The sequence below is a fragment of the Taudactylus pleione genome, unplaced genomic scaffold, assembly GCF_031769625.1.
Source record: "Taudactylus pleione unplaced genomic scaffold, aTauple2 ptg001845l, whole genome shotgun sequence".
Classification (NCBI taxonomy): Eukaryota; Metazoa; Chordata; class Amphibia; order Anura; family Myobatrachidae; genus Taudactylus; species Taudactylus pleione.
In genome coordinates, this window is record NW_028286242.1 from 910,715 (window position 1) to 982,803 (window position 72,089).

A 72,089-nucleotide genomic window follows, 5' to 3' on the forward strand; every position below is an offset into this window, starting at 1 on the left:
ATGTGTGAGGTAAAGTGGGCGTCCTTATGTAGTGCTGAGTTTGCAATGCGAACGCAATGGATTAGCATACTGTCGCATACTATTACGATCCGTAGTGAAGGATGATATGGTTTTCTGTAATCTAAATGAAAGCGCCTGACCGATCTTTCTTTGGTTAAAATTACATATTTGTCATAACATACTGCAAAGTATATTATGTTTACCATCGTGTGTGTTATGGAGGAACAGAACAGTAATAGCCAAGAAATATATATTATTATTACATATAATTATAACCAGTTCGGCTGAAGCGTAATCCTTAAAATGATAGAAAATGTCACTGTGTATATGGAGTACGAGGCTAGTGGCAGGGAAATAAAATATTACATTTGTTATATTAAAATATAATGTGCCAAGCATCAGAGTCCGTCTTTGAAGTATAAATGTGATTGCATGGAAATAAGTATATTATATGATATTATTACTATAATATAAAATGACCAGTCCGGCAGTCACGAATGTGATTGTGTATATCAAACCAAAAGACAGTGAGGGGGAAGGACTATACATTATTATTTCATATTATACATATATCTTTAGCAGTCTGGCAGCAGCAGAGTCATCTGGGAAATTTAGAATCAGGACACCAAACTCTGCTCCACCTGTATCATGACAACTTCACACCACTGTCTACACCACCTGTAGTGTAATAATAGGACATCAATGTATGCTCTAATCTGTATTATACTAACATGGCACAAGCCTGCTCCCCCTGATACTATACTACAGAGGGAGCAGACTTTAGTTTACTGATACTATACTAAAGGGAGAGCAGACTTTAGTGTCCCTAAAGTATGCTCCTACTGTAGTATCAGGACACTGAAGCCTGCTCCATCTGTATTATAACATTACACCATTTTTCTCCCTCTGTAGGATATTAGTAGGGAACTAAGGTCTGCTCCCCCTGTAGTATAGTATCGGCACACTAATGTCCGCTCCCTTGTTCTAGTGTCAGCTCGATCTGTATTATAATAATAAAGAACTTTAATAACTTCAGCCATACAACCTCAGCGTGTTCTCCCTGCTATACAAAGGTCACAAGATATATCAGATTAACACGCTAAAGCGTCCAACAATTAAGGCGCCCGTATTCCGCGGCTACGCTCTTCTCCTGTCATCCGGAAAATTAAAGTTCCGCTCCGTGCGGCATAATAAAGCGGAAGGGCTACAACAAAATGGCCACCGTGGTGCTTGTACAGTAGACAATCAGTGTGTCAGGAGAGACTAAGCTGTCTGCCACATAGCAGGAAATCAGCCTGCAAGCGGGGGCGTGGCTTCAATAGAAGGGAATGGCTAGATTTCTATATTTTATTTTTTTTTATTTTTTTTCAACACAACTAAAATTATTTAGTAGTCTGACAGATGTATAATAATGCAGGGAGGACTGACACAGCATGTTATACCCATGCATCCACAGCCTTAGGGTGCGTACACACTGGGCGATCAGGAAAGACGGTACGATTACGACATCGTAATCGTACCATCGTTCCTGATCACCTGTAGTTCCTGAACATGCCAATCTGTCATTAAGGCAGGCAGATTGGCCTGCATGTCCAGGCGATGGACAATGTCGGAAACGACCAGCGGGAGCGCGTATCGCTGGTCGTTTCTGACATAAAAGTGCACGATTTGTGCACGATTACGATGTCGTAATCCTGCAATCGCTTAGTAATTTCGCCCAGTGTGTACATTATATCACTTTAATAGGGCCCAAATAACTCATACTTATTATATATAGTACACACCTCCCAACTGTCCCGCTTCCAGCGGGACAGTCCCGCTTTTCTGGGACTGTCCCGCCCGCGGGCCGCAGTGTCCCGTGGTGGGGGGAAGTTGGGGAAAGCACAAACAGGTGCCCTGCATAGCAGAGCAGCGGGTGTGCAGGAGGAGAACAGATGCAGTGCGCATGCGCACAGCATCTGTTCTCTTGTGTACGTGCTGCCTGGGGGCTGCCCAGCAGCTCGGAGAGTGCTGGGCACGCCCCCAAAGTGACAAAAATGGGGGAAGCAGTGAGGCTCCGCCCTGTTTTCAATTGACTCCGCCCCTTTTCCCAGAAGCCACACCCCCTTTCCGGGTGCACACGCCGAAGGCGCGCGCACTGTCCCTCCTCCCTTCATTCAAATGTTGGGAGGTATGATAGTATATTATTATTATTACTACCTGTACTGATATATCCCAGATTATCGTCATGCTGATACAGGCCAAATATCATATAGTAATATCATATATTCATAAAGTAGTCTCAATATACTATACCTTCTGCTCTCCTATGTTAGCAAGAGCAGCCCAGATACCAGGATACATTTGCATTTGAGTCAGGGCTGGTTCTAGACTTCATGGAGTTCAGGGTGAGAGTTTCCTTTACTACACTGCGCTCAGGGGGCTTTGCCTGAAGGGGTCATGGCTATGTCCACCAAAATAATAAATAAATTAGTAATTGCGGGGACATAAACCTGAACGTGGGGGGTTCTGTTTGCCGGGGGGGTTCCCTTTACCTAATTCTTACCTTGTGAAAGCAGACGGGTCCCTCCTCCTTGCTGCTGCTCCTGTCTTTTCCCACAACCGCCCCCAGAGTGCCATGCTCAACGACGTCATGCCCAGCACCGGCATTCTGGAAGAATGGGACTCCCAGTGGGGGGGAACAGCAGTGCTGTCCTTGAAAGCTGCTTGTAATATGGCAGCAGGCAAGAGTACGGCATGGTCAGATTAGACGGTGGCGCACTTAGGCCACAGCAACCCGAGTGGTAGCCCTGCTTGCCCGCCCCTAGAAACGCCACTGATTTGAGTCACTCAACTTGAGTTATGAAGTTATGTAACATATTATTACAGTGTTGGGTGGGGGGATTATGCCAGTAAATATAGGACTTTATATCACTAGAGGTCAATTATTATAATCTTTTATTGCACTAATGTGTAATAAATAATAACATCACTAAAATAACAGTAACAATGATCACATAGAGAAAACATAAAGATTAATAAGCACATAGGACAATATAGAAATTAGCACACACGTGGAGTTCTCACCTCTTAGAAGATTCTGCTATAGAGGTGATAATGGATAGTCCTCACTGATAGAGCCCAAAAATGATAGCCTCATGGAATAAAATGAACAGGAGGTATTTCCTCTATATAGAGCAGGCATGTCAAACATGCGGCCCGAATAAACATTTTATGCGGCCCGAGAGTGTGGGGGCCCACATAAATATAATCTGCGGCCCACACCCCTGCCACGATTGTAGCTCAGCTCCGATCGAGCTGTTTTCTTCTTTTAAAGCTGGCAACGCTGGTCTCTGAAGCGATCAGAAGCCAGGCCAGCCAGGCCAGCGTTCACCCGCGTCTCCAGCGATGAGAGAAGCCTGCGCCTGCCACTCTGGATCTAATTAGATCCAGTCAGCGGCAGCGTCTACGCTGGACGGTGGGAGTGATGACAGCGTTGACTGGAGCGGTGCCCAGCGGCCATCGTGAAGAAAGGTAAGTAGTGCACAGGTGGGAGGGGCCACAGCATAAGGGGCTCTGCATAAGGGGCATTACTGGGGGCAATGCATAAGGTGCACTTCTAGGGGCATTATTGGGGGCACTATTAGGGACATTACTGTGGGCTCTGCTAAGGGGCATTACTGGGGGCTCTGCATAAGGGGAATTAATGGGGGCACTGCATAAGGGGCATTGCTGGGGGAACTGCATAAGGGGCACTACTAGGGACATTACTGGGGGAACAACATAAGGGACATTACTGGGGCACTGCATAATGGGCACTACTAGGGCACTGCATAAGGGGCATTGCATAATGGGCACAAATTCAAGGGGCATTGCATAAGGGGCTCTAATACAGGGGGGAATTGCATAAGGGGCACTACTACAGGGGGCACTGCATTGGTTTTTATTCATAATAATCCTTTCAATATTGCATATAAGACTTTTTTTTTTGTTGCGGCCCACACACTTGTAGACCTTGAATATTCGGCCCGGTTGGTATTATGAGTGTGACTAATGCCTGATATAGAGTAAGCTCCGTATGGTAACAGTACAGGAAGCCGGTAATAAACTACTAAGGTGCTAATATGAAGCAATGTGCAACTTTCACTAGAAGAACACTGAGTATTGTCCATTGAGCCAATCGAACTCTGTAGTACTACCGGTCCTATATCTCTGTCCGAACATGGACTCTCTAGCTACAGCTCTGCGTCTGAGAACGCAGTCGCTTGCAGACATCTACTCTTATTGGCTGTCACAATATTGCATGTACCTATTGCACGATATGCAGGGCTAAAGAAAGGGCGAGTGTACCGATTACTGGTGCTTGTCCCCATATCTTTTTTTTTTTATCAGACCAGTTAGTTGGAGTAAAACAGCATCTAAAATTTACTTTATTTCAAAACTTTTCTAAAAAGTTTGGCAGACTTAACATGGAAACATGGAATCCAGCAGCCAGACTGTCTAGTCATAGTCACTCCACTCTATCTCATTACGCTGTGAAGTCTTTTTTTTTTTTTTTTAGAAGTGGAGATGTTGCCTATAGCAACCAATCAGATTCTAGCTATTATCTTCTAGAACAGTGGTTCTCAAAGTCGGTCCTTAGGACCCCACACAGGTCACGTTTTCCAGGTCACCCAGAAGGAGCACAGGTGTCGTAATTACTCACTGACACATTATAAAAGACCCACAGGTGGAGCTAATTATTTCACTTGTGATTCTGTGGAGACCTGGAAAACATGTACTGTTTGGGGTCCTGAGGACTGACTTTGAGAACCTGTGTTCTAGAAGGTGCTAGTTATGTTAAGTAGAATTTCACTGGTTGCTATGAGCAACATCCCCACTTCTAAAAACTCTTTCAGTAAATACACCACCCAGAGTCAACTGATAAAAATGTCTGTAAATCGCGCCCGAATGCATGTGCACGTCAGCATAAAGCCGTAATTTTGAACAGGGAGGGAGGGTTAGGAGAAGAGTTAGGATACCTACTGACAGGTGTCGGTATTCTAACCCTGTCGGAATGCCGGCATCAGGATTTTGACCACCAGCATCCCATACCCAACCCGTCTCAGGTGAGTGCTAGAGGGAGGCCCCACCCTCTTCCTTTTCTCGCCGGTTGCCCACCAATGATCAACCCTGCTCTATGACATACTGGGATCCCGGACAATTAGAACCAAGGGAGGGGGCTTCATGTGTAAGTCGGGGGCCGGAGCTAGGTTCCGTGTCCTGGCATGAAGTTAAAGAAAAAAACAAACCATCGGGGACATGCTCTCTGCAATCGATGGTGGAGAACCATTGCTTTACTGCCTTCAATGGCAAAACTATGTCATCTGCTGTTAACCATCGATGTTTTGTAAACATTGATGGTCGATAGCCATCCCTACTCCTACCTGACATCCTACCATCCACTCCCTGCTGCTCTGTAGCCCATTGCTGAGTCTCACCTGTCCCTGGTCCCACTTGGTTCAGAGGGAGCAGAGGGCCTGATTCGGACCCGCTCGCGAGCGCAGGACGCTCGCAAGCGGGTCGATGGTGCCCGAATGCGCATGACGGAGGGAGCTCCGTCGTGCACATGCGCGAGACCCAGCGAGCGACGAGGAAGCCGTCGCTCAGGGTCTCGCACCAAAGGGGGCGTGCTGTCGATGGTGACTGACAGCACGCCCCCTTTGGTGGGCATGCCGGGGGCGTGGCTGCCAGACGGAGGCGTTCCCATGGGAATGCCTACCGTCTGAGTCCGGCCCCACTGACATCAGCAGTGATGTCAGTGGGAGTGATTTTGGGTCTGATAGAGCCAAAATCACTCCTGGGCTTGCGGCAACGAGACCCTACCGCAGTATAGGCAGTAAAGTCAGGGAGCAGTAAACTCAGGGAACTGCGGGATTCTGGGGGTGCACACTGTATCCTCTCTGAGGTGTGTGTGTCTACTATCATTACACTGGCACGGACGGTGAGGAGAAGGCCGTGGGCCTGATTCAGAGCCGGACGCTCTGAGCAGAGCGCTCGCTCTGAATCAGGGCCCTCCTCCATGAAAATGGAGCGTCCTCCTGGACGCTCGTATAGCTGTGGGTGACCACCCACAGCTATAGCGAGCGTCCATGATGATGGTCGCGATGGTCAAGACCATCGCGACCATCGGGCTTGCGACGGAGACCCTGCAGTAGGGTCTCGCTGCCGCAAGCCCTGGAGTGATTTTGGCTCTATCAGAGCCAAAATCACTCCCACTGACATCACTAATGATGTCAGTGGGGCCGGCTTCAGACGGTAGGCGTTCCCATGGCCATACCTCCGTCTGGCCGCCACGCCCACCAAAGGGGGCGTGATGTCAATCACCATCGACAGCACGCCCCCTTTGGTGCGCGACCCGGAGCGACAGCTTGGCTGTCGCAGTCCGGGTCTCGCGCATGCGCACGACGGAGCTCCCTCCGTCATGCGCAGTGGGGCAACATCGACCGTTTGCTCGCGAACGGGTCTGAATGACCCCCCGTGTACGGTGACGCTGGCACGGACGGTAAGAAGGCCGTGTACGGTGACACTGGCACGGACGATGAGAAGGCCGTGTACGGTGACACTGGCACGGACGGTGAGAAGGCCGTGTACGGTTACACTGGCACGGACGGTGAGAAGGCAGTGTACGGCGACACTGTCACGGACGGTGAGAAGGCCGTGTATGGTGACACTGGCACGGACGATGAGAAGGCCGTGTACGGTGACACTGGCACGGACGATGAGGCCGTGTATGGTGACGCTAGCACGGACGGTGAGAAGGCAGTGTACGGCGACACTGGCACGGACGGTGAGAAGGCCGTGCACGGTGACGCTAGCACGGACAGTGAGAAGGCAGTGTACGGCGACGCTAGCACGGACGGTGAGAAGGCCGTGTACGGTGAATAGAGAGCAGGAGGCAGAGGATGGAATACAGTTGGAGAGGGCAGGCAAGAGGGAAGGGTAAAATGGATGATGATGAAAGGAATGGGGAGGGGGTGAAGGAAATGGGGCAAGAACATGGGGGGGAAGCTAAAACCACTGATGGGGTTAAAGAGAGAGGAGAAATTGGAATGAGGCAGGTTAGTAAGACAGGGAAGAGGGGTGAGTGGAATGAGGAGGAAAGTAATAGAGTCAGGTAATGAGGGCCTGGATAGAGAATGAGGTAGGTATAGATGGAGGGGGTAATAATGTAGAGGCTGGTGTAGAGTGAGGAGAAAGCAATATAGGAGATAATGAGAGTGGTGAAGGAAAGGAGGCGGTAGGTATGGGCATCGGAAGCCTGGCACTGTATGGTTACCGGGCTGCCGACAAAATCCAGCAATGCGATGGCAACTAGCCATCGCATTGCAACCATTCAGTGGTATAACCATTGCGATGGCTATACTGTGCGCATGATGCAGTCATAGCTTTGCGCAATTAAGGCCAAAAAGGTAGCAGAGCCTTACGGCACCTCCGTTTACCTCACTGTGGGGCCGTGCCCAGCAGCTGCCCCCCAGGCTCCCCTCTAACACTGTGAATATAGCACATGTGCACTGCATCTATTCTCCCGCTGGTGTGTGCTCCCCCCACAGCCAGCCATCGGATGGGCATCGGAATGCTGCATCCGATGGCTGGCAACCATCGAAATCCCGCTATGGTACTTCCATCGGCTTCCAATGTCCATCCCTAGGAGGCGGTTACAGAGGGAGTGGAGAAGAGAATGAGATGGGTTACAAGTATGACTTGTGGGGATAGGGAGTTAATATATTGAGGTTAGTAGGGAGGAGTAAGGGAAATGAGGCAGGTAAAGAACGTAAAACAAAGAGGCCCCCCCATAACAGCTTCCTCTACCAACGACTGAGTTGGGACTGTCATCCAAAAGGAGGGGACAGGAGTACTGGTTAGAATAGTAAGGTGGGGTGAGACGGAGCAGGCTGAAGTGACCCGGCATATGCATGATCTACACTTAGGGGCATATTTAAGTGAGGGTTTTTAGAAGTGGAGATGTTGCCCTTAGCAACCAATCAGATGCTACTTATCAGTTATCTAGCACCTTCTAGAAGATAAAAGCTAGAATCTGATTGGTTGCTATGGGCAACATCTCCACTTCTAAAACTTGCACTTTAGTAAATACACTTCTTAATCTCCAATTGCAGATATTGGATGACAGATTTACCAGAAGTCGATATTAGACCAATACCAGTTATTTAGAGTTACTACAGCCAAGAAAACTATAGTAAGAAAGTGAACATTAGAAACATTTTATTTTGATTGCACAGCTACCCATCCAAATATAAAGGCCCTAAACCATTTTACACAATACGCGTAACATACATTGAAATCCAATATCACGAAGGTCTTCAAAACAAAGGAACCAGACACCTGTAAAGTAAGATAATAGGGTTCCAAAATCTAACGTTTGCCTTAAATTGGCGTAGTGCGTCGGACACTGTCAGTAAGTAGCGCATGGTTAAAGTTAATTCTAAATAAACTTTTCAACAAGTTGATTAAATTATTATAAGTGTTTAACTACTTGCCAGGCGTGGTCGCATAGTTTGTGAAACCATGCAACCAGTCACAAACGCCTCTCTGCATCCCTGCCCCCGTCCCCCCAGTGTCTGCTATGCAGCCGATCGATGCTGACTGAGTAGCACGGCCGGAACAGTCTCACCTCCCCACCCACATCTGCGGCTGCAGGGTGGAGCAGCCGCCAGGGAACTGTAGAGATGCAATGTTGCAATTGACCAATCATCGATGGGCTGATATATATCGCTGATCGATATTGATATTAATGCTGTGTTTCAAAAAGCAAAAAAAAAATAATATTTATTTCAATAAATTGTTGTTGATAAGATTGAATTAGATCAAGGACATCTATTTCTATCATACTAAAAACTGCAATTTCGGAGTAGTTTTTGGAAAAAAATATTAGCCAGTTAAGTGGTTAAAAATAAATAAATAAATAAAATAAATATATATATATATATATTATATATATATATATACATACACACATATATACACACACATACATACGCATGCATACACACAAAAATATATATTTTTTTGTACAATCAAATCTGCATCTTTCATATAAGCAACTGGGAAAGAAATGAAATACTTAAGAAATTTATTGTATAATTATTGTACATTTAAAAAAATGTATAAAAAAAAAAACATACAAAGTGTAAGTTCAGAGACTGTTATGTTACACAGATGTACCACAGTTTGGTGTAGGTCATTTTTTTCTATTTTTATACAATTTACCATGCTACTACTAGTAATTATTTCTGAACCACATGGGGAGATGCATCAAACGCATAGCGACCAATCAGATTCTAGCTGTCATTTTATAGAATGTACTTGGTAACTGACAGCTACAAACTGATTGGTTGCTACAGGTAACTTCTTTAGACGATTTAATTCATCCCCCCCATAGTACATTTTACAACAGAGACACAATTTTACTTTTTGAAGTTTTTAATAAAAAGTCTGAATTGTCCGCAGTTTTTTAAAATTGAATTGTTGTGTTGTTTAGTGCTACATCTTTCCTCATCCGAACGTTGCCAGAGTCTCTGGGCCTAATTCAGGGGTTGGCGCTGCTTTGTGCGCTGCCGGAATCGCGGCTACGATAATATGCAATTGCTAGTGTCAGCTTTTCCCTGGTGTAGATAGCTGCGTCTGAATGTGCAAGGACCGAGATGTCCGCTTTCTGCATGCTGTAATACTGCCGGTGATTCTTTAGGTACCACCTTCGGTGCACCAACAACACTTGCACCAGCTTTGAGGTAGGTGCAGTGTCTCCGTATGAACATGGCCTCTGTGGCTGTGCGTCTGAGAATGCAGCCACTTTCACCGACACACCGGCGACACTACTATAACACGCCCATGAGACTGACTTCTTTTTTTGCATTCACTTCTTGCCACCTCCCATGTCCCCAAATACTATTTAATGTTTATTAAATAAGTGAGCCATCTAATAATAAGCCATCGCTTGCACTGTTATATTGGTGACGTAAATTCCAGCTATGTGTGGTGATGGGCAACAAATTGGGATGCATTAATATCTCGTGGGACTCCGGCGGTTCATCTGCACTCCGTTAAGCAGGGAGGACGCTATAACGTTCTATATGAGACTAGTAAAGAAAAAAAGTATTTTGCTTGCTTTTATCATTTTCAATAACACAATTACATTACATCATATGCTACTGCAAAGTCATCTCCTATAACTGATCAGCCCATGGAAATAGTTATTTCTTCTGTGTGGACTCTAAGATGCCTAATAAGTTTCGATTTGAGGGCAAAACATTTCCCACACTGAGAACACGGGTATGGCTTCTGCCCTGTGTGCAATATCTGATGTCTGCCAAGTTCTGATTTCTGCCTAAACCATTTGCCACAGTCAGGACATGGAAACGGCTTCTCGCCCGTGTGAGTTCTCTGATGCTGGATGAGATTGGTTTTGCATGTAAAATATTTGCCGCACTCAGAGCATGGAAACGGCCTCACGCCTGTGTGAATGCGTTGATGTACAGCGAGCTCTACTTTCTGCCTAAAACATTTGCCACATTCGGGGCACGGAAAAGGTTTCTCCCCGGTGTGAACTTTGTGATGCTGAATGAGGTTCGATTTGCAGGTAAAACTTTTCCCACATTCGGAGCAGGTAAAAGCCTTCTCGCTTGCGTGAATTCTCTGATGATTAACAAGGTTTGATCTACGCGGGAAACATTTCCCGCAATCGGAGCATTTAAATGGCCGCTCGCCGGTGTGAACACTCTGATGTCGAATAAGATGCGATTTGGAGACGAAACGCTTCCCGCATTCGGAGCACGGAAAAAGCTTCTCAGCCGTGTGAACCTTCTGATGCCTGCTCAGATTTCCCTTCAGTGCAAAACATTTCCCACATTCAGAGCAAGAAAATGGCCGCTCTCCAGTGTGGACTTTCTGGTGGCTAACAATTTTTGATTTCTGGGAAAAACACTTCCCACACTCAGAGCATGAATATGGCTTCTCCCCGGTGTGAACTCTCTCATGCTGAATGAGATTTGATTTGTATGAAAAACATTTCCCACACTCGGAACATGGAAAGGGCCTCTCACCCGTGTGCACCTTTTGATGCGCGGCAAGTTCTGATTTTTGTCTAAAATATTTCCCGCATTCCGTGCATGGAAACGGCTTCTCGCCCGTGTGAATTCTCTGGTGCTGAATGAGATTTGACTTGCATGTAAAACATCTCCCGCACTCGGAACACGGAAACGGCTTCTCACCCGTGTGAACTTTCCGATGTCTGACAAGTTTTGACTTCTGTGAAAAACATTTCCCACACTCGGAGCACGGAAACGGCCTCTCGCCGGTGTGGACTTTCCCATGTCTAACAAGTTTGCATTTCCGTGCAAAACATTTCCCGCATTCGGAGCATGAAAATGGCTTCTCGCCGGTGTGAACTCTCTCATGTTCAACAAGCAATGATTTATAGATAAAACATTTACCACATGCAAAGCATGAGAATATTCTACCAGCAGAATATCCTGCATACTGAGTAACAATATTCGATTTATCAAGATAACCTTCCTCATAAATAAAGGGACCAGCTGATATATCTGCACTGTAAAGTAGTGGATGAATATCTGTGGTAATAGGGCTTTCTAATGGACAATCTTGTGTTATGTCGTTATCTTCCACTTTACAGTCTGTAGAAAACATTAGACTTCGTTCCACGTAGTTCCTGCTGTTACACCTATCTGCTGGGAAAAAAATAAATATGATTTAAAATAAGCAGGGAAATAAAACGGAAGCTATGGTAAAAATACAAACAGGAATTGCATTCACTATTCAGTGTATATTGCATAACCTCCAAATAAGTTGGAATAAAATATACAGACTAAAGAATCTAAATAATGATTTGCTAAGGTCTGTCCTGCCTCCAGCATGCATGCACACTGGGACCCAAGGACACATATAGCGGAGAGAACCCGCGGGGGCCACGAAATGTGGTAAATATAACGGCGGGACGGAGCAGGGAAGGGGGTGCAGTTTGAGGGGACGATGTCGGGACAGAGGGTGGTGGCGAAGTAGCCAGAGAGAGGGGATGGGGCAGGACAGAGCAGGGGGTGGTCAGATCTCTGGGCTGGTAACACACAGTGACATGATGTGAGGGGGAGAGCAGGAGTATAATAGGGGCTGATGGCTCCTGATGTATGAGATACACCAGAGAGTGTGGGGAGGAGACTGGTCAGATCTCTGGGCTGGTAACACACAGTGACATGATGTGAGGGAGGAGAGCAGGAGTATAATAGGGGCTGATGGCTCCTGATGTATGAGATACACCAGAGAGTGTGGGGAGGAGACTGGTCAGATCTCTGGGCTGGTAACACACAGTGACATGATGTGAGGGGGAGAGCAGGAGTATAATAGGGGCTGATGGCTCCTGATGTATGAGATACACCAGAGAGTGTGGGGAGGAGACTGGTCAGATCTGTGGGCTGGTAACACACAGTGAAATGATGTGAGGGGGAGAGCAGGAGTATAATAGGGGCTGATGGCTCCCTATCTTCCCTATTGGGCACATACTTTCCCTCATTAGACTGTAGTGACAGATGAGGGTATATAGGAGATTGCTGTAGTGACAGAGGAGGGTGTAGGATAGGAGATTGCTGTAGTGACAGAGGAGGGTGTAGGATAAGAGATGGCTGTAGTGACAGAGGAGGGTATATAGGAGATTGCTGTAGTGACAGAGGAGGGTGTAGGATAGGAGATTGCTGTAGTGACAGAGGAGGGTGTAGGATAGGAGATGGCTGTAGTGACAGAGGCGGGTGTAGGATAAGAGATGGCTGTAGTGACAGAGGAGGGTGTAGGATAAGAGATTGCTGTAGTGACAGAGGAGGGTGTAGGATAAGAGATTGCTGTAGTGACAGAGGAGGGTGTAGGATAAGAGATGGCTGTAGTGACAGAGGAGGGTGTAGGATAAGAGATGGCTGTAGTGACAGAGGAGGGTATAGTATAAGAGTGCTGTAGTGACAGAGGAGGGTATAGTATAAGAGTGCTGTAGTGACAGAGGAGGGTGTAGGATAAGAGATTGCTGTAGTGACAGAGGATAAGAGATTGCTGTAGTGACAGAGGAAGGTGTAGGATAAGAGATGGCTGTAGTGACAGAGGAGGGTGTAGGATAAGAGATTGCTGTAGTGACAGAGGAGGGTGTAGGATAAGAGATGGCTGTAGTGACAGAGGAGGGTGTAGGATAAGAGATGGCTGTAGTGACAGAGGAGGGTATAGGATAAGAGATGGCTGTAGTGACAGAGGAGGGTATAGTATAAGAGTGCTGTAGTGACAGAGGAGGGTGTAGGATAAGAGATTGCTGTAGTGACAGAACAAGGAGAATATGTGACTGTTCTGTACTTAGTGATTATTACTCACCTGTGCTGATAGCTGTAGGGATTTCCTCCTCCTTACACTGCTGACCACCCCTCACATACGTCTCTTCTTCTCCCTCTATATCTTCTACCGTAATATCATTCAAGTCTCCACCCTAAATAACCCGCAAAATAATAAAAAATATTAAATAACATAACTCTATAATCTATTAACAACTTTAAAACCAGATAATTTGTGCCCAGACAATAATTCAAATTTGCTATGTGCGAGAATGACTTTTGATTATCAATTCACATTGTACAATTCACATCTGGGTTTTGCTTTGAATTATCAGAGCATTAAAACAGGAAAAATAAAAATATAATAAAAAAAAAAAATCCAAGGTTCTTCCTACATAACACAATGAATCGACTAAATATCCTGTGTTCAAACGTGTAAGTCATGGGAGTTTTGGGGCATTAAAAAGAGAAATTTTTTTTAACTCAACGTAATATTCCAGTCCATCTGGGGGACACTGCAGACTGTGATTTAGAGGGGAGGCTGATGAGAAGACATTAAAAAGTTAATCTATTGGAGCTGAAACATTCTGTATAAGCCCCTCCACCTCCTGCAGCTTTTCAGCTAGTTAACTAACAAAGTTGTTGAGGAAAACAACATGCAACAGGAATATTCAACACCACAAACGCAACATGCTGCAGGCACAACTAAAGAAGCAAAACAACCTGCACGAAAAAAAAATACTCTTTTCTCCTTAGTCTCATTTGGGGGACACTGCAGACTATGGGATTTCCCAAAGCAAGCCTCAAGTAGGTGGGAAGGGAGGGGGGGGAAATCACGCACAGGCTGAGCTGTGCATTAAACTTTATGACCAAAACTCGCATATTTGACCACAAACCTGTGGAAGCAAAATAATTGTGGTGAAGGTGTGCACCGTGGACCAAGAGGCCGCACTGACCAGGCATCCTACTGCGCCACCCAAGAAGCACTCATGGCCATAATAGAATGCACCTGGGTAGAGTTAGCCACAGACTGCTTGGATGCAGGCCACTAATTCCATCAGAGGCTCCATGGACCACGCACAATAAGAGGCAGCTTTTTGTTCAATTAGGCTGAGCTTGTCCTGATATAACGCCACTCGTCCTGGTGAAACGTGTGCCGGCTGAGGAAGTTGTCCATCCCTGAAATAAAGATGGCAGAAATGGCCGGAACAAACTCCCCAGCCCACTGCATGTTCTGAGCGTTCTCCGCCATGGCCTGTTGATTCCTTGTCTCGCACTGCCGGTTGATATTTGCCACAGCCATAGCATTGTCTGACTGGATGTAGAGAGGCTTACCCTTCAGGAATCATTGAGCCTGCAACAGGACAATCCAGACCACACAAAGTTCTAGCACATTGATGGAAAGGGCGGCTTTCTTCTTGGACCAGACTCCCTGGAACTGGAACCCCAGGGTCAACGCATCCCAGCCCAATACCACAGTAAGAATTCACAACCCCTTGACAGGTTGAGGGATTGAAGCCAGCACACCAAAGACTGGTGGGCGGGAAGTGACAGAGAAAACAACTGCTTGTCTAGACAAAGGTCCAATTTCTCCAAAACTGCAGAATACAATCCTGGAGAGCCCCGGAATGGAAGCTAGCAAAGGCGACCGCGTAGAAGGTGGCAACCACCTTCCCCAGCAACTGCACACACCGTAAGATGGACATTCAACGCGGAAGCAAAAGAAACCACACTAAAGATTGCAGTGCCAGAATTTTGTCTTCTGAAATAAAGACTCGTCGACAGGTTGTGTTGCACAGAAGTCCCAGGAATACCATCATCTGGACCAGAACCAGTTTGAATTTGAAAATGTTGAAGTCATCCGTGTACCTCCAATATTAATAACCACCATCCGCAGAGGACTGCTAAGAAGTGCCCGTGAGTACGCTCTGATCAACAAGTCATCCAAGTAAGGAACGACAGTGATCCTATTGTGACTCAACAAGGTGATCATGGGGGTCCTGATCCATGTATGGTGCAGTAGATCCATGTATGGTGCAGTGAAATTACGAAGCTCATGATCCCGTTCCCAGATGGAACATGCAAATAGGCATCCTTGATGTCAATTGATGCAAGGAATTCATGTCCTTCTATGGAAGGATGACTCACTGCAAAAAGATTCCATCTTGAAATTTTGAACCCTTAGATAAGGGTTAGCCATTTTTAGTTTAGAGTGGGGCCGAACCTACAGGTCTGCGACTAACCAGAGACAAAAGCAGACGACACCTACATTCAGAGTTTCGGTACAGACCTAGAAAAGATCATGCCGACTGCTTGTCGTCCTACTGAGGGCCTGGTTGTGTGGATGCCATTGTCATATGACCGCAGAACTGACAGGCCCTATAACCTCCCCGAGGATCCCCTGGTGGATAAAGGACTCAACCAGGAAAACAAAAGGAGTGAAAAAGGGGGACATAGCACAGGCAGGAATGACCTGGAGAATTGGTCAAGCTCCGGACCAGACAAGCAATCTAAAACAAAAAGGAATTTCCTCAAATGTCTTCTTGGACTCGGTCTTCACATGCCAGGAACACAAGCATAGCTGGATGAAATGGACAGCACGTATATACCTGAAAGAAGGGAAATCATATACAAAAAAGCATGAGCGACATAAAAGGAGGTCTGTTTCAAGTTGTCTACAAGGGCAAGAAGGTCTAATGGACCTGCCCCAGCCTGGATGGCTGCGGTCAATTGGCCGGACCAGGCTTCTTTGGCCTTGGTAGCCCAGGCCCCCTCCAAGACTGGCCGTAGAGTCGTCCCTGCAAAAAAAAAAAAAAAAATTAAGAGTTATGGTAGAATTACCTAGTAACTCCTTTGCTTCAAGGTCCATAGGGTGAAAAAGAAGGAAGAGCAATCGTAAACCAGAAACACTCTTACACAAGATGAGGGAATCTGTGATCGAAAGAAAACAATGTACCCATGCAGCCAGGTGCGTCAGGGTGGGTAGCCAGTGGACCCTATGATCCTCGAAGAAAAAGAGTTATTTAGGTAAATCTACCATAACTCTAATTTTCTTCTTCAGGGTCCATAGGGATCCACAGGGTTACCATGGGGATATCCTAAAGCAGTTCCCTTAGGGTGGGGGACGCTCCTGAGCAGAAAGTACTCGTCGCCCAAAGGAAGCATCCTGAGAGGCAAAAGTATCAACGGCATAGAACCTAAGAAAAGTGTGGACAGAAGACCACGTGGCTACCTTACACGACTGTTCAGCAGAGGCATCATGACTAAATGCCCACGATGGCCCTACAGACCCCGAGAAGGATGTGCTTTCACCATGTTTGGGACAGGGAGATCAGCCTGTGTGTACATCTGAGAGATAGTCACGCATAGCCATCTCGCCATATTTTGCTTGTTAGCTGGCCATCCTCGTTTGTGAAAACCATATAATACAAAAAGAACATCAGATTTTCTAACAGTCTGTACGCTCCACATAAATCCGGAGAGCACAAACTACATCCATGGAGGTGTCACCTACAGAAAGATCTGGAGACAAAGAAGCTGGAACTACAATGTCTTCATTCACATGAAAACGGGACACTACATTTGGAAGGTAAACCTCCCTTGTACGAAGAACAGCTTTATCCTGGTGAAAAATACAAAATGGGGAGCGACAAAAAAGTGCTGCCAAATCAGACACTCTGCGGGCAGAAGAGATAGCCAGAAGAAAAAGTGCTGTCAACCACTCCAAATTTACAGAGTCTAGAGGTTTAAATGGGGGAGCTTGTAGCCCTTTAAGATCCAAAGACAAATCCCACGATGCTATCGGTCAAACAAAAGGAGGATGAACTCGCAGAACTCAAAGTGGCCAGGCGGAGACCACGGTCTAAACCCGCCTGGAGAAAAGCCAGTACCCTGGAAATCCTAAACACCTTAGGATCATACTTTCTGTGGGAACACCATTGACCAAAAGATTGCTAAACTCTGTAATAGATGTGGGCAGAGGCAGGCTTCCGTGCCCCTAGCATCGTTTGAATTACAGAACTGGAAAAACCTTTAGCTCTTTAGATGGAAGATTCAAGAGCCACTCCATCAAAGCCAGATGAGGTAAGCCTGAATGCCGGCAGGGAACTTGCCTTAGCAGATCCTGCCATAGAGGAAGAGGATACGGACTGTCTATTGGCAGATTCTGTATGTTGTGAACCAATGACGTCTGGGCCAAGCCAGAGCCACCAGTATTACTGTTCCGCCTTTCTGCTTGAATTTCCTGAGAACTCTTGGGAAAAGGGAGATCGGAGGAAAGAGATACGCCAGCTTGAAGTCCCATCTTACTGCCAGTGCGTCCACAAAGGCTGCTGATGGGTCTCTGGACCTGGACCCGTACCTGGTGACCTTGTGGTTGTGACGTAACGCATGAGATCTACCTCTGGTAGACCCCATTGGTTTACCAGGAGCTGAAACACTCCTGGATGGAGAGACCACTCTCCAGCGTGTATGTCCCTGGCGACTTAGAAAGTCTGCTTCCCAATTGAGTACTCCCAGTATGAATATTTCAGAGATGGCCAGAATATGACGTTCTGCCCAAATCAGAACAGTTATTACTTCTTTCATGGCTGCGTAACGTCTTGTGCCTCGCTGATGATTGAGCTAGGCCACTGTTGTCGCATTGTTGGACTGGATCTGGACCGGCTTGCCCTGGAGCAGGTCCTGTGCCATGACAAGTGCTTTGTATACTGCTCGCAGTTCCAGAATGTTTATTGGCAGATGACTTTCCTGATTTGTCCATCTTCCTTGAAAGGAGTGATGACCTGTCCCTGCTCCCCATCCGCGAAGACTGTCGTCTGTGGTGAGAAGCACCCAATTTGGAATACAGAATGGACGCCCTTTGTTCAGATGATCCTTTCTCAGCCAACACAGGAGAGAGTGACGAACCTCTGGAGTAAGAAGGATCCTCTGGGACCTTATTAGAAGATACTGGGCCTGATTCAGACCCGCTCGCAAGCGGGTCGATGTTGCCCAAGTGCGCATGCGCACGAGGGAGCCGGCTCCGTCGTGCGCATGCGCGAGACCCGAATAACGATGGCCAAGCCGTCGTTATGGGTCTCGCAGCAAAGGGGGCGTGCTGTCGATGGTGATTGACAGCACGCCCCCATTGGTCGGCATGCCGGGGGGCGTGGCTGCCCAGACAGAGGCGTTCCCATGGGATAGAGCCAAAAGCACTCCAGCGCTTACGGCAGCGAGACCCTACCGCAAGGGTCTCGTTGCAAGCCCGATTTTGGTCACTCGCTATAGCTGTAGGTGGTCACCCACAGCTATGCGAGCGGCCAGGAGGCCGCTCCAAAAAGGAGCAGGGACAGCCCTGATTCAGAGCTAGCGCTCTGTCAGAGCGTCCGGCTCTGAATCAGGGCCACTGTCCGTTCCACTTGGAGAGAATCAATTTTTGCCGAGGCCTGGAATGGAACTGTGCATACCCCACCATGTCAAAGGTGGATACCATTGATCCCAGGACCCGCATTGCCAACAGAATGCATAACCTTCGCTTGCATAGCAGCTTGCGTATTCACAAATGATAGGGCCACAATCTTGTCCTCTGGCAGAAACACCGTCTGTGCCCAAGAATTTAGAAGAGCTCCAGATGTACCATCTGATGCGTTGGAGAAAGTGATGATTTCTTCCAATTGATCATCCAGCCATGCTTTTTTAAGCAGGCTATGGTCAGTTGAAGATGGTGCCAATATCAGAAGGTTGTCCAGATATGGCAGAATTCTGACTCCCTGATGCCTGAGATAGGCCGTCATGACTGCCATTATTTTGGTAAACACCTGGGGAGCCGTAGATAGGCCAAAGGGTAGAGCCTGAAATTGGTAATGTTGCCGAATGACAGCAAACCATAAAAATTGTTGGTGGGATGGTCTAATAGGAACATGCAGATATGCATCCTGAATGTCCAGGGAAACCATGTAATCCCTCGGCTCCATTGCCAAAATAATTGATTGGAGAGTTTCCATTAGGAATTTGGGTACATGGATAAACCTGTTGAGGGTTTTTAGAATTAGTATAGGGTGATAAGCCCCATTTGGTTTCTGAACCAGAAATAGATTGGAATAATAACCCCTTCCCTGTTGCGACACAGGAACCAGGATTATTACCCCCACCTGTAGCAGGGAGTGAATGGCTTCCTGAAGGGCCAATGCCTTGACCGCATCTGATGGAGGATCTGTGCAAAAAAAACTTCTGGGGAGGATGCCTCCTGAAAGTGAGGGCATACCTCTGAGAGACCACTTCTCGGACCCAGGCATCTGTTGTTGTTTGACGCCAACAATCCGCAAACTGAAGAAGTCGGCCTCCCACCCTGGGATCCCCCAAGAGGAGGCCCGCCCCATCAGGCAGGAGATTTGTCATCCAGTTTAGAAGCTGGACATCTTAGAGGAAGGCTGTTCCCCCTGTTCGTCCCTGAGGACAGAAGGACCGAAATGAAACCTTCCTAGACATTATAGTCGCTGTAGATGGCAGACCTGCTGACTTTGAAGCCACCAGAGTAGCTATTATTTTATCCAACTCTGCTCCTAAAAGTACTTTTCCATAGAAAGGTAAAACTTCCAGCGCCTTCTTTGATCCTGTATCAGCATTCCAGGATCTTAACCAAAGGGCCCTGCGTGCCACTATTGAAGCTGCTGATGCTTTAGAAGCTAAATTTCCAGCACCTACAGCAGCTCCTGCCAGATAGGAAGCTGCTTCCCGTATGTAGGAGATATACATCATCTGTTCTCTGGTAGCATTTAGTAGAAAATCTTCCAATGCTCCCATCCATTCTTAAACAGCTTTGGCTACCCAGAATCCAGCCATAGCTGGACCAGTAACAGCTCCACATGATGAAAATATTATTTTAAGACAGGCTTCAATTTTTCTATCCGTGGAAACCTTCAGGGAAGATTCTGATGGAATAGGCAATGTAGCATTTCTGATTAAATGTGTTACATGAGCATCCACAGTTGGAGGTACCTCCCACTTAGTACATATAGAAGCCGGGAAAGGATACAACGATGTTATTCTCTTAATCACATAAAAACGTTTGTCAGGGTTACCCCATGTCTCATACATAAGCTCAGTGAGCTGTTCAGATACAGGAAACTCCGTTTTGACCACTACTTCTTACTATGAGCTGGTTCATCATCCTTAATATCTAGGATTGATTTAACCGCCCTCACCAAAAGAGGAACATCCACTGTGGACGGATGGTCCTCCTCCCCCGAGCTAGAACTTGGAGAGGAACCCTGCGCATCATCTGATTCTTCTGATGATGCGTCCAAATCCACATGTTTGGCAGACTGATAGACTTATAGCTTGCACTTAGGCACCTTAGTAACTACAGGTCTGCTATCAACATTAGATGGAGCCATACTCTGACTAGAATGGCCATCAACATCCTTCCAGGAAGGATGCCTAGGAGGTACAAACATAGCATGCTGTGGACACCCCATCCAAGGAGGCATAGTGGGAACAGCCATACGATTCACAAACTGCTTAATTACCTGGGACAAAGGATAACCAAGAAGGCTCTTGTCCAGGGATAGGTAAACTGGACTGGTGAGCTTTATAACAGACAACACACAAACCATTCTTTACGTCCCGAGGGGACAAACAGGCCATACAGGATTTACATGAAACCAGCACATTGGGCTCCCCCTCCTGTATCCCTTTATCTTTTGACATGTTCAATAAAGGTAATAAATGCAATGTTATGTGACAGCCTTCACAAAATCTTAATGAATGTGAAGTTCTCAGAGAAAAACTCCCACCCCAAGAATGGAGAAAAAAAAAACAGTGATAGTTATAATTGACAGACAGAAATAAAAGACAATGTCAATACAGCAACTAGCAAATAGTCACAAACAATACATATGTAATATAATTACAATCGTATCTAAATCAACTACTTAAACACCGTGGCCTTTGCTAAGCAGGCAATAGGGACATCCGCTGAAGGAGAACCTCTCACCTTGCCTTTATCTGCAAATGGTTAGGTGTACCGGAAGCCTACAGGAAGTTTAAATGGTCATGTCAGGTTTTAGCCAGGCTTCACCCAACACGTCCACAAAGTAAGCAAAGGAAGGGAACTTACTAACCTGCTTCCTTTTTTTTCTTAAAAAAAAAAAACAGAGGTAAGGGGCTCATCCTCAGCTAACTCAGGTAAGGGGCTCATCCCGGGTCTATTTATCAGCCTTCACAAAATCTTAATGAATGTGAAGTTCTCAGAGAAAAACTCCCACCCCAAGAATGGAGAAAAAAAAAACAGTGATAGTTATAATTGACAGACAGAAATAAAAGACAATGTCAATACAGCAACTAGCAAATAGTCACAAACAATACATATGTAATATAATTACAATCGTATCTAAATCAACTACTTAAACACCGTGGCCTTTGCTAAGCAGGCAATAGGGACATCCGCTGAAGTAGAACCTCTCACCTTGCCTTTATCTGCAAATGGGTAGGTGTACCGGAAGCCTACAGGAAGTTTAAATGGTCATGTCAGGTTTTAGCCAGGCTTCACCCAACACGTCCACAAAGTAAGCAAAGGAAGGGAACTTACTAACCTGCTTCCTTTTTTTTCTTAAAAAAAAAAAAACAGAGGTAAGGGGCTCATCCTCAGCTAACTCAGGTAAGGGGCTCATCCCGGGTCTATTTATCAAGCAGTGAAAAGCATGGAGTAGTGGACCAGTGGAGACGTTGCCCATAGCAACCAATCAGCTTTGAAGTAGCATTTCTAAAATACAGTCTATAAAATAATAGGTGGGAGCTGATTGGTTACTATGGGCAACTTCTCCACATTTTCACTGCTTGATAAATAGACCCCATAGATAGAAACACACTAACCCAGCTAATCGTTCATCGTTTTAACTCAGAAAGTGAACGATTTTTACAACGATTGAACGATAAACGATATCGTTGACGATAAGCGTTCAAAAAATCTTTGTGTGTGTATGCACCTTTAATATTACCCTGACATTCCTACATAACTATGTAAAAAGCAAAGTAGCACCTTCATCCTCATTACACACACCTGCAGGCAGGGCCATCGAGCCATATGGTGGGTCCGGATCATACGGAGGGGATGTGGGCAAGTCTGGGAGATGTGGCCACGCCCCCCCCCCCCCCCCCCGATAAATAACAAGAGATATGGTAAGAACTTACCTTTGTTATCTCTGTTTCTACGAAGTCCATAGGGTCCACAGGGTTGACCTTGGGGTATAGGTTGGGAACCAAATCCGGGCACCACGCAGTTAAAGCTTTTAGCTCCCAGGATGCACTTGGGTCCACTCTCCCTATAACCCCACCCCCAGCCAGAGGCACCTCAGTTTGTAAGTAGCCAAAGGCCGGAGGAGGAGAAAAAAAGAGAGAAAACTGGAACACTCGATAACCATACTCACAGAAATGGGAGACGGAAAACCGGTGACCAGTCACACAGCCCATTTGAAGCCAGGTGCGTCAGGGCGGGCGCCCTGTGGACCCTATGGACTTCGTAGAAACAGAGATAACAAAGGTAAGTTCTTACCATATCTCTTGTTTTCTACTTCAGGGTCCATAGGGGGTCCACAGGGTTGACCTTGGGGATGTCCCAAAGCAGTTCAACCAAGGGAGGGGACGCTCCTGTGCTGAGAGGAGAATCCGCCGCCAAAAAGGAAGCATCCTGAGAGGCAAAGGAAAACAATACCTAGAACCTTAAAAAGGTGTTGACAGAAGACCACGTGGCCACCTAGCAAGGCAAAACAGCCAAGGCGCCACAGCGAGCCACCCACGAGGGTTACATGGCCCGAGAAAAAACAAGCAGCAACAACAGAAAGGCCTACCCATGGGTAGCCCCTGAAGAAGACATACGAGGCCGTCCAGCCAACATATGGCCATAGGCCGGCCATCCTTTCCTGTTAAAACCAGAAATCTCAGACCACCAATAAGGAGTCCGATTTCCGTCAGGAACTTGAATGGATCACATAAATCCACAGAGGCCGGACCACAGTCAATGAGGCCACACCAGCCGAGAGGACTGGGGACTGAATGGCCGCACCATAAGTTCCAGAATAATATGGAACCTGAAAATCACTAAGAAGAAACACAGGGTGAGAGCAACTCACACCCTGACAAGATGCCCTCTAGAAGAGGGAGCCACATGAGAACGCTCCCAATTCCGACACTCACCTGGTTGATATAAACTCCCTGATAGAAAGAGAGAAAGCCAAAGCAATAGACCATGTAATGGCTATCACAACCAGCGGTTCCATTAACTTTCCCCGGAGTTAACGAAGAACCACTCCTAACTCCCAAGGAGTCCCTAGGGAGGACAAATGGAGGCATAATCCAGAAAACACTCCAAAGGATGAACTGGATATCAGAGCGGAGCAATTCCATAACCTAATCATACTGACAGTGTAGAGATCTGCACTGTCAGGAAGGCCAGGCCGAGGGTGAAACCCAAGCCAGCCGGAAGGAATGCCAGAATATCTGGAAATCCTGGACACCAGAGGATCGTATCGATAGGTATAATACCATAAGAATTATGGCTGCCAGTTTGTGGTAGGTCCCAGCAAAAGCTGATCCATGTGCTCCAATCATTCCAACGATGACAAAGCCATGGAAGCCGTAAGACCACTGTAGGGACGTAGTCAAAGACAAACGACCCAGGTCCAGGGCAAACTCCAGGACCCTGAGACAACAGGTCTAGGTAGTGAAGCATCAGGAATGGAGTATCGATGGAGAGACTCCGAAAAACCAAGTGCCCCTGACATCTGGGGCAATCAGGAGCCACCAGCAGGAAAGCATCTCTGTCTCGATTGAAACACTTCCCTCGAGGAAGAATGGAGACTGGAGAACACAGGTACGCAAATTGGAAGAACCCCTTCACCGACAAAGAGTCACTGAAGGTTGCTTCAGAATCCCCAGAGTTGGACTGTAACACCATAGTGTGATAGAGTCAGAAGGCCATGAGTGTCACCTCAGGAGGGGCCCCCCCCCCCCTGCTCACCAGGAGATGAAACCTCTCTTGGGGAAGAGACTAGTCCCCGGGATGCACGTCGTAACGGCTGAGGACTCCCGCTTCCCAATGGAGAGCACCTGAAATGAACACTGTCGAGATGGTCGGGAGGAGACCCTCAGACAATGTCCGAATGTATGACATACCTGACATTGCCACCCAACGAACAGTATTGCTAAAAAGGAAGCCACTGTTCTGACCCTGTCGGACTGAACTTTTTCAGGTTCACCGGGAAACAAGGGCTATGCCAGAGTGAAGGCCCAAGACAGGCTAAAGTTCCAACAAGTTAATTGACATCCAATTGCACTGAAATGGATGCGAACCAGACACTGTCCTTAGCAAAGAATACCCTGGACGAGATGGTCATAGTCACCCGAAAAGGGACAGACTTGCCTCCGGGGAGAGCAGCATCATTTGAACAGTGATCAGATAGACCAAAACTTGTTCGATCTAGAGATAAGCCAATTATGGAAAGGCCTGGAATGGAACTAAGCCCATTCCACCCTTCCAAAGGCAGACACTGAATAGTGGACCATGCATCCCAGAGTGCAAAGACATATGTCGACTGCGCAGACATCCATGTACTCCTAATGGAAGACTGGAGATGCCGTCTTACGCCAGAAGAATTCTCAGATTCTGAGAATCCAGCAGGGCTCCTAGGTGAAGAATACCCAGAGAGGGATGCAGGGAGGACTTTTTCCCCATTGATTAAACTTCTGCACCCTGAAGAAGCCACAGTCAACCTGACCCGGCTGTAAAGTACCCCGGTGATCCTGCTAAGAGCAGGAGGCCATCCAGGTACAGGAGCATTGGGATATACTGAACAGAAGAACTGTCAGAAAATCCAAAACGCTGGTAAACCCCTGTGGGGCTGAGAACAGTCCCAACAGGCAGAGCCCGAAAACCGTAAGTGCTGTGATACAGCAAACCTCAGTCCATGCTGAGGCAAGGTCTCTGTAAGTGCCCGTAGGCACGCGTCCTGTATATCCAGTGATACCATAAAGTCCCCAGGTTCCAAACATAGTATGATGGAGCATAGGGATTGCCTCCTGAGCCCAGGTAGCTTTAGGAACTGGTTCAGGGAATTGAGACAGAGAATAGGCCAAAGAGGACCATTCAGCCACCGCACCAGAAAGAAAGCAGAACAACCAGTCCCTCGCTGAGAAAGTGGGGATGGCCCAATTAGCTCCGCTTACCCCAACAACTGTATAGCTTTCTGGATTCGTAAGGCCCTGTTCGGGTCCGAATAAGGGCCTGCGTACCATCACATGGAAATAGGCCGCCTGAGCAAAGAGAGGGCGTACCCTCCTACCCACGTAGCCGCGGCAACTAGACACTAGTACCGTGCAAACTGAGAAAATCGCCATCTCCCAGTGGTAGGCCTGTCTCGTCATGCTGACGATATATCCGTAGGTTCAGAAGCAGGATCGGCTGGCAGTCCAGGCCTGCTCGGTTGAAGAAACAGACCTTTAGGCTGACCCAGAGGACAAAAAAGACTTAATAGACTTAGTCTGAGGCCCTGTAGTGGGCATAGCTGAAGGCAGGAAATTTGTACTGCCACTGTCAAAGTCAGGACCCAACAAGATCTACCCTATAGATGGTATCTGCACCTCTGCATTCCCAGAGCGCAGCCATAGGGTATTACGGAGGATACCGTCGCAGCCGGAACTCTGAAAGTTAGGAGACTGGTATCCAATATAGGCATGTCCACCTATGACAACTGCATATATTACATGAGCGACCAAATACATTTGAACCCCAGACGTGTTGGTAGGGAAAAAACATTACAAATGCATCAGCTCAGTATGCAATAGTATTAACCAACCATGCTATAGCCATGGTAGGATGGGTAACAACCCCTGAAAGCGAGTATACTGATTTCAGGCAGAGTTACCACCTACGGATCAGAAGACTCCGACCACGCAGGAATGGGATGCATAGTAACGTCTGTAATCTGACGAGTAACACGCCCATCCACCCCATGAGGGGCTCGTGATGACCCTCAGGGAATTTGGGACAGGAGGCCAAACACTGTTGTAATACCTCATAACTGACAACAGCCAGAGTCCCGCCATGCGATCCCCCCGCTAGTCAGCAACAGGGAACCAGAAGGCACGCAATACTGAGGGTGTATGATACAGGTGCAGGTCAACATTCACTCTAACCAGAATGGACCTGCCACCAGCCCAAAGCAGGGATAATAATACTTGAAATAGGCTTCCCCCCGTGTAAGAGGGAAAGAGCCCAAAACAGTATCCAGTTCACGCAGAGCCAACTGGGAAGTAACCACAGGGCGTCAACCACGCCAATTTGCGTTTCGTAGAAAACGACATCCACCCAGGGTGGCCGTGGGAATCCCTGCAAGGGGAATGACAGACTATGGTGGCACCAGGGGGATTTCATATACTGCGAAAAACTCCTGCAGGGAGCAGTAGTCTGTGTCACAGGGGAAGAGTGCAAGAAACTGCGAGATACCCTGAGATGAAAAGGGCATTATGGTGAAGTAACCCCCAGGTGAGGTACAACAATGGGGCCCACCCGGCGATCCGCAATTGAGAGGATCCCGAGAAAACAAACCTCCCAAGGGGGTCGTGAAAGGGGCCGGCACCAGATGACGCCACACACAGAACCCTTTATGAAACAAATCCTCCGCACTAACACCTGCAGCACATGACTTGCAGGATAGCAAAAATGGGTGCAGTATAACGCTCTATCTCCTGGTCAAACATATCTGACCAATCTTGGCGGAAATATCAAGCAGTGCTATACTGGTCCTGACTGATGCTAAAATTAGCTGCAGGGACCCATTTTCAGCGTATGCAACACACAGTTCCAACGAAAATGTGGCAACGTGCAGCACGCAACAGTATGTGACAAACCTCACAAATATCAACGAGTATATAAATGTGAGGTCTCAGAACCACCCTAAGTACAGCTGTATTAGGGCAGATAAGGAAAAGGGATAGATATACACTGACAGGTGAGAGAATTAAATACAGACAGTCAGCACTAGCATAAGTCACATACCATGCAGATATATACATATATACATAAACATGTCATATAATATACTGCACTATTACACTGCATTTAACTTACCCAGATTCAGTGTCTGGGAAGGCTACAGCGCTGTGTACACTGACCTGATGGTGAGGTACGCAGGGGGACTGGACTCACTGCCATCTCCGGAGCTCTGCTGCTGCACCACAAGAAAATGGCCGCTGGAGACCTCAGAAGAAGAGTGGCCCGCGGAGGAAGCAGCTCAGCGACGCCAGACTATACATACTGAAAGGCGCGCTGAGCTGAGGGGAGGAGCCGCTGTAACAGGGAAAGCTTCCTCCCCTGGCCGGCTATTAACCTCCCGGGACGCCGGCTCCCAGCGCCGATCAGTAAGTCCCTGGTGGTCTAGTGGACACACGGGGTATGGGGGACCCGCCGCCACTGCCGGCGCCTCCGGTCTGTCCCCGGAGACCGGAGGCACAGGACTGCATATTAAATGCACGGAAGCGGTGACCCCGCGCCTTACCTGCTCCCTGTAGATCCGGCAGCAGTCCTGGGCGCCCGCAGAGTCCGGCTAGTACAGACTCTGGGGTCCCGCTGAGATCCCCAGATCTGTACTGGCGTCTCAGCGCCGGCGGGGTGACGGAGCGGCAGCTTAGACGTCCTATGGACAGTCCGACGCTTCCACTCTGAAAGTCCAAAGTAAAAATTAAAAAAAAACCTCTGTACTTAGAAAAAATAAAGCTTAGGGGCTGTTAATCAGCTCCCCACTGCACTAAACGGTGACCCGACTCCGGCCGGGCACAACTTAAACTGAGGTGCCTCTGGCTGGGGGTGGGGTTATAGGGAGAGTGGACCCAAGTGCATCCTGGGAGCTAAAAGCTTTAACTGCGTGGTGCCCGGATTTGGTTCCCAACCTATACCCCAAGGTCAACCCTGTGGACCCCCTATGGACCCTGAAGTAGAAACAAAGCATGCTGCTGTAGAGTGTCAGCCCGCGCTGTGAAGGGAAACATTTGTCTCCATCAACATTTGGCCATGTAGTACCCGCTCCTCTCCCCTCTCTGCACCACTGCCTGTGTCTCTATGACATCACTGACCCTGCCCCCACGAATCCACCAATCCACAAACTGTATTTCTGCACAGCAAGTGTCCCAAGCTGTCACTCATACTCTGCCTGCTCAGACAGAGGAAAGCTCCTCCCTCCTGATGTCATCCTGCTGCAGATGGGTGAGAGTGCGCAGGGGGCACATATTAAGTTTAAGTGCAAACACCTCACTTACTTCATTTAGATTTATTACTTTAGTAATACACAGACTTTGTGTATTCAGGGTCAGTTACTGGTATTTCTTGCTCATTATTTGTCCCTTAGGCTTCACATAAATAAAAACAAACTGTATTTTAAGGAGCTGAGATTAAATAAAAAAAATTGTGTATATAGCTTATTTACAGAGCATATAATGAAAAGTTACTTTAATGTTTTGTTATATGGGGACACACTCCTACCTGATCCCCCTGTGGGACACTGTGATTCTCCTCTGTATCATCCTGGGAATAAAGAGGACGGGGACATCTCTCTGGGGTATTCCTGTTACTGGCTCCATCTGTAGGAGACACACAGTGACTGATTACACTGTATATATGTGATTATCAGATGATGTGTATCTATAATAGATTGCACTAAAACTGTGTTGTGATTAATGTTGCGTATGGACTACATAATGGATAATAGGTAAAGTCACAAGTGATGGTACACAGGGAGGATGGTGGGTTACATGGGGACTCTTGCCATTGGTCAGTGACTGGATTCTATATGCGTAGTCAAGAGTTTGTAAATAAAGACTGATGCCCCAACTATGGAATTGTGTAAAAACAGATAGCGTGCAGGGATGGGGCTGGTCAGATCTCTGGGCTGGTAACACACAGTGACATGATGTGAGGAGAGCAGGAGTATAATAGGGGCTGATGGCTCCTGATGTATGAGATACACCAGCGAGTGTGAGGAGGAGACTGGTCAGATCTCTGGGCTGGTAACACACAGTGACATGTTGTAAGGGGGAGAGCAGGAGTATAATAGGGGCTGATGGCTCCTGATGTATGAGATACACCAGAGAGTGTGGGGAGGAGACTGGTCAGATCTCTGGGCTGGTAACATACATTGACATGATGTGAGGGGGAGAGCAGGAGTATAATAGGGGCTGATGGCTCCTGATGTATGAGATACACCAGCGAGTGTGAGGAGGAGACTGGTCAGATCTCTGGGCTGGTAACACACAGTGACATGATGTGAGGAGGAGAGCAGGAGTATAATAGGGGCTGATGGCTCCTGATGTATGAGATACACCAGCGAGTGTGAGGAGGAGACTGGTCAGATCTCTGGGCTGGTAACACACAGTGACATGATGTGAGGGGGAGAGCAGGAGTAGAATAGGGGCTGATGGATCCTGATGTATGAGATACACCAGAGAGTGTGGGGAGGAGACTGGTCAGATCTCTGGGCTGGTAACACACAGTGACATGATGTGAGGGGGAGAGCAGGAGTATAATAGGGGCTGATGGATCCTGATGTATGAGATACACCAGAGAGTGTGGGGAGGAGACTGGTCAGATCTCTGGGCTGGTAACACACAGTGACATGATGTGAGGGGGAGAGCAGGAGTATAATAGGGGCTGATGGCTCCTGATGTATGAGATACACCAGAGAGTGTGGGGAGGAGACTGGTCAGATCTCTTGGCTGGTAACACACAGTGACATGATGTGAGGGGGAGAGCAGGAGTATAATAGGGGCTGATGGCTCCTGATGTATGAGATACACCAGCGAGTGTGAGGAGGAGACTGGCCAGATCTCTGGGCTGGTAACACACAGTGACATGATGTGAGGGGGAGAGCAGGAGTATAATAGGGGCTGATGGCTCCTGATGTATGAGATACACCAGAGAGTGTGGGAAGGAGACTGGTCAGATCTCTGGGCTGGTAACACACAGTGACATGATGTGAGGAGGAGAGCAGGAGTATAATAGGGGCTGATGGCTCCTGATGTATGAGATACACCAGCGAGTGTGAGGAGGAGACTGGCCAGATCTCTGGGCTGGTAACACACAGTGACATGATGTGAGGAGGAGAGCAGGAGTATAATAGGGGCTGATGGCTCCTGATGTATGAGATACTCACCTGTGCTGATATCTGCAGGGATTTCCTCCTCCTTACACTGCTGATCACCCCTTGTATATGTCTCTTCTTCTGTCCTTATATCTACTAATGTAATATCAGTTATGTTTCCACCCTATGTAATCCACAAAACAACAATAAAGCTTTAACGATGTCTGATTTAATTCATTGACATGAAATAAAGTCAGGTTATTACATTTACACAGCTCTAATACCAATAGTAGTATAGTGTAGAGTAACAGCTACATTTTGGTATTGGGGGAGACCCTGACTTCCACCTACCTGATCCTCCTGTAGGACACTGTGATTCTCCTTTGCATGGTCCTGGGAATAAAGAGAACGGCAACATCTCTCTGGGGTATTCCTGTTACTGGATACATCTATAGAGGATACACAATGCATATATGTAATAATCAAAACTGCTCTTTCTCCTGTGTAATAAATGGATATGTTCTCTTACCCACTGATGTAAGAGTCTGATAATCAAGCTTCTCCATCATCACGTCCTTGTACAGACCTTTTTGTCCTTCTATATACTCCCACTCCTCCATGGAGAAACAGACAGTGACGTCCTCACACTTTACAGGAACCTGACACACACAATGATACAGTCATCACCCAGACACATCCCCTGCTGTTACTGTATAATGTCCCATTCCCAGCAGTCACCTCTCCAGTCATCACCCAGACACATCCCCTGGTGTTACTGTATAATGTCCCATTCCCAGCAGTCACCTCTCCAGTCATCACCCAGACACATCCCCTGGTGTTACTGTATAATGTCCCATTCCCAGCAGTCACCTCTCCAGTCATCACCCAGACACATCCCTGGTGTTACTGTATAATGTCCCATTCCCAGCAGTCACCTCTCCAGTCATCACCCTGACACATCCCCTGGTGTTACTGTATAATGTCCCATTCCCAGCAGTCACCTCTCCAGTCATCACCCAGACACATCCCCTGGTGTTACTGTATAATGTCCCATTCCCAGCAGTCACCTCTCCAGTCATCACCCAGACACATCCCCTGGTGTTACTGTATAATGTCCCATTCCCAGCAGTCACCTCTCCAGTCATCACCCAGACACATCCCCTGGTGTTACTGTATAATGTCCCATTCCCAGCAGTCACCTCTCCAGTCATCACCCAGACACATCCCCTGGTGTTACTGTATAATGTCCCATTCCCAGCAGTCACCTCTCCAGTCATCACCCAGACACATCCCCTGGTGTTACTGTATAATGTCCCATTCCCAGCAGTCACCTCTCCAGTCATCACCCAGACACATCCCTGGTGTTACTGTATAATGTCCCATTCCCAGCAGTCACCTCTCCAGTCATCACCCAGACACATCCCCTGGTGTTACTGTATAATGTCCCATTCCCAGCAGTCACCTCTCCAGTCATCACCCAGACACATCCCCTGGTGTTACTGTATAATGTCCCATTCCCAGCAGTCACCTCTCCAGTCATCACCCAGACACATCCCCTGGTGTTACTGTATAATGCCCCATTCCCAGCAGTCACCTCTCCAGTCATCACCCAGACACATCCCCTGGTGTTACTGTATAATGTCCCATTCCCAGCAGTCACCTCTCCAGTCAGCAGCTGAATGATCTTGTTGGTGAGTTCCAGGATCTTCTGGTCATTGTGTCTCTCATGTATCAGTGAGTGAGGTGGAGGCACCGTGATGGGGCTCTGGGTCCTGCTCAGTCCTCCTGACACACGGGGACGGATGCTGGGTATCTCACACTCACCTGATGTCTTCTTCACCACTGTGTAATCCTGTATAAAGATGGAAATTTTGCATTTGTTCACGGATCAAACACTTACGGATAATAGACAGATATAAACATATACTATTAGAATTAAATGGCCTCAATAAGTCAAAAATATATATATTTAAGTTTAACAAACACACAGCCTATTGTTCAGGCACCAGAAAATAATATGAGCAAGTCTAAATAGAGATGATTCAACCAGGTTAAAATACAAATTTTGCCTATTAGGATCAACCAGAAGTTTCTTTTAACCCCTTTAGTAAAGACGACTAAAACCACTTGTCCATTGCGCTGCAGCACCAGAGGTAAAAAGAACCCACAAACAATATTTGTCGTTTCAGCACCAGTAATGCAGGGTCCCTAGAAACATTGGGGGACCCATGTTTAAAACATTTTAAATTTGTTTAAAAAAAAAAAAAAAAAAGTACCTTAAGAGACTCCAAAAAAGTACTTTCGTTTTGAGGGCGAAAATTACTGAAGTTGGGGGACAAACTTTAAAACTAGCGAAATAGACTCAGGGGGGGTCCCCCCAAGTATGCCCCAGGTGTTTTTTGATTACAAGTAGTTGCGGCAGGTGGATTTTTCACGTTTTTTAAAACTTCAAATTAGCAACTTTAAGATATGCTGGCCCCCATTTTCATGTACCCCAAATTTGATGGGACTACTTATTTTGCAAAAAAAAAAACCTCCTAAATGCTATTCTTCACCACCTTCTGAAAAATGCTAAACAGCACCTAATGAGACCGTTTAAAGACCCCACATACCTTTAGCAGGGTTATTCGGGGGTACCCATAGTAAACCCCCATGTCAGAGCATCTTTTGGGGAGGGCCCGGCTGATTACCCCAAAAATGACAGGACTTTTCGCCTGTTTGCGGTTTGCCGGGTCCCGTTTTTCAAATTGAATATGCGCGATACTTTTTCGCACACCTGAGACCAGCGATGACGGTGAAAAGTCCGGCAACAGACTTTTCGCTTCTAATTGAATACGGCCCTCAGTGAGCCAAACAGTCCTTCGCACAAGCTTGACCTGAAATAACCCTGGGACACCCATTGTAAAGAGTAGGGCCCATGTTAAAGTTAAAAATAGGAAATTAGTTACAGCCGCTGCATGTAACCTGTCTTTATTAAAATGTTTTTGTTATCTTTTTTTCCGTGTTTGCCTGGAATCATGGTGGGTGGGCCCCCACTGTGGTTGCAGCAGCAAAGGCTGGCTATCCTAAAATCAGGGGGAGACAACACACCATTTTCCCCCCTGAATTGAGCTGCAAGCACCAGAGCTGGATACAGATTATGGGAAACCCGACACATTTGAAACAAAAAATGATTTATTTATTTTTAAACACTGCCTACTTCTCTGACAGAACGTCCAGTCGGATGGAAACTGCAGAACTTTCCATCTACTATGAATCAATAGTCAGTCGACAAGTTGGCAGAAATCAAACATGGTTGATTTCTGCCACTAGTTGGACCAACTGTTTTCAGACATTTCTGAGCGACTGGGAGCAAATGGACAATTATAATTTGCTCCCACACACCTGATTGGTTCATTGTATGGCCAGCTATAGTAATAGAAGTAAACGGACAATTATCATTTGCTTCAGTGTATGGCCAGCTATAGTAATAGATATGTCATGGTGCCGGTCCCAGACTCCCTCACCTCCTCAGTCAGGTCCTTGTGTTAGTAATGGAGATAAGAGTGATGTCACTTTGACACTCCAAGACTCCCTCATCTCCCCAGTCAGGTTCCTGTGTTAGCACAGACGGTGTAATGGTTAGCGTTACTGCCTCACAGCACTGAGGTCATGGGTTCGATTCCCACCCTGGCCCTACCTGTGTGGAGTTTGTATATTCTCCCTGTGCTTGTGTGGGTTTCCTCCGGGTGCTCCGGTTTCCTCCCACACTCCAAAAATATACTGGTAGGTTCATCGGCTCCCAACACAAATCACCCCTAGTGTGTGTGCATGTGATAGGGAATATAGATTGTAAGCTCCACTGGCGCAGGGACTGATGTGATTGGCCGAATATTCTCTGTAAAGCGCTGCGGAATATGTGTGCGCTATATAAATAACTGGTAATAAATAAATAGTAATAGAGATAATAGTGATGTCACTGTGACACTCCCAGACTCCCTCACCTCCCCAGTCAGGTCCCTGTGTTAGTAATAGAGATAATAGTGATGTCACTGTGACACCCCCAGACTCCCTCACCTCCCCAGTCATGTCCCTGTGTTAGTAATAGAGATAATAGTGATGTCACTGTGACACTCCCAGACTCCCTCACCTCCCCAGTCAGGTCCCTGTGTTAGTAATAGAGATAATAGTGATGTCACTGTGACACCCCCAGACTCCCTCACCTCCCCAGTCAGGTCCCTGTGCTAGTAATCAGTAGCGGCTCCAGGCACGGGCAAGCCGGTCCGTCGCCCAGAGCGCTACCGGAAGCACAAATGTAAGCTCAGGGGGAGGGAGCAGGGGAGGGAAGGGGCGGCAACACAGGACGGTGCTGGGCGCAGCACAGCCTAGCGCCGGCCCTGCTAGTAATAGAGATAATAGTGATGTCACTGTGACACTCCCAGACTCCCTCACCTCCCCAGTCAGGTCCCTGTGTTAGTAATAGAGATAATAGTGATGTCACTATGACACTCACAGACTCCCTCACCTCCCCAGTCAGGTCCCTGTTTTAGTAATAGAGATAATAGTGATGTCACTGTGACACTCCCAGACTCCCTCACCTCCCCAGTCAGGTCCCTGTATTAGTAATAGAGATAATAGTGATGTCACTGTGACACTCCCAGACTCCCTCACCTCCCCAGTCAGGTCCCTGTGTTAGTAATAGAGATAATAGTGATGTCACTGTGACACTCCCAGACTCCCTCACCTCCCCAGTCAGGTCCCTGTGTTAGTAATAGAGATAATAGTGATGTCACTGTGACACCCCCAGACCCCCTCACCTCCCCAGTCAGCAGGTAGATGATCTCCAGGGTGAGGCTTAATATCTTCTGAGTCACATAAATGTTGTCCTCGTCCATCCTCCTAGAGACAGTGCAACAACAAATACTGGATAGTTTGGCCTGTGGATATGAGGTAAATATGCAGAATAAATAACAAATTGTAACTGATATAGAAGTAAGAGCCACTCTGAATTCAGAAGTTAAATGTGGCATAATTCGGTTATATGAATCTTTTGTCATACACTGTGTACACATTCTAATATTACATATTTGCCATAACATATATAATTTTTACCATAGTAAGGGGTAGATGAACTAAGCTTTGGAGAGAGAAAAAGTATAAACCAATCAGCTCCTGTCATTTTAACACACCCTGTAACATGACAGTTAGGAGCTGATTGGTTGGTACTTTATATATCTCTTAAGGTGCATACACACACAACAATTTTTTTAATGATTATCGTTACTGATATCGTTTATTGTTCAATCTTTGGAAAAATAGTTCACTTTCTGAGTTAAAACGATGAACGATTATCGTTCATGCGCGTTCACGTTTGTAGTTTGTAGTTCAGTCAGACTGGCCAACTCAACGATTTTCATTAAGGGAATATGCAAAAATAGTTTGTAGTTCAAAAGAATCGTTCATTACATTTAGTAAATTAACGATTTTACTAAACGATTTTCGTTAATTTTTCCCTTGATTTTTTTTAAACTATAAACAATTTTTGCATATTCCCTTACTGAAAATCGTTGAGTTGGTCAGTCTGACTGAACTACAACTACAAACGTGAACGCGCATGAACGATAATCGTTCATCATTTTAACTCAGAAAGTGAACGATTTTTTCAACGATTGAACGATAAATGATATCGTTACCGATAATTGTTCAAAGAATCATGCACCTTAAGGGTTACTAAATCTCACCCGAGTGTGCTATGGAAAAATAGAACAGCGAAAGGAATATATTATTATTATTATTACTACACACAGTTAGAGCCACAATGGGAATCGAACTCACAAACTCAGTGCTGTGAGGCAGTAATGTTAACTATTACACCGTCTGGGCTGCCCTATTATAACCTGCCTGGCAGCAGCAGGGTCCGCCTGGAAGTTATGTAGAATGTGACTGTGTACATGGAAACCAGCACAGTGACTGCGTAGGGGTACTGATAGATAGATAATATATAATATCCTCCATAAGGATATACTATATATATATATATATATATATATATATATATATATATATTATAATAGACCATCAGAGTCTGCTCCATCTGTATCATAGTAACAGACATAATCTGATCCATCTGTATTATAATAACAGGGCACCAGAGTCTGCTTCATCTTAATTATAATAACAGGGCACCAGAGCCCACTCCATCTGTAATATAACAGCGCACCAGAGGCAGCTCCATCTGAATTATAAGAGAACAGAGCATGTACTGTGTGAAAAATAATTAGATGCCAGAGCCTGCTCCATCTGTAACAAGACACCAGAGCCTGCTCCATCTGTGTTATAATAGCAGGACACCAGAGGATGCTCCATCTATAATATAACAGGGCACCAGTGGCTGCTCTATCTGAATTATAACAACAGGGCACCAGAGTCTGCTTCATCTTAATTATAACAGGGCACCAGAGCCCACTCCATCTGTAATATAATAACAGGATACCAGAGGCTGCTCCATCTGTGCTATAACAGGACACCAGAGGCTGCTCCATCTGTAGTAGTATAACAGGACACCAGAAGCTGCTTTAGTCTATTAATAGTAAGAAAAGATAACACCTATTGCCATGCACTCCCTAACATGACCCACCTGTTACACAAGATGCGTCAGATTAATATAAATTGCTCATTAACGCGTCCACTTTGTTCCAACCCTTTCATCCCCCTGGCCGGAAGCGCCCCCATCAGTACCAAGGTCTTCCGGTTGGTGCGTTCCAAATGTTTTCCGGGTTTTGCGTTTCACAGCAGGCAGAAGATTCTCGCCAGAATGGCCGCCGCCCTAAACTCAGCGGGACAAAGGGGGCGTCTCTATGCAAATGAGAGGTCGTTACAGTCACCTTGTCTTCCACTAAAATCAACTGCTTTAAGAACATATTAGCATAATAAATAACGCCCCTTTTCCGTGTCTGGTCGTCACCATGAGGCCGATCTTGTCTCCGACTACGCTGAGGGCGGCACACTGAGGCCGCCATTTTGGTGCAGCTTTTTCCCTTTGGTTTTACTGCTATTATAATGCAGGTAGAACTTATAGGTGAAAATAAATCACGTTATTATAATACAGATGGTTAAGAGATTGATGTCCCAGATAAGGGTCACTGTGATGTTTCCCTAAGGTGCCTACACCTTAAGTTAATAGTTCCCTGGCGTCTGCACATGAATAACTTTAGGGCTGTTTCTCGAGAATAAAGCTGATTCAGCTGAAATACACATGGGACATCTGCCTCATAGTTAAAGTAACATCCAAATCCAATTATATCTGTAAAGAGAAACTGTTTGTCACTGCAAGTTACATGTTCACATCACTGCCCTGTTTCCTAGTCTTGTTCTCAGAATACCTAATGCCAACAATGTATCTGCCTGAGCACCTCATGGTATAATAGTAACATCTGTTATGTTGTAGTCTCTGATATGTGTTTGAGGGCAGCAAAAAAAAAAAAAGTCATCATTTACCATAGTCCATATGAATTAATTCGTTATTATTGTTATTACATAATTAACTAATGAAGTACACAAAAACAGTCTTTATGTGTAAATGGCAAGAACCTATAAGACCAATTTTCCTTGTACCGCACATGCGCAAATAACGGGAAAATGGCCACAGCGGCCATTTTCCAGCCATTTTTACAGCGCTGGCCCCCCCGCGCCAATGTGGGACTCAGGAGAGGTAAGTATACTATGGGTGCCGGGTGTGCGGTGCGGGGCCCCCCTGGACCCAGGGGCCCGTCCTGCAACCATTATAGATACGCCCCTGATGGTACCAATGATTACGCATTGGACAGGTATGAGAAGGCAGCAGTGGGCGTCTATGTGCCGGCTGTGCTTTGGCAGGAATTATCATTTTTTCGAAGCTGCATTTCGTGCGATATCGCATCTGCGATCGCATCATTATCCACTGCTGAATCAGGCCCTATGTGCATGTAGTGACTACAGAACAGCAGCCGAGTGCACTACGTGACCATTTATTATCACTGATTTTCCTTTGCACTTGATAGAGGTGCACAGTAACCTCAGCAAAGATCAGCTACTGTAGTAGGTGGTAATATCCGCAGGGGGACATCACAGCCTTATCTGGAAGCACATTGACGAGAGTTGATTCTCCCCCTTAGAGCATATTATCTCTACAATTCTACATAGATGTAGAAAATTAATTGACTACATTACTAAGGTCTCAAAAAAGAATTGGGAATTGTGGACATGAAAACTTCTTTATAGATCTCTCCTCATACACCTAGCAGCTATACGCCATACGGCTCAAGATGCCAGGCATGCGCTCCGAGAGGTCTGTCATATTACCTTTCTCCTTTTTTGCTCTATTTATTAACATTATTTTTACTAAAATAAAGTGAAATAAGGGAGTGTTCACACCCTTTTCACATTATTTTAGTATCACCTATAGTTATTACAGGGCAATTGGAGTAGAATACGTAAAATTCTACTTAGTCACAGTATTTTTTCGAAAATACCGTGATAAGCCTTCGAAGGGGATTCGCAGGGACAGAGCTTTATCGCAAGCTCTGTCCCTGCAAGGGATTTGTAGTAAATCCCTGTGATATTGCCTGAATTCGCAATGCGAATTCAGTCATTAATATCACACTACAATCTGCATTACCAATGCGGATTGTAGTAAATAGAGCCCTAAATGTTGTGTCTATTTGCATCGCAGATGCAGCGTAACACAACTCGCAGTGCACTAGAGATGCTGGGCTGCGATTAGAACCACAAGGGAATTCGTTTTCAATCTACAAAGTTGCAGATGAAGCACAATCAAACTAGGTGTGAGAAAAAGCTGCGGTCGCTGCATCACAGCACTTCCTAAGTACAGTAGTTATTTTTGCTTCCAGTTTTTTATTAATGTTAATAATATGCACATTTTGGGGTAAATTTACAAAAGTGAGAGTTTTTAGAAGTGGAGATGTTGCCCATAGCAACCAATCAGACTCTAGCTATTATCTCCTAGAAGGTGCTATTTAAATGTTACGTAGAATCGGATTGGTTGCTATGGGCAACATCTCCACTTCTAAAAACTCTCACTTTAGTAAATATACCCTTTTGAGCGAGAAAGAGGAGGTGCCCGGGACATGGTGCACCAAAAGGAGCTGTTTGGCAGGACTGAACCCACCGTGTATGAGGACACATCTGTATTGCACTGAAGGCATGCCCCCATGGGCCACCCATGCTTTAATCACAGCAGGAACTGCACTACGAGCTAGAAAAGAGAAGATGGAGGTGGAGTCTGTAATCCTCGCTTTAAATCATGATTTTTTTATGTTTAAACATTGATTTTGTTGAAAGTACCAATAAATCTAAAGGTTTACTTTATTGACTGCTTAAATTTTTATTCCCGTGATCGGCTGGGTAGGGGCCCTGGTGCAACGCTTTGCCCAGGGCCTACAATTCTGTTAAGATGGCCCTGGGTTTTGGATCTGTATTTTTAAAAAAAAAATCATAAAAACAGCTGAAATCACATAATTTTGGGCCTCTTTTTGTTCCTACAGTATTATTAACCTAATTAACATTTATTTCCAGTAATTAAGTAAGCGACCGCAATGGACGGCACTAACATGTGGCAGTTCAGCTTTGAACATGGCACAGAGTGGCATTGCACTGGAAGACAGGATGTCAGTTTATTAAACTATATGACCCCTAGGAATTTAAAAAGCAAGAATGTTTACCATAACTAGGTCAGAGGCCCAACGGAGTTGGAATATGTTTATGGACTGAAGACAAGGAAAGGACGGAAGGATTGATTAGTTTTTAATATATATATATTAATGTTTTGATTCTTAAAAAAAAAATATCAGGGAAGATCAATCTAGGATCAAGTTCTTCAGTTAATAAAATACATCTTTGATCTTTTTTTAATTTTTTATAAATTTAATAAAAAAAATTAGGTGACCTTGCTTGTGGTGATGCTGCTAGAACCTACTGTAAACAAACATTTAAAAGTTTGTACTCAGGGAGGTTGTTAGGGATAATGGGACCAAGACTTGCTGTTACATTAGAGGAAAGCAGCCTGTAGTTCTCCGGCTGAATTACAATTCCCAGCATCTGTGATGTTTGCTGGGCCTACTGGAAGTTATTTGTCAACAACAGGTGGTTACCTCAGCCTTCAGGTTACCTCAGCCTGCTTTACGCACTGTATGTACCATGTAAATATGTATGTATGTGACCATTATACACAACTAATTTTTGTATTAAACGTATTTGCACTTTATTGCACACATCCTGGCAGGAAGATGCTCTGTGCTGCTGCTCATATTTGCCCACCCCATCAATTTGGTGGTTCAGAATTTTCTTTAAAACAATGAAAGGGGCATACAGGAGATGCTGTCTGTGGCCATTACAATTTCTGGGCATTCATAAACCATAAAATTAAAAATGTCAGTCAACAATGCCCCAAACAGCACATAATGCAAAGAAAAGAGGTGCAAGATGGAATTTACCTTGTGCCCTCCCACCCACCCTTATGTTGTATATATGAAACAGGACATTCACAGTTTATCAAACCAATCATTTCAGTACCAAATTGCCTCTTTTTCCTGGCAGTAGTAAAATGGACTGTCTGACTTGCCTATTTGGATGCTATTCCTAAAATAATCATCCACCATTCTCTGAATGGTGACCGTATCAGACAAAGTCACGGTACACATGTCACTAAGTGTAGGCAGTTCTTTCAGACCCAACCAGATGTCATTAGGTTTTGCTGACTGATCTGCATCACCACCAGCAGTGGGTCTCTTAGGAAAATGTAGTTTTCTCCTGGCAGCTGCAGAAATTGAAGAAGATGCTGCCGTGTCACATGTCTCTTGAGCTGACAATTTTGTCACCAACAGCTCTTTGCATCTTTTCAGATTTATGTCCGTTGGAAAGAAAGACACAAGGTATGACTTAAACCTAGGATCAAGTATGGTCGCCAAAATATAGTGATCTGATTTTAAGAGATTGACGACTCTTGGATCCTGGCGAAGCGAATGAAGGGCTTGATCTACACATCCGACATACTTAGCGGAATCACTCTGTTTCAACTCCTCCTTCAGTTTTTCCATCTGCTTTTGCAAAATTCTAATTATGGGAATGACCTGACTCAAGCTGGCAGTGTGTGAACTAACTTCACATGTGGCAAGTTCAAAGGGTTTGAGAACCTTGCACAACATGGAAATTATTCTCCACTGTGCTTGACTAAGGTGCATTCCTGCTCCTTTCCCTATGTCATAGGCCATTGTGTAGCCTTGGATGGCCTTTTGCTGCTCCTCCATCCGCTGAATTATATAGAGGGTAAAATTCCACCTAGTTACTACCTCTTGCTTCAGCTGATGGCAGGGCACATTTAACAGCACTTGCTGGTGCCGCAATCTTCGACACACAGTTGCTGAATGTCGAAAATGTCCCGAAATTTTTCGGTCCACCGAGAGCATCTCCTGCACACCCCTATCATTTTTAAAAAATTTTGCCCCACCAAATGAATTGTGTAAGCAAAACATAAGACGTGTTTGAATTTGCCCACATGTAAGGCTCGCACAATATTGGTGGCATTGTCAGAAATCACAAATCCCGAGGAGAGTCCAAGTGGGGTAAGTCATTTTGAAATAATTTCCCTGAGTTTTTCTAAGAGGTTCTCAGTGGTATGCTATTAGTGAAACCAGTGTTATACAGAGTAGCCTGCCTCTGAATGAGCTGGCATTTGTTAGATGCTGCTGCTGTTGCAGTTTGAACTGTTGGAGGCAATACACCTACCCAGTGGGTTGTCATTCATGTAATCTTTAGTTTGCCCTGTCCCATTTGCCCACATATCTATGGTTAAGTGGACAGTGTGCACAACTGCATTTTGGAGGACACTAATAAGGTTTTTTTAATGTCCTTGTACAGACTGGGAATCGCTATTTTAGTGAGGTGGAATCTAGAAGGGACATGGTAGTGGGAACACAGGACCTCAATTAACTGTCTAAAAACCACTGCATTAATGGCGGATACTGGACGCACATCTAAAACCAGCATAGTTGATATGGCGTCAGTAATCCGCTGTGCAACTGGGTGTCTGCTGTCAAACTTGTTCCCCATTGTGAAAGATTGTTTGACAGTCAATTGTTTTGTTAAACTACTAAAAGTAGGCTTCTTCCTGGTCCCCTTCTGGGATGAAGATCCACTCACAGCAGCAGCAACAGGTGTAGCACTCAAGGATCCTTCTGAGAAATCACGGATAGGAAAAGAGTCAGTTATTCTTCTGAAATTGGATGCAGGACTACTTCCGATCACGATTGAGGATGTTGATGATGATGCAGGTGTTGGTGGTGGATATTGCAGGCACTTGGATCTAACAGAGAGAAGGGAGCAGCTAGGTGACACTGGACTGATTGTTACGTTTATTTTAGCCAAAGTTTCTATATTTGAAAAACGCTTTTCAATTTGATGAATGCGCTGCAAGTGACGTAACAGGGAGGAGGTTCCTAGATGGTTAAGGTCCTTACCTCTACTTACTCTTGATTGGCAAACTTTACAGATGGTTTGACCGGATTTGGGTGGAAATAATTCCACACAAGAGAAGTGTATTTTTTTGCCTTTTGCCCCGGCATGACAACAATGGGCTTTTCCTACCGTGGGCAATAACTGTTGCCCGATTTACACAAACAACATGCTTGGCATCAACATCCTCATCATCATCAACATCATCCTTGTTAGCACCAACTACAGAAATATCCTCCTCATCCTCCTGGTGCAATTCCGCAGAAGCATCCTCGATTTCTACGTCAGCATGTTGACTTGTGCTGCTCATCCCCACATTTGCAGAGGGCACACAAATGGTGGAAGGAGGATCCTCTTCAAGAACAGTATTAGAAAGGTCAGGCTCACACATGGCAACCGCTGACACATTTGGACTCTCCTGAGGGATCTGTGACTTTTCTGAGCACACAGTTGGTTCATGTGCCTTAACAATTTAAATTTTTTTACACTTCTACAGGGAGAAGGGCTTACATCATCATAAGATGCAGAACCACCAGTCATAAATAAAGGCCAAGGCCTTATCCTTTCCTTGCCACTTTGTGTAGTAAATGGCATATTGCTAATTTTTTGTTTCTCTGCAGCTAACTTAGGTTTTAATTTTTTTTTTTTTAACACTGTAAAACATTGCTTGCTTGATTTTAGTTAGATGTCCTGACTTAAGCCCTGTATGCCCTTGGGCATCGTCTTTAGTAGATGATCTAGATGGACTAGTATCGTCATGACTGGTGGCACTGGCAGCAGCTCCACCACTAGTATGTGGTTCCTGCTCTCCTCTCAACTGATCGTTCTCCATATTAACAAACACAAATGAAGTGGGGTACAGCACACACGTCAATTTGTACCAATTTTAAATATTACACTGCGGTATCAATGACCTACAGTGTCACAAGATTTTTTATGAATAAGAAAAACATAACACACTGTGCTACTACTTACCAGTGTCATAATATTTTTCACGAATACACTGCGTTTTCCACGTACAGTGTCACAATATTTTTTACGAATAAACGGCGTTTCCACTAACAGTGAAAATATATTTTACGAATACACTGCGTTTTCCACTTAGTGTCACAATATTTTTACAAATACACTGTGTTTAGACTAACAGTGTGACAATATTTTTTATGAATACACTGCATTTCCGCTCACACTGTGACAATATTTTTACGAATACACTGCGTTTTCCACTTAAGGTGTCACAAACAATACATATACAATACAATACAATAACAATACAATATATATTACACTGCGGTCTGACAGGCAGTGTCACAGTAAAAAAAATAATAATAATATAGGATACAGCACAAAAAATATATATATTATTATTTTATTAATTATATAATTAATAGCGTTTATTTTTTTATACAGTGGGCACCCTTGGATGGACAGAGCACCCCTGGACGGACACAGCAGCCCATGCCATGGACGGACACAGCAGCCCTTGTCCTGGATGGACACAGCAACCCTTGTCCTGGACGGACACAGCAGGCCTTGTCCTGGATGGACACAGCAACCCTTGTCCTGGATGGACACAGCAGCCCTTGTCCTGGATGGACACAGCAGCCCCTGGATGGACACAGCAGTGTAAGGGCTCTATTTATTAACATTATTTTTACTAAAATAAAGTGAAAAAGGGTGTTCACACCTTTTTCACATTATTTTTGTATCACATAAATGTACTAAAGGGTAATTGGAGTAGAATTCGTAAAATTCTACTCCAAGCCCTAATTATCACTTATTTTTAGTAATCAGATCACTTTTCCCATAATTGTAATGGGAAATGCGATCTGTATGCAAGTTACTAAAAATAAATTGTAAAAAAAATACCTGGGGAGGCCCTGTGATAATAACACCACCTGGAGGTGGCGCTATCCAGGGTCTCCCCCGGTTACCGGACTCCTGCTCCGCTCTAACGGGGAGAGCAGAGCCCGGAGCTGGCCCCAGTGATCAGCTGTGTGGTCTAAACAGATCACATACTGATACACTGTAAAAAAAAATTGTAAAAAAAGGGGAGGGGGAGTCGCGATCACGGGGGCGGGGCTTAGCGACGGCCGGTCGGCGCATGTGCGGGCACTTGTCACGGTATTTTTGGAGAAAATACCATGATAAGTGTGCGGAGGGGATTCGCAGGGACAGAGCTTTATTGCAAGCTCTTGCCCTGCAAGCGGTTTTTAGTAAATTCCTGTAATATCACACTACAATCTGCATTCAAAATGCGGATTGTAGTAAATAGAGCCCTAAGTGAGCACTGTCTGTGTCTCATTCACTGTGCTGAGACAGGCGGCTAAGCTGCCGGATGTGTGTCTCCATCTGATCCTGCTTCTTTATTCTGGACAGCAGCGGTGTCCATTGTAGTGGCAATAGGGTCTGTAGTATGAAGGGGTGCCCTCCAGGCTTGTGTCATGCCTGGTTTAGCCAGAAGTTCGGCACTGGTGCAGCGTGTAGTCATCTGCCGGGCTTGGTAACTTAGCAGCATGGCAGCGTGCGGGCAGGTGGGCATGTCTGTAGGGGGTCGGCCAATTACAGCTTCAACTGGGATTTTATGTGACCCTGTATCTAACAATCTGGACTAAGTCTCCTCCTTTTGTTACTGCCATATTCCTCACACCGTTTTCTCTTCATAGGTTTTGGTAATGGTGTAACTATACCAGTTTCTAGGCATCCAGTCTCTAGGCATGTCTGTAGGGGGTCGGCCAATCATAGCTTCAACTGGGATTTTATGTGACCCTGTATCTAACAATCTGGATTAAGTCTCCTCCTTTTGTTACTGCCATATTCCTCACACCGTTTTCTCTTCATAGGTTTTGGTAATGGTGTAACTATACCAGTCTCTAGGCATCCAGTCTCTAGGCATGTCTGTAGGGCGTTTGCCAATCACAGCTTCAACTGGGATTTTATGTGACCCTGTATCTAACAATCTGGACTAAGTCTCCTCCTTTTGTTACTGCCATATTCCTCACACCGTTTTCTCTTCATAGGTTTTGGTAATGGTGTAACTATACCAGTCTCTAGGCATCCAGTCTCTAGGCATGCTGGATTAAGTCTCCTCCTTTTGCTACTACCATGCTCTTCACGACGTTTCCTCTTCCTAGTCTTTGGAAATGGTGTAAAGCTTCCAGCTTCTAGGCACTTTATGAGATGTTCCCTCATTAGTTCATAGTTGTAGCTGCAGGCGGGAACGTCGTTGTGGAAGAGGATCTCCACAGCAGTTGCTATAGCATATATAGCACATTGACGTGAGTTTTTTGGCTGTTGCTCCACGTCCAGGATCTTGATGTTTTTCAGCGTGTTTTTTCGAACAACAATCCGGTAGAGGTCATACAGTTGTCTGAGAGCACATGGGGTTAACTCTGACTTTTGAGCACTGTCTGCAACTTGTATCTGCCTATTACGAAAGCAGGACATGAAGCAGTGTCTGCGACCTTTATCTGGGTGGATCTGTACAGCTGGCCCAGTGACAGGCGTGTAGGAGCTATACATTCCTCTCCATGTGCTCTGCAAGCCTTGTATATTAAATTGTTTCCGCAGTATGGTCTGGGCGGCATCAATGGTGCTGGCTTCCACAGACCCGCGGCCCAGCAGGGTGAGTCTATGGGTATCTCTTAGCCGTAAATGAGGCAGCCACATGACCTGTAAATGTGCAAGAAGAAACTTGAATTAGGGAAAATGGCAATATGTTTCTACCTACTAAACCAATGTTACTTACATGTGCTGTAAAGACACATGCACAGCATTGGCCCATTGCTTAGGACACTAGGTAATGGTATACAGGTGTAGTGTCGTACTACATATGTAATCAATGTAACAGTATAGTCAAAATATTTGCAGGAAGCCAATGAGAGTAAAATGAATCATTGGTATGTAACAAACAAATAGCATGAAGGAAACATGCTGATATATGAAATCCGGTCCTACGGATGTTTTGCAGCAAACCGGGAACTTTTCTTCACATAAGCTGAGCGATCCTGATGTCTGCGACAATGTGTAAGTAGTGTCACAGATTCTGTTGCACTTGGGGAGAGTTACACAATAAAATATAAGAGTGATAAAGAATAATCGCCAAAGCCGTAAGGTCACATGACTGCTTTTCCCCATTCTGCGCCTTCATGCCGCTGTGCACAAATGTCACTATAAGATGGCAGTCTAGCACCTTTATGTTCTGGCTGATGACAATGTAGCTGTGGGTTATTATTCGGTTGCAGTTATGATAAAGTCAGTGTGGCCTGGTTGTGTTGGCCTATTAAGGAAAGAGTAGGAATGTCATGGTAGGTAACTTTGGCCTACAGTATTTGTGTTTGCAGGGGCTTCACTAGATATCAGCAACCAGGAAAGAGGTCCTGACAGTCAGGCATCTTTCTTCTTAGTCATGTGAGTGTTGGTAACATTATGTAACTTATTACGTTTCCAAATGGCGAGATGTGGAGTGTAGAAGGACAGTGTCAGCGTGCAGTAGTATACTCTCACATGTGCACTGACCATTGGCCAGAGAGGGATCCCAAGATCCCTCTCCCTTGTCACTGTAGCACATGAAGCATGCAGACACTGTCACCATGTGATGTCATTGTAGAGTAGGAACTGGGCAGTGACAATGCGATCACACGTAACCTCCCTGACGTGTGGGAGTGTCACGGGATTGTTGTGGACATGTAGTACTGTAAAAGCCACATGTGATTCTGAGTTGTACATATGGGGAATGGAAGTCAGTGTCTGAATGTCTCTCTTCTCTTGCACCTCGCATGGAGTTGGTGCAAGTGCAAATACTAATGATGATGGTGTCGGCGGCCGGCGTAATATTAATGATCGGTGCAGGTTTCTACGTACAGATGCACAAACTCCTGCATGAGCTGAATGTATACCCGCATTAGCATAAGGTAGTGACTCTGAATTAAACTACTGTATAGTCACTTCTCATGTGACTCAGAATAAGCTCCTTAATGTATAGGGTAAGGCAGAGGGGATAAGATGGCGTACTAAGCCATTCCTTAGTAGTCTGTATGAGTTTAGCAATGGTTGTGTTATTAGTCAGTGACATATGTAATATACAGAGTATTCCTGGTATATGTATGTGTTTAGGGGCCTATTCATCATTGGGGACCTGGAATCAGCACCAAAAGAATGTTGGCGTTGATATCCGCAGACAAACTCTGAAAAGTGATCAGAGTTTGCTGAACATTAGGCGGCCCTATCGGGCACATTACTTGAAAACATGTGGAAATATATAGCGGGTCCATTAGTGGTAATGAATAGGCCCCTAAGTGTGGCAGACACAAAGTAATGTGAGGTATTAGTGATCTGTGTAAGGGTATAAGATTGCCCTACAGTGACTTCTATACAAGAGATTGTATTACAGTCATTTATGTTTTAAAATATCCACATAGAGCTGATTATGTAGGCCAGGGATATTCAACTTGCGGCCCTCCAGTGGCTGTAGAACTACACGTCCCAGCATGCTCTGCCTCAGTTTTGCTGTTAGGGCATGCTAAAACTGTGGCAGGGCATGCTGGTATGTGTAGTTCCGCAGCAGCTGGAGGGACGCATGTTGAATCCCCCTGATGTAGGACAAACAAGCCACAGCATGACACAGACAGAACAGGAGAGTACAATAAGAAATTCTAATTCTGAAATTGATGAGATACATTCTAAGGGGTCTAGTTACTAAGCAGTGTTAGGAGACAGAGTGAAAAGTGATAAGGTACCAGCCAATCAGCTCCTAACTGTCATCTCACAGGCTGTGTTTGAAAAGTGACAGTTGGGAGCTGATTGGCTGGCACCTTATCACTTTTCACTCTGTCTCCTAACACTGCTTAGTAAATAGACCCCTAAGGCACTTATTTATATTATAAGTGTGGAAAGCCCAATTCCAGAAGAAAATATTATTAATGATGATTGGTAACAAAAACAATTAGAAATAAATAAAGAAAAGATGACAGGGAAAAAAATATTCCACCCTACTAAATATAACATAGCTCTAAGCATGAATGGTCATAGCATGGTCTACTTACAGCTAATACACGGGTAGGAACATGGCTGTGAGCAGGGCTGCCATCAGAAATGGTGGGGCCCGGGACTGATAAAATAGGCAGGGCCCCCCCCAGGTTATTAGAATCAGTCACTGACCAGCTTTTTTCCCCCACTCCCCCCCTCCTCTTCCCCGATTATTAGATCCAGTCTCTGCCTACTGTGCACAGTATTTTTGTCACTTACCTTATCTTCTTGAAGAAGCTTCTGCTCCTACTCTGCTTCTTCTCTAGCACTGCATACGCTGCTCCTGCTCCTCTCGCTCCGCGGCTCCTCCTCTCTCAGGCTCTCCCTCCAGCAGCGCAGGGTGACGTAATGACGTCACACGCGTCAACTTCAAAAGAGGAAAACTTTATTGACCATAGCAAACAGGCAGTGTCTATCATGTAGTTTGGTGGAGGAGCGGCCCGAGCAGGCCCGCTGCCTCCTCCATTCATGGGGACCAGGTCAGCAGCCGGTAGCAGCGGCGCTGGGGGCTGTTCCCTTTTTCTTCTGTTTCCAGGCTGTACAGTGGTGACAGCAAGCAGGCCCCGGCGGGCCCCCCCTCCTTCAGCCAGGGTCCTGGCCCAGGACTTCAGTCCCGGCAGTCCCCCCTGACGTGGCCCTGGTTGTGAGGTCCCTCTAAAAGCTGCAACCAGCACCAGTCTGTCAGGCTTAGATGGTCCCACTATAATTGTGTCATGTTATTAAACTATATTTTCAAATAATATTTACTTTCAAATATTCTTACCTTAGACTCTCGTATCAGCAAAACGCGTTAAAGTAATGAAAAAATGCGTATATATAGCTATACCAAAATATAACCAACATACAACTCACTCTCATCCAATAACTGATTGTCCTGTACCAAGCAGGGCCTTTTTCTCACACCTAAGTGACATTACAAAGGCAGCCTATGACATCATCAGCCCCAACCTGCCTGCTATCCACCACTGCATGTAATGACTCCATGTGCTTTACTATAATGTGTGTTTACCAGGGATAGCTGGGCTACAAGAAAATGGCTATTGTTCACCAGCATGCAGATTAAGCCAACAATTACATTCTAATTCCCATAACAACATTGTGTAAGGGCCTCTGTGTACAACCCAATAGTGACAAATGTATATAACACACATAACTATGATAAGGATGATGCCCCCCCTCAGCTCTGGGCCCCATAGCAGCTGTACCCCTTGCACCCATGGTAGTTACGCCCATGTGTACTTGATCAATGCTACCTAAAACCTGATTGGTTGCTATGGGCAAGTGCTCTACTGGTCCATGTCACTGCTTGATACAGTACATCACCAAAGCTTGCACCTAAATCTAATATTACTGACACAGTTCTAGCATTAGTAATACAGTACATCTCTCTGTGAGATTGGGATCTGTATAGGGGAGAGGTCACAGCTCCTGATGTGGATTGCCACAATTAGCAGCAGTAAGGTGAGGTATTAGTGATCTGTGTAAGGGTATAAGATTGCCCTACAGTGACTTCTATACAAGAGATTGTATTACAGTCATTTATGTTTTAAAATATCCACATAGAGCTGATTGTGTAGGCCAGGGATATTCAACTTGCGGCCCTCCAGTGGCTGTAGAACTACATATCCCAGCATGCTCTGCCTCAGTTTTGCTGTTAGGGCATGAAAAAGCTGTGGCAGGGCATGCTGGTATGTGTAGTTCTACAGCAGCTGGAGGGACGCATGTTGAATCCCCCTGATGTAGGACAAACAAACCCCAGCATGAAAAGACAGAACAGGAGAGTACAATAAGAAATTCTAATTCTGAAATGGATGAGATACATTCTAAGGGGTCTATTTACTAAGCAGTGCTAGGAGACAGAGTGAAAAGTGATAAGGTGCCAGCCAATCAGCTCCTAACTGTCATCTCACAGGCTGTGTTTGAAAAATGACAGTTGGGAGCTGATTGGCTGGCACCTTATCACTTTTCACTCTGTCTCCTAACACTGCTTAGTAAATAGACCCCTAAGGCACTTATTTATATTATAAGTGTGGAAAGCCCAATTGCAGAAGAAAATATGATTAATGATGGCTGGCAACAAAAACAATTAGAAATAAATAAAAAAAAGATGACAGAGAAAAAAATATTCCACCCTACTATTAATACAAAATAGCTCTAAGCATGAGTGGTCATAGCATGGTCTACTTACAGCTAATACACGGGTAGGAACATGGTTGTGAGGTCCCTCTAAAGGCTGCAACCAGCACCTGTCTATGCCAGGCTTAGATGGTCCCACTATAATTGTGCCATGTTATTAAACTATATTTTCAAATAATATTTACTTTCAAATATTCTTACCTTAGACTCTCGTATCAGCAAAACGCGTTAAAGTAATGAAAAAATGCGTATATATAGCTATACCAAAATATAACCAACATACAACTCACTCTCATCCAATAACTAATTGTCCTGTACCAAGCAGGGCCTTTTTCTCACACCTAAGTGACATTACAAAGGCAGCCTATGACATCATCAGCCTCACCCTGCCTGCTATCCACCACTGCATGTAATGGCTCCATGTGCTTTACTATAATGTGTGTTTACCAGGGATAGCTGGGCTACAAGAAAATGGCCATTGTTCCCCAGCATGCAGATGAAGCCAACAATTATATTCTAATTCCCATAACAACATTGTGTAAGGGCCTCTATGTACAACCCAATAGTGACAAATGTATATAACACACGTAACTATGACAAGGATGATGCCCCCCCTCAGCTCTGGGCCCCATAGCAGCTGTACCCCTTATACCCATAGTAGTTACGCCCATGTGTACTTGATCAATGCTACCTAAAACCTGATTGGTTGCTATGGGCAAGTGCTCTACTGGTCCATGTCACTGCTTGATACAGTACATCACCAAAGCTTGCACCTAAATCTAATATTACTGACACAGTTCTAGCATTAGTAATACAGTACATCTCTCTGTGAGATTTCTATCTGTATAGGGGAGAGGTCACAGCTCCTGATGTGGATTGCCACAATTAGCAGCAGTAAGGTGAGGTATTAGTGATCTATGTAAGGGTATAAGATTGCCCTACAGTGACTTCTATACAAGAGATTGTATTACAGTCATTTATGTTTTATAAATATCCACATAGAGCTGATTGTGTAGGCCAGGGATATTCAACTTGCGGCCCTCCAGTGGCTGTAGAACTACACATCCCAGCATGCTCTACCTCAGTTTTGCTGTTAGGGCATGCTAAAACTGTGGCATGGCATGCTGGAATGTGTAGTACCACAGCAACTGGTGGGTCACAGGTTGCCTACCCCTGCTATAGACATGGAGAAGGCCCCAGGCCAGATTTTCAAAATGTGTGACAGGAACAACTAAAAATGGCTCCACTCCTTATTTCATCTCAACTTTTCCTCTTTACATACTGTGTACAATGTGGAATGAATGAGTTACCCCATGTGCTAACACCTCCCACCCCCTTCCCGCCGATGTCTTTTATCGCTGACTTTTAAGGCCCCCATACATCAGAGATTGATTGCAGCAATCGTGCAATTTGCAATCGATTGTGTATAAAAATCTTTCCCTTTTTCAATCGATTGTGGCAATTCTGCAATCTGCAATCGATTGAAAAAGGGAAAGATTTTTATACACAATCGATTGCAAATTGGAAGATTACTGCAATCAATCTCTGATGTATGGGGGCCTTCACTCACAGCTCCTGAGGCTGCAAAGAAAAGTGCACCTCTGTGGTAAACCCCGCTAATCGGCCTGTGCTAATAGGATTCCCCTCATAGGGCCGTATTCAGTTAGCGGCGAAAATGGAAATTTTTCGCAAAAAAAAAGCAATATTTTTGCCAAAAACTGGAGATAAGTTTTCTCCATCCCAGACCAGGCGAAAAAAATGCAAAATCCCTATTTTTGGCTAAAAATGTGGGGATTTCTTTCAGAACCCTTTGGACACCCCCCCCTAATAATAAATGATCCCAAAAAAATGTTGTAAGTTGCTCACTTTGGTGAAAAACTACCGCGCAATTTTTGGTAAAAAAAAAAAAAAATTTGAAAATGGTTTTAATGTACTGGGTCTGATTTTTCGCGGAGCGGAATGGATGTGTGTAGTGTGCAGTGTGTTTAAAACATCGCACACGGTCGCAGCAGGTGTTTTTTTACGGTTTTTAAAAATGCGTTTTTACGACATGAAAATATACTTGCACCCATTTTAATGTACCCTCAATTTACATGGAACAGTTATTTCCTAGAAAAAAATTGCTTTGTATCATCTTCAATGTTTTTTATTTTTTTCCCCCAAAATTGCGCGGTTGTTTTTTGCCAAAGTGCGCAACTTACACATTTTTTTGGGATCATCTATTATTAGGGGGGTGTCCAAAGGGTTCTGAAAGAAATACCCACATCTTTAGCCAAAAATAGGGATTGTGCATTTTTTTTTCCGCCTGGTCTGGGATGGAGAAAACTTATCTCCAGTTTTTGGCAAAAATATCGCCGTTTTCGCCACTGATTGAATACGGCCCCATAGTGGTATATGTCAGCCATTTAGAACCACACCAACAATATATCACATGTAAACATCCCAGCCTGGTTACATGGTGTATTGCTGGCATGGTATATAGGGATAGGTGTCTCGTCTCTGCAGCTGATCTTTGGCCCAGCAAGTACGCTTCCTGCTTCTCTTTTTTTGGGGGTCATTTCTTACAGTGCCGTCACCATAGCAACCATACAACAAGCACAAGCTTTTTTTTTTCCGGTTCAAATTGATGATTGGGAAGTTAGTAGAATGTATTCTACACTCGCTCTACTGTAGAAGATAATGATGTGATGCCTCCAGTTCTCCAGTACACTTCCTGGGTGGGATGTACTAAATGGAGAATTTAAACAAAACCCTGTTCTCTTGGTTTTACCGCATTTTCCATATGTACTATTGGGTGGCCGCTGGGGCTCCTTACGCGGAGGGTTGTGATGCTCTGATAGTTTGTACAGTGCTGCACCACTAGCACCAGGTTCAGGTGTGTTCGGAATGCTTCGGTGGGTGATTTCCCCGTAGCTAAGGTAGGACACACTGTGACAGACAGACAAGCCTAATGATATCCCCTTTTGCAGACACAGTGACCAGTCAGGAAGGAGGGTACAACACAATTTTATTATTGCAAATACATGAATTACAATTAATAGGAAATGTATATAATAGACAGAATGAAATCTTGCAGAATTCAATACCAAGCTGATTACTCAACACCTCCCTGTCCTCTACTGGTGACCCCAGCTGGCAAAGATGTAGGAATGACCTCAACCAAGAAAATATGACTGACTGCTCTCTGTCCGTGTAACACTTTGGAGATGGACGTACGCGGCACAGCATCATTTCAGGAAACAGGGAATAATTTACCTGCAGCTTATACTTAGATTACATGTATTTATGCGGTGTATGTTAATCTGGGATGGAAAATACACCACGCCCAATCTATGAAGCCTTTGTAGTGCACCGGCTATGACAGCAAATAGTCTATGCAAAATAATTAGCTCCAAGCAGGGTTATGCACATGCAGGTTGGATAGGTACTTGTAGTGCACCGGCTATGACAGCAAATAGTCTATGCAAAATAATGAGCTCCAAGCAGGGTTATGCACAAGCAGGTTGGATAGGTTCTTGTAGTGCACCGGCTATGACAGTAAATAGTCTATGCAAAATAATGAGCTCCAAGCAGGGTTATGCAAATGCAGGTTGGATAGGTACTTGTAGTGCACCGGCTATGACAGCAAATAGTCTATGCCAAATAATGAGCTCCCAACAGGGTTATGCACATGCAGGTTGGATAGGTTCTTGTAGTGCACCTGCTATAACAACAAATAGTCTATGTAAAATAATGAGCTCCAAGCAGGGTTATGCACATGCAGGTTGGATAGGTTCTTGTAGTTCACCGGCTATGACAGCAAATAGTCTATGCAAAATAATGAGCTCCAAGCAGGGTTATGCACATGCAGGTTGGATAGGTTCTTGTAGTGCACCGGTTATAACAGTAAACAGTCTAAATACAAACACAATTCACTTATCAAGAGAGTGTTGCCAACTGAGGTCACACAGGGCTAAGAGATTACCAGCTACCAGAAAGCAATACTAAACAGGTTATGCAATAGTTAAGCAGGTACAGATTTAGCACTAAATCAGCGAATACACTTGAATAATACAGTGGGCAGTAATCAGCATTACAGAATAATATAGCAGATGAAGGGCCACGGCGGGCCACTATCAACCAATTCATTAACACCAATGGCCAACCGTAAACAGAGAAAAATACATATCAATGGCATGACATTTAGTTTAAAGATAGACATAGGAAGTATTGTACATCACCCACAGTTGCATCAGACATGAGCCGACACAAATAAATCACGTCCCCTCCCAGACATGAGCTGGAGGTTCACAGGAGAGAAATAACCACCGATATGACTCTTGGGGGACAGAAGGGGTAACCTATCCCTTACTTCCCCCCCTATTTCAATACTTCACCTAATTTAAAGACACTGTCAATGAGAGTTTAAATGGCAGGCTAGTATAAACTGATAACCCCCTGTGTGGGCCTAAGCGTAGGTACTGGACACAACTGCACGGCGGCAGCTCCTAGGAGGGGAGAAGTGATCCACTAAAAGGGCTGGGGACACACTAGAAGGCATTATGGGGAGGAGTAAAGGGATAGACTCAGTCTCACCACAGGCAGGGGCTCTTCCGCCCAAACGGATTCCTCGATACTGAAACAGGCACAGCCCAGGATGCAAAGCACCGCACCAGGCTGCGCTTAGTTGCTATGTCCGGAGGCACATGAGCTGGATAATCTGCTCCACAGGGTCAGGCAGCAGGCAACACTGCACAGGTTAAGATAGCGAGATCTCCCAGTGACCCCTTAACACAACAGAAGACGCAGCTCCTCAATCAGGGATATCCATTACAGCATCCGACAGTGCGTCTTCCTTCAGGGCTCCGTGCAGGCGGCCAGTCATCAGCGGTATCGCCGATCCTCCTCCCCACGCTCCGGTTCTCCGCAGTGTCCTCTTCACCAGATGGCACAGTTCCTTTATCCGGCAACGATCCTCCTCAGTGGCGTTCACTCTCGCCCAGCAGCGCGTCCTCTCCCTGGCGGCAGTCTTACTCCTCTTCTGGGGCTGTCCTCTTCGTTGCCTGCGCTAGCCAGCAATCCAGTTCATCCTCTGCGTGGGGTCTTCCACTAAACGGGGATCCCCTTGAGTGGTGACTGCATCTAGCTCTTGGCAGCAGAGATCTTCTGGCTCCGGCAACGGTCACCAGCTCCTCAGTGGGGGTCCTCTGGTCCGCGGGCACTGCTCCAGGTAGCCTGCGGCTGAAGGGGTGTTCTCCCCGGGTCCCCAGCAGTCCTCTGCGGCAGCTCTTTCTAGCGGGGCAGACAGCAGCGATGTCAGTGGGTCCGGATGACACTTAACTTCCCCGGCAGCAGCGCTACCCAGTCAGCGGCAGTGGGACCCTCTCCTGGGTCCTAGCAACAGTCAACAGTGGAAGGTGAGTCAGGCAGGTGCCACTCCAGACAGTCCCGGCGGCACTCTCCTAGGGGGTGGCAGGTTCAGCAGCACTCCCCACTCCGTCCCGCAATCCTTCTCCCACACAGCGGGGATCCTCCCAGCAGCCCAGCCAGCTCTTTAGTTCGTGACAGCAGTGCTGCCCACATGCAGCCCATCTTACAGGGCATCAGCCCGGCAGGTCTCTCCGGGCTCTCGGGAGCCATTATTTATAACTTTGGTGCCTTCTCTTGCCCCCCTCCCTGGCACAGTCCGGGAATAATTATTGGACCAGGGGATCTAGTAGCAGACAACCCACAGATCCCTCTGCCCTGCAACCTGGGGGCCAATCAATGGGGGGGGCCATTTTCCCGGGTTTCTGGGTCGCTGGCCAGAGCACTAATCTTCCCTTGGGCTGCACATGCCCAGAAGGGACTACCAGAGGCAGGGTCACAGATGGACTCCCGGTTCATAAACCCGGATGTCCAGGGCGCAGCGTTGATCGCAAAAGACAGTCCTTATTGGAAGAGCCATCCTTTGCTGTACTGATTGCATATGTGATCAGTAAGGAAGCGGTGACTGGCGGGATGTACTCCACACGGTTAGTACATCCCGCTCCCTGTAAGTTTATTTGCTGTTAATCATGCCCTTTTCCAACTTGTTATGCTAATTGTGTTTACATCTGGCATCAGCATAGCCTGACATCTGTAGATTGTGGACCTCATTCAGAGGCGGTCGCAAGAAGCGATCGCTCTCTCTGAATGATGGCGGGCGCTTTTGTTATTTTGGTGCGGCCTCCTGGTCGCAAGCTAAGCTGTGGGTTACCACCAACCGCTTAGCTAGCGACCAGGGATGATGGTCGCGATGGTGATCACCATCGGGGCTTACGACCAGATCCTAAGGTTGGGTCCCCAGGATGATGTCAGTGCGGCCGCCCACAAAACGGTAGGCGTTCCTTAAGGAACGCCTCCTTTTTGGAAACCACCCCTCCCCGTCCCGCCTACAAAAAGGGGCGAGCTGTCGATCAACATCGACAGCCGCCCCTTTTGTAGTGAGCTCCGGAGCGAGAGTTTCTCTCTCGCTCCGGGGCTTGCGCACGCGCAGTGCGGCCGCTGCGCGTGCGCAGGGCCACCCATCGACCCGGTTGCGAGCACATCAGTGCCTGCAACCGGGTCAGAATGACCCCCAGTGTATGGTGGTACAATCTTTTCTTCCAATATTATAGACAGATGAGCTTCGGGGATGGCAAGTTGTAGATTGTATAGGTGTGTACACAAGGGCCCTCATTCAGAGCCGTACGCTCTGAGCAGAGCGCACGCTCTGAATGAGGGCCGCCCTCCATAATTATGGAGCGTCCTCCTGGACGCTCGTATAGCTGTGGGTCACCACCCACAGCCTATACGAGCGTGCAGTTTGATGGCCGCGATGGTCTTGACCATCGCCACTGCGAGCCGGAGCCTGCGGTTGAGTTTTTCAACCGCAAGGCCCGGAGTGATTTTGGCTCTATCAGAGCCAAAATCACTCCCACTGACATCACTAGTGATGTCAGTGGGCCGGCTTCTGACGGTAGGCGTTCCCTTGGGAACGCCCCCGTCAGGGAGGCACGCCCACCAAAGGGGGCGTGCTGTCAATCAACATCGACAGCACGCCCCCTTTGATCAGACACAACGAGCGAAGGAAAGTCCTTCGCTCGTCGCGTCTGGCGCATGCGCACGATGGAGCTCCCACCGTCATGCGCATGCGCAGTGCACAACATCGACCCACTTGCGAGCGGACAGCCGCTTGCGAGTGGGTCTGAATCAGGCCCAAGGTGCAATAAATAGAAAATAGCAATAACCAATAATAAAAAAATAATTACTAAGCATTATGCCTGGCATTGATCTATTAGTAGTTACCAGCTTGTTTGCCCCTGATATGCCAGTTTTTAACTTTTCTGATGTGCGTGTGAGTTATCCTACGTAACCCATTGTGCTATTAACATACTATACTATGGGCCTGATACAGAGTCGTACAGTATTGTACAGCTGCAGGTAAAACGGCTGTGCGGTACCCTGCAACTAATATGCTCATACAGCAGGAGGCGTCTGGTTTAAAGAGACGCCTCCTGACAGCATCGTAGATCTGAGTGCTGACGCAGCATCGGATCTTTTGCGAGACCATCGGCTAGTTGAGTAACCCGGGAAACTGTGAGAGATCTTGTAGTAGAAGGCCGGAGCATGTGTAATACAGACCCTGCGCATGTGCCAATCCTCTAACATCGGAGTACTACACAAAACAGATAAGTGTTGATGTTGCCTATAGCAACCAAACAGATTCTATCTATCATTTCTCTATTGCATTCTAGAAAATAATACACATATAGGGGTAATCAATATGGAGCGAAAACTCAGTTTTTGCGATGTTTTCGCACCTATGACATCATTATCGCAGGTTTTGGTTTTACACCGTATTCAATTTCAAAGACTTTTCGCAGGTTCGAAAAGTCTTTGAAAAAAAACGGGGATAACTTTTCACCACTGAATAGATGTCGAAAAAAAGTGCAGAATTGGGGTTTAGGGGTGCAGGCTTAAAAAAAATAGCCTGCACCCCTGGGAATGACATTTTAAAAATGACTGTGTCAAAAAAAATGTAAAAAAAAATAGGGACACCCCAAAAATTTTATTTAAAATATGGGGTGAAAAAAAATAAATGGGAAAAAATTGTTTAACACTAGGGAAATAGGTTCAGGGCTATTCTGCAAGTATGCGGCAGGTGTTTTCTAGAATAGATTAATAGCGGCAGGTGCACAATTGCAGAATTTTTTAAAAATTACTTTAGGGATATCAAAATATGTTAGTACCCAATTTCATGTACCCCAAATTTGATGGGCCCACTTAAAAAAACGAAAAAAATAACCTAAGTTCTCTTCTGCATCACTTCTTCAATGTCAGGAAAAAAACACCTGCCGCAGCTATTTAAATCCCTGACTTTCATTTGCAGGCTAAAACGGGGGTACCCATAGTGATCCCCCATGTTTTTATAGTTTTAGGGGGTCCTGCAATTTTTTCCAGATAAATTTCGTATTTTATCGCAAATCCCACTTCGCACGTTCCCGTTTTCGTAGGATTTATATTGAATACGGGGATAAAACGGGCTCGTGCCCGATACTTTATCCCAGGAAAATCTCCGATGTGGAGCGAAAAGTCCAGCACGGACTTTTCGCTCCCATATTGAATACCCCTCTTAATCTGATTGGTTGCATCGGACAACATCACCAATTGTCTATTTTAGAAGATTCAGTATATATAACCCTTAAGGGCTAGTTTTGAGTCAGATGCAGGTGCGGCCATGTCTGCGTCGTTTTCTGCAGTTGTGTCTGCGTCGTTTGCTGCAGTTGTGTCTGCGTCGTTTGCTACAGTTGTATCAGCGTCGTTTGCTGCAGTTGTGTCTGCGTCGTTTGCTGCAGTTGTGTCTGCGTCGTTTGCTGCAGTTGTGTCTGCGTCGTTTGCTGCAGTCATGTCTGCGTCGTTTGCTGCAGTTGTGTCTGCGTCGTTTGCTGCAGTCATGTCTGCGTCGTTTGCTGCAGTTCTGTCTGCGTCGTTTGCTGCAGTCGTGTCTGCATTGTTTGCTAGTGTCATGGGCGATTTTCACAAAACTGAGATATCCACTTGCAGCATCTTCAGAAAGTGTATATCTGTCTTACGGCCCCCATACATGGGGCGATTTGTATCCGATCCGATCTCGCATACGATTCCCTTAAAAGTTCTTCCCTTAACATTCTGCACGATTTGTATTTAGAAATGGTGCAATTCTACAAACGACCATACGATCCGATGTATCTTAAATGATTGTAAATAATTTACGATCAATCGTATGCAGCAAATACACACACGATGCATCTGTTGGAATGACACAAGGGGAGGGCTTATCTAGGGGGTATAAAAGGCAGCATCAGTGTTAGATCTGTGCACACTGCTCAGTGACTAGTGAGGCTTGGTTTTATATCATGCTGAACGCTGTACTTTGCTAGTGTGTTTTGCTTTGTTAAGACTTGCCTTTTACAAAGTGTGTTATTTCTCTACTTTTTGATGGATTCCATTAGAGATGAGCGTGTTCGGTTCTCAGAGAACCGAACCCACCCGAATTTCAGGGATGCAGGGCGATCCGAGGCGCCCTTCGGATCTCTCTTCCTGCCCCAGATCCCTAATCGAGGCAAAACCTCGCGATCTGCTGTCAGATCTCGAGGTTTTGCCTTGAGCGGCCATTTTTCAAAATCCCTTTGCCTTCAATGGGCAAAGCACTGATTGGCTGACAGAGCCGTCTGTCACGGCTCTCAGCCAATCAGCGTTAAGCCCATTGAATGCAGGGGAAAAAAGAAGATGGAGCTGGTACCCGTTGCCTGCAACTTCTGCTGCCAACAAACCTGCTGCCAGCACCCCCCGCTGCCGACACACCAGCTGTCGGCAGCCCCACTGCTGGCACCGCCGGCAGCCCCACTGCTGACACCACTAGCTCTCCCATGCTTCCGACACCGCGGGCAGCTTACACCCCTGCCGACACAGTCAGCAAACCTGCACTGAGAACACTGCTGGCACCCCCGCTCTGCCGACACCGCCGGTATCCTGCACTGAGGACACTGCCAGCACTCCCACAATGCCATTCCATGTTCTGAGGACACCGTCGGCAACCGCCGCACTGCCGACACAGCCAGCAAACCTGCACTGAAGACACCGCTGGCACCCCCGCACTGCCAACACTGCCGGTACCCTTCACTGAGGACACTGCCAGCACTTCCACACTGCCATTCCATTTACTGAGGACACCGTCAGCAACCCCTGCACTGAAGACACCGCTGGCACCCCCACACTGCCGACACCCTTCACTGAAGACACTGCCAGCACTCCCACACTGCCAATCCTTTTACTGAGAACACCGTCAGCAACCCCCGCACTGCCGACACAGCCAGCAAACCTGCACTGAAGACACCGCTGGCACCCCCACACTGCCGGCATCGCCGGTACCCTTTGCTGAGGACACCATCCCTGCAGCACTGCCATCCCATGTACTGAGGACACCGTCAGCAACCCCGTACTGTCGACACTGCTGTCACAGGGCCTGATTCAGACCCGCTTGCAAGCGGGTTGATGTTGGGCAAGTGCGCATGCGCACGACGGAGGCTGCTTCGTCGTGCGCATGCGCGAGACCCGGATAGCGACGGGCAAGCCGTCGCTCCGGGTCTCGCACCAAAGCGGGCGTGCTGTCGATGGTGAGTGACAGCACGCCCCGTTTGGTGGGCGTGCCGGGGGCATGGCTGCCCAGACGGAGGCGTTCCCATGGGAACGCCTACCGTCTGGGTCCGGCCCCACTGACATCACTAGTGATGTCAGTGAGAGTGCTTTTGGCTCTGATAGAGCCAAAAGCACTCCAGGGCTTGCGGCCAATGAGACCCTACCACAAGGGTCTCGTCGCAAGCCCAATGGTCTTGACCATCGCGACCATCATCATGGACGCTCGCATAAGCTGTGGGTGGTAACCCACAGCTATGCGAGCGGCCAAAAGGCCGCACTATGAAAAAAAAAAGCCCTGATTCAGAGCGGGCGCTCGTTCAGAGCGTCCGGCTCTGAATCAGGCCCACAGTAAGTGTACTTTTGGTGTATCCAACCTGCACTGCATCCAACCCACTATGTATCCCGCACTGTATTCAACCCACACTGCAGCCGGCCTCCATTGTATCCAACCCACACTGTATCCCGCACTGTATCCAACCCACACCGTATCCCGAACTATATCAGACCCACACCGTATCCAGCACTATATCAGACCCGCACTGTATCCAACCCACACCGTATCCCGAACTATATCAGACCCGCACTGTAACCCACACCCTATCCCGCACTATATCAGACTCGCACTGTATCCAACCCACACCGTATCCCGCACTATATCAGACCCGCACTGTAACCCACACCGTATCCCGCACTATATCAGACCCGCACTGAATCCAACCCACACCGTATCCCGCACTATATTAGACCCGCACTGTAACCCACACCGTATCCCGCACTATATTAGACCCGCACTGTAACCCACACCGTATCCCGCACTATATTAGACCCGCGCTGTAACCCACACTGTATCCCGCACTATATTAGACCCGCACTGTAACCCACACCGTATCCCGCACTATATTAGACCCGCGCTGTAACCCACATCGTATCCCGCACTATATTAGACCCGCACTGTAACCCACACCGTATCCCGCACTATATTAGACTCGCACTGTAACCCACACCGTATCCCGCACTATATTAGACCCGCGCTGTAACCCACACCGTATCCCGCACTATATTAGACCCGCGCTGTAACCCACACCGTATCCCGCACTATATCAGACTCACACTGTAACCCACACCGTATCCCACACTATATCAGACTCGCACTGTAGCCCACACCGTATCCCGCACTATATCAGACTCGCACTGTAACCCACACCGTATCCCGCACTATATCAGACTCGCACTGTAACCCACACCGTATCCCGCACTATATCAGACTCGCACTGTAACCCACACCGTATCCCGCACTATATCAGACTCGCACTGTAACCCACACCGTATCCCGCACTATATCAGACTCGCACTGTAACCCACACTGTATCACGCACTATATTAGACCCGCACTGTAACCCACACCGTATCCCGCACTATATTAGACCCGCACTGTAACCCACACCGTATCCCGCACTATATCAGACTCGCACTGTAACCCAGACCGTATCCCGCACTATATCAGACTCGCACTGTAACCCACACTGTATCCCGCACTATATTAGACCCGCGCTGTAACCCACACCGTATCCCGCACTATATTAGACCCGCGCTGTAACCCACATCGTATCCCGCACTATATTAGACCCGCGCTGTAACCCACACCGTATCCCGCACTATATTAGACCCGCGCTGTAACCCACACCGTATCCCGCACTATATTAGACCTACGCTGTAACCCACACCGTATCCCGCACTATATTAGACCCGCACTGTAACCCACACAGTATCCCGCACTATATTAGACCCGCGCTGTAACCCACACCGTATCCCGCACTATATTAGACCCACGCTGTAACCCACACCGTATCCCGCACTATATTAGACCCGCGCTGTAACCCACACCGTATGCCGCACTATATTAGACCTGCACTGTAACCCACACCGTGTCCCGCACTATATTAGACCCGCACTGTAACCCACACCGTATCCCGCACTATATTAGACCCGCACTGTAACCCACACCGTATCCCGCACTATATCAGACTCGCACTGTAACCCACACTGTATCCCGCACTATATTAGACCCGCGCTGTAACCCACACTGTATCCGACCTGCACTGTTTCTAACTCACAGGTGCGGAAGGTACGAGCACTGTTTTTAATGGTCAGGGAGATTTTGGGGAACTGTTCAAGAAAACGGCTGATTGATCGGGGCTTTACAAGGGTCAGTCATTGGTGGCCCGGCACCCCCATGAGGAAAATACAGACTGGGCAGTGAGAATAGGTATGTGTGGGGGGCGACTAATTGTTTTGAGCAAGGATATTCCATGCACGATGTTGATTTTTAGTAAATTTCTGAGTTGCATTGTTACTTTCTATTGAACGTACATGTGAGTTGGTTTGGCCTATGCCTATGTTGGTGAACAATATTGTGTGAGGTGGTCAAAATTGACTGGAAATTAGTGGAAATAAATGTTATTGAGGTTAATAATACTGTAGGGACAAAAAAAAAGGCCCAAATTATGTGATTTTAGCTGTTTTTATAATTTTTTTTTTTTAAGTCCAGATCCAAAACCAAAACCGAAAAACAAAACACCAAAAAAAAAAATCCAAAACCAGATTCAGATCCCAAAACCAGGGGAGATCCAGATCCAAAACCAAAACACGGGTGTCAGTGCACATCTCTAGTTATAACTATGGGGGTCGCCCGGCGATCCGCAATGGAGGCCAAGGAACAAACCGCCTAAGGGGGTCCATTAAGGGGCCCGGCACTTAATACATAACCCTTCCTGAGTCAAATCCTCCGTACTCACACCTGCAGCGGAATCGGTATGTTACACCGCCGGCCACATGTTTTGGTGAGGTTACACTGTCCTTTTAGGAGTTCATATTCACATAAATTTACAAACTGCTAAATATGTGGGTGTGGTCACTATCCCAAAAGTTATTGCCTCAGTATGTGATACTTAAGTTTAAGAAAGCCACACAGGGCCGTCGCTACCACTAGGCAAAGTTAGGCAGCTACCTATGGCGCCGGCCACTAGAGGGCGCTTCTCAGTCCACATATCAGAAGCCTGAAGGATGGCCACGCCCCTCCATGTGACGTCACACAAGGGGCAGGGCCACAATTGCCAGTGATTATAGCAATGCCCGAAGCATCCTCCTCAGGATACTCCGGGGAGCTGTAAGGGCAGCAGTGTGACCGACTGAAGTGTGTTGTGTGGAGAGTGGACTGGAGTGGACCACACACTTCACCGTTTTGTTACTCATAGGCTGGCTGCTGGCACTGACAGACTGTATGTGGTACTCTAGAGAAAGATGGCTGATTGCAGAAATCCCCATGTGGGTGCTGAGCGAATTTCAAAGTACAGGAGTAATCAAGGGACATCTCAGATGGTGGTGACCAAGCTCTGGAGATGGTTCACGGATTAGAGATAGTGGAATGAGAATTATGGTGGATTTATAATTATAATGATATTAGCAGCGATCATCATAAGTTGGAGGTGGTGGTGACCAAGCTCTGGAGATGGTTGGATAAACGGAGATAGTGGAATGAGACTCAGGCTGGCTGCTGGTACTGGCAGGCAGGCAGGCTGTGTGTGTGTGACTATGTGCCTGCCAGTACCAGCAGCCAGCCTGTGCCCATGATGAGAAGAGCGCATTGTATGCTACCGCATTCATTCACTTACCGTCTCCTCCGCATGGACGCCCTCGTCGCCTCGTCCAGGCCCGCCCAGTGCTGCTCAGCCTCAGGGTTGCTGATGGCGCTGAGTGAGCCCCACAAACTCGTCATCCGGTCCGGTGACCATCAGTCCATCCGTCCGTCCGCCCACGCTAGCTGTGAAGACTGAAGCAGGCTAGGCTAGCAGTCAGTGCCCACTGTGGTATCCGCACCGGCACCGTATCTTCCACACAGCCGCCGCTACCCACCGACATCAAAGACTGCGCGGGCAGGGAAGGGATGGCATGTAACGTCACACCCGGCCCACCCAGCTCAATGTAGGAGGAGGGACTGTCAGGCAGCGCTGGTGGTGACGTTATAGGGGGTAGGGCGAAAGCGCAGCAGCGGGGTGGGTGGGCTGGGCAGAGCCCGGCATGACAGTGACAGCCAGGGCCGGTCCAGCCAGGGAAAATGCCAATAGAAAATCGGCGCGCCCTATGTAGGTGGTTCCCTTGTGCGGCCGCTCAGTTGGAACATTCCTGGAGCTGGCCCTGATTCCAAGCACCCTGCTAGCCAACTGAGGCTATCAGAAAAAAGCTTTGAGGCCCAGACTAAATGATTCCGGGGGCCTTACACGGCCCCCGGGCCTGAGGTTCCCCATCCCTGATCTACATGCTGCAGGCGGGAGGTTCCCCTGCTCTGAGCTAGTGTAATGTGCTGTGCTGTCCAGGCTGTCATCCCTCACACAGCCAGCCGACAGGACAGCTCCGACCCTACTGCTCCCTCCTCACTCCAGTCCCAGACTCCCAGACAGTCACAGAGTAGCTCCGCCCCCTAGATGGCACAGTGCCTGAGACGAGGAGCTGTGATGGCTGGGAGCAGCAGCAGCCATGCTGAGAGAGTGGCAGTCAGGCTGGTAAGTGATGGGAGCTGCTGACTGTGTATATCCTGTGTCAGAGGTAACCTGACACCAACAAGTGCAGCACATGGAATTATTTAGTTATGAAAACACTTCTGTGCCCCCCTCCCCCCTGCTGCTGGAGGCTGATAGAGATGAGTTAAGGCTCCCATACATCAGCAATTGATTGTGTATAAAATCTTTCCCTTATTTCAATCGATTGCAGAATTGCCACAATCGATTGAAAAAGGAAAAGATTTTTATACACAATCGATTGCAAATTGCACGATTGCTGCAATCAATTGCTGATGTATGGGGGCCTTATGGCTACCAAACAGAAAGTGTGCATGACATGTGGGGCAGATATTGGATCTATACAATATCTTAGGTCCTTACAGCTATATAGTACTCTGCATCTCCCCTGTTGTAAGAGGTCTGGCTATAACTACACTGAGTGCTCCTAGGTGTGATATTGCTCAAACTACAATTATACTGTATTATACCTGAACGCTGAGCTGTAATGTTTTGAAAATACGCTTTTTTATTTTTACAAATCATCTCCTCGCAGCATCTGCTATTCCTAACATGGTATGTATATATATATATATATATATATATATATATATATATATATATATATATATATATATATATATATTAGGGGTGTGCACCGGCCACTTTTCGTGTTTTGGTTTTGGATCTGGATCTTTCTTCGTGTTTTGGATCTGGATTGGTTTTGCCAAAACCACCCTTCCGTGTTTTGGGTTCTGGGTTTTGTGTTTTGGATCTGTATTTTTTTGAAAAAAAAGCATAAAAACAGCTAAAATCACAGAATTTGTAGGTTTTTCTGCTCCTATGCTATTATTAACCTCAATAACCTTAATTTCCACTCATTTCCAGTCTATTCTGAACACCTCACACCTCACAATAGTGTTTTTATGTCCAAAAGGTTGCACCGAGGTAGCTGGATGACTATGCTAAGCGACACGAGTGGGCGGCACAAACACGTGACCCATCTAGGCGTGATACTGCAGTGGCAGACAGGATGGCAGTTTGAAAAACTAGGCCCCAAACTGTACATAATGCAAAGAAAAAAAAGAGGTGCAAGATGGAATTGTCCTTGGGCCCTCCCACCCACCCTTATGTTGTGTAAACAGGACATGCACACTTTAACAAGCCAATCATTTCAGCGCCAGGGTCTGCCACACAACTGTGGCTGAAATTATTGGTTCGTTTGGGCCCCCGCAAAACAAGCTGGCAATTAATCTGTCCCTGCACAAACTGGCTCTACGGAGGCAAGATGTCATCCTCATCCACCGATTCCTCACCCTCTTCAGTGTGTACATCCTCATCCTCACAAAGTATTAACTCGTCCCCACTTGAATCCACCACCACAGGTCCCTCTGTACGTTCTGGAGGCTGGTCTCCCTGGAAGAGCTGATAATTCATTTTGATGAACATCATCTTCTCCACATTCTGTGGAAGCAACCTCCTACGCCTTTCGCTGACAAGGTTCCCGGCTGCACTAAACACTCTTTCGGAGTACACACTGGAGGGGGGGCAACTCAGGTAAAATAGAGCCAGTTTGTACAGGGGCCTCCAAATTGCCTCTTTTTCCTGCCAGTACAGGTATGGACTGTCTGACATGCCTACTTGGATGCTGTCACCGATGTAATCCTCCACCATTCTGTCAATGGTGACAGTATCATATGCAGTGACAGTAGACATGTCAGAAATTGTTGCCAGGTCCTTCAGTCCGGAACAGATGTCCAAACTTGGTCCTGCCTGCCCTGCATCACCGCCAGCGGGTTGCTTAGGATACCTAAGTTTTTTCCTGGCAGCCCCAGTTGCGGGAGAAAATGAAGAAGGATCTGTTGACGTGTCACGTTCCGCTTCAGCTGACAGTGTGTTCACCAGCAGGTCTTTGCACCTCTGCAGGCTTGTGTCGGCCGGAAAGAGAGACACCACATAGGCTTTAAACCTAGGATCGAGCACGGTGGCCAAAATGTAGTGGTCTGATTTCAACAGATTGACCACCCTGGAATCCTGGCAAAGCGAATGAAGGGCTTCATCCACAAGTCCCACATGCTGAGCGGAATCGCTCCGTCTTAGCTCCTCCTTCACTTTCTCCAGCTGCTTCTGCAAAAGCCTGATGAGGGGAATGACCTGACTCAAGCTGGCAGTGTCTGAACTGACTTCACGTGTGGCAAGTTCGAAGGGCTGGAGAACCTTGCACAACACGGAAATCATTCTCCACTGCGCTTGAGTCAGGTGCATACCCCCCCTCCTTTGCCTATGTCATAGGTGGATGTATAGGCTTGTATGGCCTTTTGCTGCTCCTCAATCCTCTGAAGCATATAGAGGGTTGAGTTCCACCGCGTCACAACCTCTTGCTTCAGGTGATGGCGGGGCAGGTTCAAGAGTGTTTGCTGGCGCTCCAGTCTTCGGCACGCAGTGGCTGAATGGCGAAAGTGTCCAGAAATTTTTCGGGCCACCCAAAGCGTCTCCTGCACGCCCCTGTCGCTTTTCAGAAAATTCTGCACCACCAAGTTTATTGTGTGAGCAAAACATGGGACGTGCTGGAATTTGCCCAGATGTAATGCCCGCACAATATTGGTGGCGTTGTCAGATATCACAATTTCCCAGGAGAGTCTAAGTGGGGTAAGCCACTGGGCGATGATTTCCCTCAGTTTCTCTAAGAGGTTGTCGGCGGTGTGCCTCTTACTGAAACCGGTGATACACAGCGTAGCCTGCCTTGGAACGAGCTGGCGTTTCTGAGATGCTGCTACTGGTGACGCTGCTGCTGTTGCTGCGTAAGGTGATATATCTACCCAGTGGGCTGTCACAGTCATATAGTCCTTAGTCTGCCCTGTTCCACTTGTCCACATGTCCGTGGTTAAGTGGACATTGGGTACAACGGCATTTTTCAAGACACTGAGGACACTTTTTCTGACGTTTCTGTACAGTCTCGGTATCGCCTGCCTAGTGAAGTGGAATCTAGACGGGATTTGGAACCGGGGACACACTACCTCCATCAATTGTCTAAATCCCACTGCACTAATGGCGGATACTGGACGCACGTCTAACACCAACATAGCAGTCAAGGCCTCAGTTATACGTTTTGCTTCAGGATGACTGCTGTCGTACTTCATCCTCCTCGCTAAGGACTGTTGGAGGGTCAATTGTTTAGTAAAAGTAGTGGTGTTCCTACTTCCTCTCTGGGATGATGAACGACTCCCAGCAGCAGCAACAGCAGCAGCGGCAGCAGTAGGCGTAGCAATGCAGGATCCTCCGGAGGAATCCCGGATAGGAGAGTCAGTCATGCCAGTGACATGGCCTGCAGGACTACTTCCGATCCTGACTAAGGAGGAAATTGACGAGGAGGGAGTTGACGGTGTGGTTTGCAGGCGCTTGGATACAACAGGACAACGGGATTTAGGTGTCCCTGGACTGCTTACGGTCTTAGCCAAAGTTTCTGAACTTGACAGTAACTTTTTATGAACGCGCTGCAGGTGCCGTATAAGGGAGGATGTTCCTAGGTGGTTGAGGTCCCTACCCCTACTTATTTCACCTTTACATATGGTACATATGGCAAGACAGTTGTTGTCCGGATTTGGATAGAAATATTGCCAGACCAAAGAGGTGGAATGTTTGGTCTTCTGCCCAGGCATGACCGTGATGGGCTTTTTCATCCCACGGACAACAACTGTCTCCCCCGGAGCCTGATTTAAACAAACCACATCACCATCAGAATCCTCCTCGCCAACTTCCTCCTCAGCGCCAGCTACACCAGTATCCTCATCCTGTTGTACTTCAACAGTGACATCTTAAATTTGCATATCAGCAAGTGGACTGTGGGTGCTCCTTTCAGCACTTGCAGGGGGCGTGCAAATGGTGGAAAGAGCCACCTCTTCCCGTCCAGTGCTGGGAAGGTCAGGCATCGCAACCACCACCACACTTTGGCTCTCCTTGGGGATTTGTGATATCTTCTTAGAAAGCACAGTTCTTCGCTGTGCTTTTGCCAGCTTAACTCTTTTGATTTTTTTAGTGGGAGGAGGGCTTCCATCGTCATGTGAAGCTGAACCACTAGTCATGAACATACTAGGGATCGACCTTAGCCGTTCCTTGCCACTCCGTGTCGTAAATGGTATATTGGCAAGTTTACGTTTCTCTTCAGCTGATTTAAATGTTTTTTTCAAGGTCATTTTCCTGAACTTTGTCATTTGGGATTGTATGTGCCCTCTATTATGACATTGGGCATCGGCCTTGGCAGACGACGTTGATGGCATGTTATCGTCTATGTCATGACTAGTGGCAGCAGCTTCAGCACTAGGAGGAAGTGGTTCTTGATCTTTCTCTATTTTATTTTTATCGGAGAAAGTTTGGTCCTCCATTTATGTTATATCGATTTGATATATACGTGCGGCTAAACTCAGAAAATATTTTTTTATTTTTGCTGGAGAGTAGTGCACTTTGTGGGTTACACCAGCCTTTAAGAAATGAGCCAGCCGGCTCTTTACTTATGGGACACAGGCGCACGCTTGGCGCTGCTCCTTTGTTGATGCACGTGCGGCTACTGCGCACACAATTCACAAACACAGAAAATATATATTTTTTTGGTTTGGAGTGTACTTTGGGGGTTACAGCACCCTTTAACGGTCAAGCCAGCCGGCCCTTTACTTATGACACAGGCGCACGCTTGGCACTACTTTGTTGATGCACGTGCGGCTACTGCGCACACAATTCACAAACACAGAAAATATATATTTTTTTGGTTTGGACTGGAGTGTACTTTGGGGGTTACAGCACCCTTTAACGGTCAAGCCAGCCGGCCCTTTACTTATGACACAGGCGCACGCTTGGCACTACTTTGTTGATGCACGTGCGGCTACTGCGCACACAATTCACAAACACAGAAAATATATATTTTTTTGGTTTGGACTGTAGTGTACTTTGGGGGTTACAGCACCTTTAACGGTCAAGCCAGCCGGCCCTTTACTTATGACACAGGCGCACGCTTGGCACTACTTTGTTGATGCACGTGCGGCTACTGCGCACACAATTCACAAACACAGTAAATATATATATTTTTTTGGTTTGGACTGGAGTGTACTTTGGGGGTTACAGCACCCTTTAACGGTCAAGCCAGCCGGCCCTTTACTTATGACACAGGCGCACGCTTGGCACTACTTTGTTGATGCACGTGCGGCTACTGCGCACACAATTCACAAACACAAAAAATTATTTTTTTTTTGGTTTGGACTGGAGTGTACTTTGGGGGTTACAGCACCCTTTAACGGTCAAGCCAGCCGGCCCTTTACTTATGACACAGGCGCACGTTTGGCACTACTTTGTTGATGTACGTGCGGCTACTGCGCACACAATTCACAAACACAGAAAATAATTTTTTTTTTGGTTTGGACTGGAGTGTACTTTGGGGGTTACAGCACCCTTTAACGGTCAAGCCAGCAGGCCCTTTACTTATGACACAGGCGCACGCTTGCCACTACTTTGTTGATGCACGTGCGGCTACTGCGCACACAATTCACAAACACAGAAAATAATTTTTTTTTTGGTTTGGACTGGAGTGTACTTTGGGGGTTACAGCACCCTTTAACGGTCAAGCCAGCCGGCCCTTTACTTATGACACAGGCGCACGCTTGGCACTACTTTGTTGATGCACGTGCGGCTACTGCGCACACAATTCACAAACACAGAAAATATTTTTTTTTTTGGTTTGGACTGGAGTGTACTTTGGGGGTTACAGCACCCTTTAACGGTCAAGC

The 72,089-nt window shown here is 46.6% G+C and overlaps 1 protein-coding gene across 4 annotated transcripts; it reads right to left on the bottom strand.

The window, feature by feature from the left end:
* Positions 1-9,092: 9,092 nt before the first annotated feature.
* LOC148436287 (uncharacterized) lies at positions 9,093-37,170 on the bottom strand. Of its 4 annotated transcripts, none has more exons than XM_088465094.1 (9): positions 37,071-37,170; positions 35,251-35,370; positions 32,115-32,306; positions 30,984-31,113; positions 30,806-30,903; positions 30,527-30,638; positions 28,861-28,958; positions 13,393-13,504; positions 9,093-11,723 (listed from the first exon to the last, which is right to left on the bottom strand). In XM_088465094.1, the coding sequence occupies exons 2-9, from the start codon at positions 35,326-35,328 to the stop codon at positions 10,213-10,215; spliced, it is 2,331 nt and encodes a 776-aa protein (XP_088321220.1). In that variant the 5' UTR covers positions 35,329-35,370; positions 37,071-37,170; the 3' UTR covers positions 9,093-10,212. The 4 variants fall into 4 exon arrangements, with proteins under 4 accessions (XP_088321220.1, XP_088321221.1, XP_088321219.1 ...); XM_088465095.1 differs by lacking the exon at positions 37,071-37,170 and adding an exon at positions 36,927-37,055 and having other exon boundaries at positions 35,251-35,332; XM_088465093.1 differs by lacking the exon at positions 37,071-37,170 and adding an exon at positions 36,927-37,055 and having other exon boundaries at positions 9,093-11,720.
* Between the last annotated feature and the right edge of the window lie 34,919 nt (positions 37,171-72,089).

Coding starts and splice junctions, on each gene's coding strand:
- LOC148436287 (XM_088465092.1), bottom strand. Junction 31,114..32,114: donor TTCAGCTGCTGACTGGAGAG/GTGACTGCTGGG, acceptor TGTGTGTGTCAG/GTTCCTGTAAAGTGTGAGGA. Junction 11,724..13,392: donor CCCTACAGCTATCAGCACAG/GTGAGTAATAAT, acceptor TTTTTTTCCCAG/CAGATAGGTGTAACAGCAGG.